At 44.7% G+C, this 72,089-nt stretch overlaps 2 protein-coding genes and 1 pseudogene across 5 annotated transcripts; 2 read left to right on the plus strand and 1 right to left on the minus strand.

Moving 5' to 3' along the window:
* Positions 1–13,333: 13,333 nt before the first annotated feature.
* On the plus strand, positions 13,334–14,690 carry LOC147959824 (uncharacterized; annotated as a pseudogene).
* Positions 14,691–28,336: 13,646 nt separating this feature from the next.
* On the plus strand, positions 28,337–40,327 carry LHY (Homeodomain-like superfamily protein). Of its 3 annotated transcripts, XM_087537476.1 has the most exons (13): positions 28,337–28,615; positions 28,711–28,777; positions 29,970–30,056; positions 32,956–33,100; positions 33,261–33,287; positions 33,421–33,505; positions 33,719–33,747; positions 33,911–34,114; positions 34,186–34,297; positions 34,471–34,532; positions 37,844–38,050; positions 38,148–39,533; positions 39,623–40,327. In XM_087537476.1, exons 8-13 carry the CDS (start codon positions 34,076–34,078, stop codon positions 39,968–39,970), a joined length of 2,154 nt encoding a protein of 717 aa, XP_087393602.1. In that variant the 5' UTR covers positions 28,337–28,615; positions 28,711–28,777; positions 29,970–30,056; positions 32,956–33,100; positions 33,261–33,287; positions 33,421–33,505; positions 33,719–33,747; positions 33,911–34,075; the 3' UTR covers positions 39,971–40,327. The 3 variants fall into 3 exon arrangements, with proteins under 3 accessions (XP_087393602.1, XP_087393603.1, XP_087393601.1); XM_087537477.1 differs by lacking the exon at positions 29,970–30,056 and having other exon boundaries at positions 32,946–33,100; XM_087537475.1 differs by lacking the exon at positions 29,970–30,056.
* A 289-nt stretch (positions 40,328–40,616) lies between these two features.
* LOC125530849 (uncharacterized) lies at positions 40,617–44,316 on the minus strand. 2 transcript variants are annotated; one of them, XM_087537473.1, is made up of 5 exons: positions 44,093–44,316; positions 42,651–43,661; positions 42,368–42,543; positions 41,716–41,910; positions 40,617–41,457 (listed from the first exon to the last, which is right to left on the minus strand). In XM_087537473.1, the coding sequence occupies exons 1-5, from the start codon at positions 44,220–44,222 to the stop codon at positions 40,852–40,854; spliced, it is 2,118 nt and encodes a 705-aa protein (XP_087393599.1). In that variant the 5' UTR covers positions 44,223–44,316; the 3' UTR covers positions 40,617–40,851. The 2 variants fall into 2 exon arrangements, with proteins under 2 accessions (XP_087393599.1, XP_087393600.1); XM_087537474.1 differs by having other exon boundaries at positions 42,368–42,525; positions 44,093–44,314.
* Between the last annotated feature and the right edge of the window lie 27,773 nt (positions 44,317–72,089).

The raw sequence follows: 72,089 nt of genomic DNA on the forward strand, positions 1-72,089 counted from the left end.
CGGCTAAGAAAGATAACCGGACTAACCGCCTGGCTACCGCACAACCACCGCATCAAAACAGGGGCTTGACCGGTACTTGGGCGGTGCCTGGCCGGAACAACCGCATGGCCTTGAGCTCTTGGGCGGCTAAGTTCTGAGCGGAAGAACCGCTCGGACCACCGGTGGTACCGGTCATCGAGGAACGACCGGACCAACCAGGCCACTACCGCCCAAGAACAGCATCAAACCAGAGGCGAGAGCGGTACTTGAGCGGTACATGGACGGAACCACCGCCCTAGCTGTTGCAGAGCATGGTGGCGGTACCACCGCCCGGAGGCAGCGGTACAACCGCTCGAGCAAAAGCTGGTGAGTGACAAGACCCAGCGGTACAACCGCTCCAAAGAGCGGTACAACCGCTGGGCAGAAACAGTGAGCAGGAAAGAGGGGAAGAGGTAAGGAAAACTCTCACTCTCACACATCTGAGGAAGGCAAAGAGAGGGTGAGAAAAGTGTATGTGAACTGATTCCCCCAGAGCTTCCTAATGAGGATTCCCTCTTGATAGTACGGGTACTCTACGACCAAAGAAAATAAAAACGTAGAGGGCACGTCTTCGATCTTTTCCTTCGAGAGGTAATAGCAATCCGATGTAAGCCTAAGCATCGAGAACCTGAAACATATAGCACACGTTTAGACCACAAAGGGTTGTCATCATCATCCAAAACATAAAGTAGGGAAATGCCCTTTCAATCTCCCCCTTTTTGGCGGATGATGACAACAACACGATTTGCAAGAGATAAGTCAATGAAATCTAGACGGAACTCCCCCTGAATGTGTGCCTCAACAAGTACTAGCTTTTTTAGAAAGCATGGGCACACTTTCAGGACTAGACTCCCCCTAGATTTTATAGACTCATCACTCTGAGCTCAAAAGGATAGACAATATAATACTTAGAGGCAATAATAATGATAAAGACCTACGAATAAACGGAGTAGCAAGTCTAGCAAGTCTCACACACAGCACGGAGTCCATGAACAAACACAAAAACACGAGAACAAGAGAAGACAACCCAAGCAAATCCCCGAGACCTATAGAACCCTCTCCCCCTTTGGCATCAAGACACCAAAAAGGAAAAGAGCGAAGCTAGCGACCCAAAGCTCAGGCGTCCTCCTCTGACTCCTCAGTCGCATCTGGATCTTCATCATCAGAGTCGTCATCGTCGTCGTGATCAGATACTCCCATGGCATTGTCAGCTGCTGCAAACGAGGATGATGGCTGGGGAGGGGCTTCATCATCAGTCCAGGTGCTATGGGTAGAGATCCAACGCTCCTCTGGGGTGATGCTCTTCTCAGAGCCACTCTGAACCTGCATGTTGAGGTGCTTCATCATTGCAATTTGGCGACGCCGTGCGAGCTTCTCATTGACATGTGCCTCATACATCTTCTTCTGGATGTCAGCCTAGAGACAAAAGGTCTTCTTTACCTTGGCAGTAAGTTTGGCCACCCACGAAGGCTTGGCCCCTGGCTCCAGCTCAAAGTCCTCATCGTCAGAAGTAGCATAGACATCCTCAGGAGCATGTTCAGGGAAGCGAGGCTCGGCATGCTTCTTCTTCTTAAGGAGCTTGACCTCATGAACAGTGAGGTTGTCTGGAGAAGTGAGGAGCTCTCCAGGACGACGAACAACCCACACAGAGTTCAGAAAGCACATGACAAACGGAGCGTAGATTGGGACTTTACGGTAGATGACCATGTTGTACATCTCATGCCACAGCCAATTTGACACATCAAACGTTGCCCCTGTCCCCACCATGGTCTTCATAGCAACCATCAAATCAACCAGATAGCCATGAATTTCATCTTGATTGCCCACCTTGGGCAAGAGCACATTGTGGAACACTCGGTGCATGATGTCATAGACCTTCTCCAAATCCTTGGATTCTCCAATAATCCCACGGCCCCGAATGTATAGAGGGGCAAGCTTCTCCTTAGGCATGGACTCAGGAAAATCATGAGGGCGAATGCCACCCCTTCCTTGCAGACCGGTATCCTCGTACCCAATAGCATTGCAGAAAGCCCTCCAGGGAACGTGAAACAATTCGTCGCGACACATGAAGGTGAGAGTGCGCGCATCATCTTCCCCAAAATGAACCGTGGCATAGAACTGATGGATGAGTTGAACATCAAAGTCACAGTTGACTGACATGATCTTGACAAGATCAAACTCCTCGCAGAGAGCTAACGCCTCACCAAAATACTCCATGTTGTTCCTCCAATGATCAAAATCAATCGTCCACTGCTTGGCATATCTATTCTTGTTGTGCTCAAAGAGTTCATGAACAATCCGCACTTGCATCTCATTCCGGAACTGAACAGTGGTCCAACGGGGAGCAATGGGAACCTCATACGGATTCTTTGAGCGGTAGGCTTCCCAATCCTTGGCTCTCCAACGATGCAACGGCATGACAACATGTTGCTTAGCAGCTGCAGACTTTTCACGGCGAGTGGGCTTGGTGGGAATCACAACTTCTTCATCATCTGACACAACCGGGCGCAAGGTCCTTCGTGCCCTCTTCTTGGTCTTGCGAGGAGCAGAGCGAGAACTAGAGCCACCTGAACACACACACGAAAAGAACACACAAAAACCCAACAAGGATGAGAGGATTGCACCCACTAGCAGAAAAGGAACAAGTTGCAACAACAGAGAAGATAGAACAGTGCTTAGTGGTTGATATACTCCGGTTGTACTGGATCTTCCGCCGGTAGTACCGCTCCAGCGGTTGTACCGCCCGTAGGGGCGGTAGAACCGCTGACAGTGGCACTACCAGGGAAGATAGATCTAACCGAGACATACGAATCACACAGGTAATATTCCGAATTCTAAGTGCTGCAAACAAGACAGGAGGCTAACAAAGAACTCTTCTAAGCCATAGATCGAACACTAAACACGGAAAGATGGGTAAAGCCCTAGGCAAGGAATAACCCTAAACACAAATCTAGAGGCAAAGAACACAAGGCATTACCACCATCCATGGGAAGAGATCGGAAGGCCTCCACGGAGAGAATCCACGGAGAGCCAAGGATCCGAAGCGCAAGACGCACTCCGGGGCAGGGGTAGAGATGGCCGGCGGCTAGGGCAAGAAAAAGAGGAACGAGGACAAAGGGGAAAAAAGACAGCCCTTCAGCCCCGTCGAGTATATATAGGCCCGTACGCATGCCCTGGTAGAACCGCTTAGGGGAGCGGTTGCACCGCTCGTCTGGTACAGACCGGTGGATGGAGGCGGTACTTCCGGTGCCTGGAAGGCAGCGGTAGTACCGCACGGCAACAACCGGTAGTACCGGACGTGGGTTACAGTGGGATTGTGCGGTGGAACCGCCCAGGCACCGAACGGAAACCCTTGGGACAGCACAACCCGGTACCAGCGGTTGAACCGCTCGTGGTACCGGTTGTACCGCCCGACCACCTAAGCCCAAGCCAAGATCAAATGAGTGCAATCCGAAGGGAGGAAGAAGGGGCACAAAAACAGGAGAGAAACAACACCCTAGGAGAACCTAACACAAAGAGCAAAGAGCAAAGAGAGAAAGAGAGAAAACAACACGAGAGCAGCAAGGCTAACTCCAACTCCCCGAAGAGAGGACGGTGGCTGAGGCCACCTATGTTTGAGTCAATTGGTATGGCACCGCGAAGAATTATCCTTGGGTCCATGACCAAAACTCGTCTTTGAAGCACAAGTACCATCAAATATGGCTAATGTGAAAGACACAATCAATTTATGCATAATGGGGGGAGGGAGAGTTCATTGAGAGAACAACACTCCCCCTGTGTCCATGCCTACACCTAAACTAGACAACAAGTTGAGCATGGTAGGGTGTGCAAGGGTTCAAGCCACATTGCTCGAATCAATGATATTTAGCTCATGCCTTAACTCGCGAAATCTTGCTTCATCTAAGGGCTTCGTGAAAATATCTGCAAGGTTGTCATGAGTGTTGACATAGTTGAGCTCGATCTCTCCTCGTCTAATGTGATCCCGGATGAAGTGATACCGGATCTCAATATGCTTTGTCTTGAAATGTTGTACCGGATTGAGAGAGATCTTGATGGCACTTTCATTGTCACACCAAAGAGGCACTTTGTCACAAGTGACACCATAATCCTTTAAAGTTTGCCTCATCCATAGGAGTTGAGCACAACAACTACCGGCGGCAACATACTCCACCTCAGTGGACGAGAGAGACACACAACTTTGCTTTTTGGAAGACCAACTTACCAAAGAGCAACCAAGGAATTGGCACCCTCCGGAAGTGGACTTCCTATCCACTTTGTCTCCCGCCCAATCGGAATCTGAGTACCCTACAAGTTTGAAGTTTGATCCTCTAGGGTACCATAGGCCAAAGTTTGGGGTATGAGCCAAGTATCGAAAGATTCGTTTGACCGCCACATAGTGACTTTCCTTAGGTGCGGCTTGAAACCGTGCACAAATTCCCACACTCAACATGATGTCCGGTCTAGATGCACAAAGGTAAAGCAAGGATCCAATCATGGAACGATATACCTTTTGATCCACCACTTTACCATTGGGATCTAAGTCAAGTTGGCACTTGGTGGGCATTGGAGTGGAAGCCGGCTTGACGTCACTTAGCTTGAATCTCTTGAGCATGTCTTGAGTGTATTTGGATTGATTGATGAAGGTTCCTTCTCTTCTTTGCTTCACTTCGAACCCTAGAAAGAATTTCAACTCTCCCATGGAGGACATCTCGAACTTTGAGGTCATGAGAGCGGCAAATTCCTCATTGAAAGCTTTGTTAGGAGAACCAAAGATAATATCATCAACATATAATTGGCACACAAACAACTCCCCTTTGACCTTCTTAGTAAAAAGAGTGGGGTCGATTAGCCCAACTTCAAAACCACGGTCTTGTAACAACTCGGTAAGGTGGTCATACCACGCACGTGGGGCTTGTTTAAGGCCATAGAGCGCCTTATCGAGTTGATACACATGATCGGGAAAGTAGGGATCCTCGAACCCGGGGGGTTGCTTGACGTAAACCAATTCATTAATGGGACCATTAAGAAAAGCAATCTTCACATCCATTTGTTGTAACTTAAAATTATGATGAGAAGCATATGCAATTAACAAGCGAATGGATTCAAGACGAGCAACGGGAGCAAAGGTTTCACCGTAGTCGATACCCTCGACTTGGGAGTAGCCTTGTGCTACCATACGAGCCTTGTTGTGAATGATAATCCCATGGGCATCTTGCTTGTTCTTGAATATCCACTTGGTTCCAATGACATTGTGGTTCCCCGTTGGCCTTGGCACCAATCTCCACACTTTGTTGTGCTCGAAGTTGTTGAGTTCGTCGTGCATGGCATTGAGCCAATCCGGATCTTCTAGCGCCTCATAGACCTTGTGGGGTTCCACACAAGAGACAAATGCGTGATGCTCACAATAATTTGCTAATTGTCTACGAGTGCTTACCCCCTTTCTTAAGCTTCCAAGCACATTCGTCATGAGATGATCCTTGGTGGAGAGCTTGGATGCAATCTTGGCGGCACGATGCTCTAATTCCTCCTCGGCGGTGAGTTGAGGAGCGGTTACTTGATCATCCTGAGCGCCGTCATGAACTTGTTCTTGATCTTGAACTTCCTCTGGGGAGAGAACTTGACCTTGGGCATCACTTGGTGTGTCAACACCGTCTTGAGTATGATCTTGCCCTTGGTCTTGTTCATGAGGTTGAGGGCCTTCACTTTGTTCTTCGGAAGCGTGTGGGCCTTGGGTTGGTGATGGCTCCACTTGAGTGGAGCATTGTCCTTCTCCTTCGGCCACAAGGGGTTCCTCAATGGGTAGGATAAAACCAACACCCATTCTTCTTCTAGCTTGAGGAGGAATTTCATCACCTACATCACAAGTGCCACTTTGCTCCACTTGGGAGCCGTTATTCTCATCAAACTCCACGTTACACGTCTCCTCAATAAGTCCCGTGGATTTATTGAGGACACAGTAAGCATGAGAGTTTGTAGCATAACCAACAAATATGCCCTCATGAGCTCTAGCCTCAAATTTAGACAACCGAACACCTTTCTTGAGAATGAAACACTTACACCCGAACACCCGGAAGTACTTGAGGTTGGGCTTGTTACCAGTGAGTATCTCATATGGAGTCTTGTTCAAGCCCTTGCGGAGGTAGAGCCGATTGGATGCATGACACGCGGTGTTGATGGCTTCGGCCCAAAAGTTGTACGGAGACTTGAACTCCGCCATCATGGTCCTTACCGCATCCATCAACGTCTGGTTCTTCCTTTCTGCAACACCGTTTTGTTGAGGGGTGTATGGTGCGGAATATTGATGCTTGATTCCCCCATCACTAAGAAATTCATCCAAGGTGTAGTTCTTGAACTCGGTGCCGTTGTCACTTCTTATTGTCAAGATCTTTGCATTGTGTTGACGTTGTGCTTCATTTGCAAAGTCAATGACGGTTTGTTGGGTCTCGCTCTTCCTCTTGAAGAAATACACCCACGTGTACCTTGAGTAGTCATCCACAATCACCAAGCAATACTTCCTACCTCCAAGACTATCGAAGGATGGAGGCCCAAAGAGATCCATGTGAAGGAGCTCCAAAGGCCTCTTTGAATAAATGATAGTCGTGGGAGGGTGAGCCTTCTCATGTAGCTTTCCTTCGATACAGGCACTGCAAGCACGATCTTTAGCAAAACTAACATTCGTTAGTCCACGGACATGGTCCCCCTTGAGGAGACTTTGCAAAGATCTCATATTGACATGGGCTAAACGGCGATGCCAAAGCCATCCCACATCAACTTTAGCCATTAGGCATGTCACGGTCTTAGTGGGTCGCTCCGAAAAGTTAATCACATATAGACCGTTCTTGACATGCCCAACAAAGGCTACTTTAAGAGTCTTGCTCCACAAGAGGGCCACAGTATCGATATCAAAGAAAGTGGCAAAGCCCATGATTGCGAGTTGACGAATGGAAAGTAAATTGTATGCAAGGGACTCAACAAGCATGACCTTCTCGATCGTGAGATCATGAGAGATGACCACCTTGCCAAGTCCCAATACCTTAGAAGATGAGGCGTCACCCCACTCGACATTGGTGGGCATAGATGGAACCTTGTGCACGTCCACCACCAAGTCCTTGCTTCCGGTCATATGATTTGTAGCTCCGCTATCAAGCAACCATGATCCACCACCGGAAGCAAACACCTACAAGAGATCAATGCTTGGTTTTAGGTACCCATTTTGTAATGGGTCCTTTGATGTTAGTAACAAGGGTCTTAGGAACCCAAATAGACCATTCAATGTATTCATGAAGAGAACCAACAAATTTGGCATAAACATGCCCATCACTAGCACGGCATAACACATAAGAAGGATTAAAATCGCCGGCTTTGTTGGGAGGGGTGACATTGCCCTTCTTGACATTATTCTTCTTCTTCTCCTTGGGGGCACTCTCTCCCTCCCTCACAAAGGTTTGCATGAGAGGAGGAGGCCGTTTGGTCTTGTCATTCTTCTTCTTGTTCTTGGAGTCGGGGACGTACCCAACCCCTTCCTTGGCCACACCTCCCTTTTGGTTGGTCAAGAGATCGTTGAGGTTCTTCTTGCCTTGTATGCAAGTCGCAAGACCTCTCTCAAGTTGCTCCTTCAACTTAGCATTTTCCTCAACAAGATGTATATGCTCACAACACGGGTTAGTAGCATTTGCATTATCAATTAAAACCATATGAGGAAAAGTTGCTTTCTCCTTAGTTAGCTTCACTTGGAGTTGATCATGAGACTCCTTGAGACTAGCGTGAATACCCTTCACGGCCTTGTGGGCCTTGTCAAGTATATCAAACTCCTCTTTGAGTCTAGCAAGATCAACCTCGAGTTTGGCCTTCTCGGAATTTAGCACACGAGAAACAATGAGGGCATGATCATAATCTTTCTCTAACTTAGCATGATCTACGTTGTGTGACTCCTCAAGAGCCAAACGAAGACCACGCTCTTCCTCAAGAGCATTGGAAAGATCCGAAATCTCATCGGCATAGTCACGACTATGTCCTTCCATCTTAGAGATGGTGTCTTCGTGAGCCTCGATCATGTCATTGGCCTCACCAAGTTGTTCCAAGAGAGCAATAAAGTGCTTCTTGGATTTTCCCTTGAGTTTGCCCATAAAGGCCTCAAACTCGTTAGCCTCCACATTAGCTCCCTCAAATTCATTAATGCTATCCACTTGGGAAGGATGATTAATGATGGTAGTTTTGATGTTGGAGGTTACCTTATTAATGGCTTTATCCATGAGGCACTTGGCGGTGATGCTCTCGTTGGGTGAGTCGAAGAGAGACACCCGTGACGTTGTTGCAATGGCAACGGAGGCCATAGCAACCGACTCATCATCTTCATCATCGTCATCGTCCTCATTGTACTCTTCTTGCACAACCAAGGCCTTGGGATGAGTCTTCTTGGTGAAGTTGTTCTTGTTGGGGAACGACTTGGCCTTGTCCTTTCGGATGAGTTTGCCACCATTGTCTTCCCTCTTCTCATACGGGCATTCTGCAACGAAATGACTCACGTTGCCGCAATTGTAGCAAGTCCTTACACGTTGCTTGCCCCTTGTACCACTCGAGTTGTTTTTGCTAAAGTTTGGCCTTGAGTTTTTCTTGCTCCAAAATTTCCTTGAAGCAAGTGCCATGTGTTCATGATATGCATACTTCGTATCTTCGGGGTTGCTCTCCTCTTCTTCCTCTTCTTCGTCTTCCACTATGAGCTTGGCCTTCAAAGCAAGGTTAGGCTTCTTTGCCCATTGAGAACGGAGCACCGCATTGTCGGCGGTCTTGTCCAAAATGTTCATGGCCACAAACTCATCCAACACTTCGCTTGAGGTCAAAGTGTGGAAGTCCGGTCTTTGACGAATGACGGAGGACATGGCCTTGTGATAGGGCATCATTGCCTTGAGGAAATTGCGCTTGATCCAATTGTCATCCGTGTCCTTGCTCCCGTGATCTCGTAGTGAGACCGCGAGTTTGGTTACTCTCCGATAGAGCTCACGAGGTTCTTCATCTTCCTTCATTGCAAACTCATCGGCCTCATCTTGTACCACTTCATAGTTGGAGCGTTGAATGCTTGCGCTTCCCCGGTAGAGAGACACGACACAATGCCATGCATCTTTGGCCAAGGCGAAAGGACGAAGATGAGGTAGGTCTTCGGGTGGAATAGCATCTTGAATGATGAAGAGAGCATTCTCATTGAATTGATTGTCCGCGGCTTCTCGAGGAGTGAAGTTTCTTGGATCATGTGGATAGAAACCTTCTTCAATGATTCTCCAAAGGTTAGTGTTCACATGATTTAAATGACGTTTAAAGCGGTAAACCCAAGAATCAAAATCCTCATTTTTCACAATCTTAGGGGGAGGACCGGCATGATTCAAATGAGTGGAAGGAACCGGTCCACCATAAACAAGTGGTGGTTCCACATGGGCAAAGATGCCGGTGCCATTCTTGCCACTATAAGAAGGAGCCTTTTCACTACTAGCTTCCCCCTTGTCAGGGATAGCATCCGTCACCTTGTTGGTGGGATCACCCACTTTCAACGGTGCGGTGGATAGTTTAAGCCCCTCAAGAAAATTTAGTAAACATGCTTTCGACTTTGGTCATCATGGAGGTTTTCAATGTCTCTAAGGCCACATTGAACTCCTCACGAGAGACCGAAGTTCCCCCATCTCCCATAGACGAGATCGGATTCACACCGGAGTGTTCCTCCACACCGTCTACGGTATCAACCATACTCTTTGGACGGTAAAGTCCTTAATAAAGAGACGAGGCTCTGTTACCAATTGAAAGGATCGATATGGTTGACTAGAGGGGGGGGGGGTGAATAGGCAACTAACAATTTTTAGCTTTTCTTTAACAAGTTAAACTTTGCATCAAAATAGGTTGTCTAGAAATGCAACTAGGTGAGCAACCTATATGATGCAACGAGGATAGGTACACAAGCAAGCAAGAGATATAAAACAAGTAAGCTTGCTTAAATAAAGGCACGAGATAACCAAGAGTGGAGACGGTGGAGACGAGGATGTGTTGCCGAAGTTCCTTCCCTTTGAGAGGAAGTACGTCTCCGTTGGAGCGGTGTGGAGGCACAATTCTCCCCAAGAAGCCACTAGGGCCACCGTATTCTCCTCACGCCCTCACACAATGCGAGATGCCGTGATTCCACTATTGGTGCCCTTGAAGGGGGCTACCGAACCTTTACAAACAAGGTTGGGGCTCTCTCCACAACTTAATTGGAGGCTCCCAACAAAACCACGAAGCTTCACCACAATGGAATATGGCTCCGAGGTGACCTCAACCGTCTAGGGTGCTCAAACACCCAAGAGTAACAAAATCCACACAAAAAAGTATGGGGGAACCAAATATCCTTTGGTGGAAGTGTAGATCTAGGTCTCCTCCTTCAATCCCTAGCAAATCAACAAGTTTGAGTGGCTAGAGAGAGAGATCGGGCAAGAGAGCTTGAAGGGCATCAATGGTGGAGTGAGAGAGGTCAAAGGTTGGAGTGGTAGGTGGGAGAAGCCCCCTTAAGTAGTCTCCCCGCAAATCCAACCGTTACTGCGTTTTTGCACTGTAGCGGTACAACCGGTCCTCGTCCCGGTACAACCGGGACTCACGGTGTAACAGCAGAACCCTACCAAGCGGTACAACCGGACAGGCGGGCGGTAGTACCGACTAAGAAAGATAACCGGACTAACCGCCTGGCTACTGCACAACCACCGCATCAAAACAGGGGCTTGACCGGTACTTGGGCGGTGCCTGGCCGGAACAACCGCATGGCCTTGAGCTCTTGGGCGACTAAGTTCTGAGCGGAAGAACCGCTCGGACCACCGGTGGTACCGGTCATCGAGGAACGACCGGACCAACCGGGCCACTACCGCCCAAGAACAGCATCAAACCAGAGGCGAGAGCGGTACTTGAGCGGTACATGGACGGAACCACCGCCCTAGCTGTTGCAGAGCATGGTGGCAGTACCACCGCCCGGAGGCAGCGGTACAACCGCTCGAGCAAAAGCTGGTGAGTGACAAGACCCAGCGGTACAACCGCTCCAGAGAGCGGTACAACCGCTGGGCAGAAACAGTGAGCAGGAAAGAGGGGAAGAGGTAAGGAAAACTCTCACTCTCACACATCTGAGGAAGGCAAAGAGAGGGTGAGAAAAGTGTACGTGAACTGATTCCCCTAGAGCTTCCTAATGAGGATTCCCTCTTGATAGTACGGGTACTCTACGACCAAAGAAAATAAAAACGTAGAGGACACGTCTTCGATCTTTTCCTTCGAGAGGTAATAGCAATCCGATGTAAGCCTAAGCATCGAGAACCTGAAACATATAGCACACGTTTAGACCACAAAGGGTTGTCATCATCATCCAAAACATAAAGTAGGGAAATGCCCTTTTAGCGGTTTATTATGTGAGGCTGTGCAGATGACCCGTTGTACGCCGGTGTATAACTGTTCTATAAGTGTATAGGCAGCTTTCAGTTTTTGACGCATATCCGAGCCAAGATGAGCAATGCGACTTCCTGCATTGTCAACAACATTGGTAAACTGACAGTTTATTAGAGAATACATGTTTAAGGTGTATGAAGAGGCTATTTACCAAAAAGAACAGTAGTCATGGCACTTATTTGTTGTTTCAAGCCAGTTAATTCCTCTGCTACCGGATTAAGGGCCGCTTCAGCGTCCTCAGCCCTCTTCAGCAGAGTTGTTTTCTCTGTATCCCAGCTTGCCCGCTCGCTCTTAAAGCTCTCCTTCAGTTTTTCCATGACTGCTAAAGCGTTGGTCAGCTCTTCCTTGGCCTTGGAAGTTGCTGCTTGTTGAGTTTTGATATTTTCTTGAAGGTCGGCGACTTGGGATTCTTTTTTGCTAAGCTCGGCCTGCAAGAGACATGCAATTTATGAGTTGGCAGTACATATTTGAAGTCCCAAGCACATGACAGGTCATACACTTGGCACTTGGGGGCTAATGTCTATTGCCTCTTCTCCAATTTTTTTTTACAAAGTCCCAAGCTCAATACAAGTATTATTCTTGGCACTTGGGGGCTAATGCATATTTTCTCAAGTTAAAGCTATGGATTTTTTCTTCCATCAACCAGTTTGGTGGTTCATCCGTTTACAAAGGTGTTCAACGAGAGTTTTGAGTCTTACAGTATAAAGTCCTGATTCATCTTGAAAAGGTAAGCCGGCCCTTGGGGGCTACACAGGCAAAGTTGAAGTATTTTATAAGTCCCGGTTCATATCAGTATTATAAACCGGCCATTGGGGGCTACTGGAGTTGATAGCCTAAACGGATCATAAGGGAATAGTAATTATGCAGAGGTTAGCAGCATTTACCTCATATCGCTCCTTCATCATGTTCAGTAAATCGGCTTCATAATCACGGCTGGTGTATGGTTGGTTTAAAAATCTAGAATGAATATCTTGGGCGCTGATATGGGCATAGCTTTCCAAATTCACCTTCCACTTGCCCTTGTCCATAGCAGAAAATTCTTCCTTAGCACTATGTTTTGACAGACTAGTGGGGTTGCCTGGGGCCGTATAACTGACACCAGTAACAATAATATCATCCGTTTTGTCGTTAGCAGCTTTGTTTGGGCTTGGTGGTTTATCATCATGAGCCATCAGATCAATTTCCATTTGTCCAACAAAGGTTTCATGATCTTGTGGTGGCGGATCATCAAGGATAGCATCAGCATTTGGTTCAGACGGCTCTGGGGCCTTTTCCGGATCAGCTGCCGTGTAATCATCAGCCGGTTTATTCAACTTGGCCTTGACTAAGTCCTCACACTAGGACATCTGCCATGACAATTCCACAACACTTTCTGATGGACTCCTGAAAAAGAAGACGCACCTTGTTAATATGAGTAGTCTATCATTTCTATTAAGCTGAGATGTCACATACACACCCCCTCAGAGAAACTGATGTCCCCGTCAACCCAACAGGAATGTTCCTTCTTGGCACCCGTCGGTACGTGCTAGTGCCAGCATCCACATGTGCCTCATGTATGCATCACTAACCCGCACACGCCCGTGTAACCGTGAGGGTCAACTCTGATACCAATTGTAACGCCCCGACCAAACCCATTGGTTCTTGGCTGTCACGCCGGGGATCTAGACTAGACCCATATGTTAGCAGAATACGTACTGGTGTATATGTATGCGTAGTCACCTCATGATCTCTCTCTCTCTGAGACGTGCTTTGCATCGTGGGTTAGTGGAGCTAGTGGCTCTCACACGTTCTCTCTGAACTGCTCCTGTAAACTGTATATATGCAGCGTCAGATGAATGGAAGTGGTGTGAGTTGAGTCCTATTCCTCGTCAACATGGTACCTGAGCAGGACCTGCACAATCCCTTTGGGCAGAGCTCCGCCAACCCTTCCGCTGCTGCCATGGACACCAACCCAGTTCAGACCCCACCCTCCTCCCTCGCTGACGGCGACGACGACGCCGGCGCTTCTCTGCAGCCGCCGCCCCCTGCCGCTTCTCCTCCAGCCGCAGCCACGCCAGCGCCCCTCCGCATCGCTCTAGCGGCGCCGGTTGCGGCGCCCGCTCCGACGGCCCTTGCCTCCTCAGTTCTCCAGACCGTGGACATCTGCCGCAACATCCCCGTCGTCCTCGACCTCACTGCCGGGAACTATGCTCAGTGGCGCCGCCACTTTGATGCAGTTCTCGGCATGTTTGGCTTGCGCGACCACGTCGACGCCGCCGCCGCTGCGTACTCCCCTGACCCAGAGTGGGTGATGGCCGACCATGCCGTCGTCCACTGGTTGTATGCGACGATCTCCCCCGAGCTGCTTGATGCTGTGATGGAACCAGAAGACACCGCGCTCTCTGTCTGGACGGCCGTCGACGACATCTTTCGGGCCAACCAGCTGTCTCGTGCAGTCTACATCGACGCCGAGTACCACGCGGTTGTGCAGGGCGACCTCACCATCATGCAATACTGCACCAAGCTCAAGCTCTACGCCGACCAACTGTGCGATCTGGGACAGCCCGTCACGGAGACGCGCCAAGTCTTCCACCTCCTCCGCGGCCTCCACCGCCAGTACCACAACGCCATCCCGCACATCACCGCGCGCGTGCCGCTGCCCACCTTCCTCCAGACGCGCTCGTTCCTTCTCCTGGAGGAGCACCACGTCGAGCAGTCAGCACGTCAGCAGGCTGCCCATGCGCTCTACGTTGCACGCTCGCTCGGCCCTGCGCCCACCTCGCCTGCACCTGACTCTGCCCCGTCGGGCGGCCGTGGTCGTGGCCGTCCATGAAAGCATGGCCGCGGCAACGGGGGGGGGGGGGGGGGGGGGTCTCTTCCTCGTCATCGCCTGCCCCGCCTTCACCACGGGCGCCGTCTCTACTTGCCCCGGCGCCGGGCGCGAACTCCTGGACCGGCCTCGTCCAAGCGTGGCCTATGCCGTGGCGCGCTCCCGGCTCCGGCGTGCTTGGGCCGCGTCCCGGAACTCCACACCAGCAGGCGATGATGGCCATGGCGCCGCCCTACCGCAACCCGTACAGCTACGGCGGCGGCTCCTACCCCGGCTTTACGGCTCCTCCACCGTATGGTGCTGCTCCTGGCGCGGCGGCCGCACCCAACCAAGCTCTGGACATGGCGTCCCTCCAGGCTGCACTGCACAGCGCCACCGCCGGCCCTTCCTCGTCCGGGAGCAACTCCGACTGGTACCTTGACACGGGTGCCACCGCACACATGTCCACGAACCCCGATACACTCTCCTCCTAGCGTCCATCTTCCACTTCTGCATTTATCATCATTGGCAACGGTGACCATCTGCCGATCACGCATGTTGGCACCGGGTCTATCATCACTGGCACATCACCTATTCTTCTTCGTAACATTGTCGTCTCTCCCTCCCTCATCAAAAATCTTCTTTCTGTTCGACAACTCTGCCGTGACAATCCAATCACTGTAGAATTTGATGAGTTTTGCTTTTCTGTTAAGGACCGCCGCACCCGGATGGTGATTCTGCGCTCTGACTCTACCGGCGGCCTGTACCTCGTTGCTGGTGGCTCTCCGACGCGTCAGGTTCGGCACTTCGCTGGCACTGCCTCCGTCGGTCTTTGGCATCAACGCCTCGGGCATTCGCATGATGGATCGCTCCGGCGCCTTGTGTTCGACTGCTCCAAGTATGCACCACACTCCTGCCGTGCGTGTCACCTTGGCAAACACACGCGGCTGCCCTTCTCTTCATCCACCACCAGTAGCTCATTTCCCTTTCAGTTGCTGCATTTAGACGTTTGGACATCTCCTATTGTAAGCACTTCTGGCTACGAGTTTTATCTTGTAATCCTTGACGATTATACCCATTATGTATGGACGTTTCCCTTGCATCGAAATCTGACGTCTACCCCATTCTCGTCGAGTTCTACGCTTACACTCATACTCAGTTTCAGTTACCTGTCCTTGCCATGCAAACTGACAATGGCCGAGAGTTTGACAATGCTGTTGTTCGCGCTCTACTCGCCTCCCATGGCTCGGCGCTTCGCCTCTCATGCCCATACACCGGCCAGCAAAACGGCAAGGCCGAGTGCACCTTGCGTACGCTCAATGACAGCTTGCGCTCCCTCCTCTTCCATGCCTCCGCGCTTCTGGGCTGAAGCTTTGAACACGGCCACGTTCTTGATGAACCGCCGGCCTTGTCGAGCTAGCTCTCCCCGCACACCCCATAAGCTGCTACTTGGCACCGCACCAGACTACGCCTCACTGCGTGTGTTCGGCTGCCTCTGCTACCCCAATGTCTCCGCCACCGCCCGCCATAAACTCGAACCTCACTCCATCGCCTGCATGTTCCTTGGCTACTCTACAGACCACCACGGCTACCGATGTTTCGATCCCACAACCCGGCGAGTTCTCACCTCCCGTCATGTCCGCTTCGATGAGGAAACCTTTCCCTTCGCAGCCGTCCCGTCGTCTAACCCTGCACCGGTCAACTATTGCTCGCCGCCCGTTTTGCAGATTGCTCGCGACTCGACTGGCGTGGCTCCCGCGCCCGCGAACGCCGCCCGTTCGAATTCCGCCATTCGATCTTCATCAAGCGGCCCGGAGGCGTCGCCATCGTTCGCGGGTTCCCCCGCTTCAAGCCCTGCTGTCCGATCTTGATCGAGCGGCCCAGGGGCCGCGCTTTCCGTCACGCGCTCCACTGCTTCAACCTCCACCACCGGATCTTCATCCTGTGGCTCCGACACGTCATCCAGCTGCGCGCGCGCCTCTGGATTAAACAAGGCCGCCAGCTCGTGATCGGACGCGGTGCCTGGCCCGTCTACGGCTGTTGCACCACCCGTCGCCGCCCCGCGTGGCATGGTGACCCGCACGCGCGCCGGCATCTTCTGCCCCAACCCCCGGTACGCCAACGACTACACCTGCCTCGCCACCACTCCCGCGGATGTGTCGCCGCTACCTCGCTCCGTTCGCGCCGCGGTGCGCGACCCCAACTGGCTCGCCGCCATGCGCGAGGAATTCGCGGAACTCGTCGGCAACCACACCTGGGAGTTGGTTCCCCGGCCGCCGCGGGCTAATGTCATCACCGGAAAATGGATTTTCCGGCACAAGACCCGCGCGGATGGCTCGCTTGAGCGTTACAAGGCCAGGTGGGTGGTCCGGGGCTTCAATCAGCGCGCTGGGATCAACTACGGCGAGACGTTCTCCCCCGTGGTCAAGCCGGCCACGATCCGGACGGTGCTCACGATCGCTGCGTCGCGTGCCTGGCCAGTACACCAATTGGACGTGAAGAATGCTTTCCTCCACGGCACCCTCTCCGAGGAGGTCTACTGTCTCCATCCGGCGGGCTTCATTGACGATGCTCGGCCAGACCACGTCTGCCGCCTGTCCAAGTCCCTATATGGACTCAAACAGGTGCCGCGGGCTTGGTTTCAGCGCTTCACCGGCTTCCTCGCGCGCATTGGCTTCACTGCTACCCGCTCCGACAGCTCTCTGTTCGTCTACTCTAACGGTGCTGCTGTTGCCTACCTGCTACTGTACGTGGACGATATCGTCCTCACTGCTTCCACTCCAGCGCTCCTCCGCCATGTCGTGGACCAGCTGACCGGCGAGTTCGCGTTGAAGGACCTCGGGGCGCTGCACTTCTTCTTGGGGATCCGTGTCACCCGCAACTCTTCAGGCTTCTTCCTTTCGCAAGAGCAGTACGCGGACGATGTGCTGGAGCATGCCGGGATGGACAACTGCAAGCCGTGCGCCACGCTGGTCGACACCAAGGCCAAGATGCCCGCGGCGGATGGACCGCGCGTCCCCGACGCCACCGCCTATCGCAGCATGGCTGGTGCACTCCAGTACCTGACGATCACTCGTTCGGAGCTCGCGTACGCTGTTCAACAGCTCTGCTTGCATATGCATGACCCCCGGGAGTGCCACCGCACGCTGCTCAAGCGCGTGCTCCGCTATGTCCGGGGCACCACCGCCCTGGGGCTCCACCTGCGCGCCTCCCCCGCCCTTGACGTTCGCGCATACACCGACGCGGATTGGGCCGGCTGCCCCGATACCCGCCACTCGACCTCAGGCTACTGCATCTTCCTCGGTGACGCGCTCGTCAGTTGGTCCTCCAAGCGACAGGCGACGATTTCGCGCTCCAGCGCCGAGGCCGAATACCGTGGCGTTGCCCACGTGGTCGCCGAGTGCGTTTGTCTTTGTCAGCTGCTAGGGGAGCTCCTCTGTCCCGTCTCGTCCGCCACACTTGTCTTCTGTGACAATGTCTCGGCGGTCTACCTCTCCAGCAACCCAGTGCATCACCGGCGCACTAAACACGTCGAGCTCGACATCCACTTCGTCCGTGAACGAGTGGCGCTCGGCCAGTTTCGTGTTCTGCATGTTCCTACGCGTCAACAGTTCGCGGATGTCATGACCAAGGGGCTGCCTACAGACATTTTCCAAGAGTTCCGTTCCAGTCTTTGCATCTCGACCAGCGACGTCAAGACTGCGGGGGAGGGGTGAAGGAAATATGCCCTAGAGGCAATAATAAAGTTATTATTTATTTCCTTATATCATGGTAAATGTTTATTATTCATGCTAGAATTGTATTAATCGGAAACATAATACATGTGTGAATACATAGACAAACAGAGTGTCACTAGTATGCCTCTACTTGACTAGCTCGTTAATCAAAGATGGTTATGTTTCCTAACCATGAACAAAGAGTTGTTATTTGATTAAACGGGATCACATCATTAGGTGAATGATCTGATTGACATGACCCATTCCATTAGCTTAGCACCCGATCGTTTAGTATGTTATTATTGCTTTCTTCATGACTTATACATGTTCCTATGACTATGAGATTATGCAACTCCCGTTTGCCGGAGGAACACTTTGTGTGCTACCAAACATCACAACGTAAATGGGTGATTATAAAGGTGCTCTACAGGTGTCTCCAAAGGTACATGTTGGGTTGGCATATTTCGAGATTAGGATTTGTCACTCCGATTGTCGGAGAGGTATCTCTGGGCCCTCTCGGTAATACACATCACATAAGCCTTGCAAGCATTGCAACTAATGAGTTAGTTGTGAGATGATGTATTACGGAACGAGTAAAGAGACTTGCCGGTAACGAGATTGAACTAGGTATGGGATACCGACGATCGAATCTCGGGCAAGTAACATACCGATGACAAAGGGAACAACGTATGTTGTTATGCGGTCTGACCGATAAAAGATCTTCGTAGAATATGTAGGAGCCAATATGAGCATCCAGGTTCCGCTATTGGTTATTGACCAGAGATGTGTCTCGGTCATGTCTACATTGTTCTCGAACCCGTAGGGTCCGCACGCTTAAGGTTTCGATGATAGTTATATTATGAGTTTATGAGTTTTGATGTACCGAAGTTAGTTCGGAGTCCCGGATGTGATCACGGACATAACGAGGAGTCTCGAAATGGTCGAGACATAAAGATTGATATATTGGACGGCTATATTCGGACACCGGAAGTGTTCCGGGGAAGTTTCGGATAAAACCGGAGCACCGGGGGGTTACCGGAACCCCCCGGGGGGTTAATGGGCCTCATGGGCCTAAAGTGGAGAAGAGGAGGGGCTGCCAGGGCAGGCCGCGCGCCCCCTCTCCCCCTAGTCCGAATTGGACAAGGAGGGAGGGGCGGTGCCCCCCTTTTTCCTTCTCTCCTTCCCCCTCTCCTACTTGGACAAGGAAAGGGAGGGGAGTCCTACTCCTGGTAGGAGTAGGACTCCTCCTGCGCGCCTCCTACTAGGGCCGGCCGCACCCCCCCTTGGATCCTTTATATACGGAGGCAAGGGGCACCCCTAGAGACATAAGTTGATCCACGTGATCATATTCTTAGCCGTGTGCGGTGCCCCCTTCCACCATAGTCCTCGATAATATTGTAGCAGTGCTTAGGCGAAGCCCTGCGACGGTAGTACATCAAGATCGTCACCACTCTGTCGTGCTGACAGAACTCTTCCCCGACACTTTGCTGGATCAGAGTCCGGGGATCGTCATCGAGCTGAACGTGTGCTAGAACTCGGAGGTGCCGTAGTTTCGGTGCTTGATCGGTCGGGCCGTGGAGACGTACGACTACATCAACCAAGTTAACGCTTCCGTTGTCGATCTACAAGGGTACGTAGATCACACTCTCCCCCTCTCGTTGCTATGCATCACCATGATCTTGTGTGTGCGTAGGAAAATTTTGAAATTACTACGAAACCCAACAGTGGCATCCGAGCCTAGGTTTTATATGTTGATGTTATATGCACGAGTAGAACACAAGTGAGTTGTGGGCGATATAAGTCATACTGCTTACCAGCATGTCATACTTTGGTTCGGCGGTATTGTTGGACGAAGCGGCCCGGACCGACATTACGCGTACGCTTACGCGAGACCGGTTCTCCCGACGTGCTTTGCACATAGGTGGCTTGCGGGTGACAGTTTCTCCAACTTTAGTTGAACCGAGTGTGGCTACTCCCGGTCCTTGTGAAGGTTAAAACAGCACCAACTTGACAAACTATCATTGTGGTTTTGATGCGTAGGTAAGATTGGTTCTTGCTTAAGCCCGTAGCAGCCACGTAAAACTTGCAACAACAAAGTAGAGGACGTCCAACTTGTTTTTGCAGGGCATGTTGTGATGTGATATGGTCAAGACATGATGCTAAATTTTATTGTATGAGACGATCATGTTTTGTAACTGAGTTATCGGCAACTGGTAGGAGCCATATGGTTGTCGCTTTATTGTATGCAATGCAATCGCGCTGTAATGCTTTACTTTATCACTAAGCGGTAGCGATAGTCGTGGAAGCATAAGATTGGCGAGACGACAACGATGCTACGATGGAGATCAAGGTGTCGCGCCGGTGACGATGGTGATCACGACGGTGCTTCGAAGATGGAGATCACAAGCACAAGATGATGATGGCCATATCATATCACTTATATTGATTGCATGTGATGTTTATCTTTTATGCATCTTATCTTGCTTTGATTGACGGTAGCATTATGAGATGATCTCTCACTAATTATCAAGAAGTGTTCTCCCTGAGTATGCACCATTGCGAAAATTCTTCGTGCTGAGACACCACGTGATGATCGGGTGTGATAGGCTCTACGTTCAAATACAACGGGTGCAAAACAGTTGCACACGCGGAATACTCAGGTTATACTTGACGAGCCAAGCATATACAGATATGGCCTCGGAACACGGAGACCGAAAGGTCGAGCGTGAATCATATAGTAGATATGATCAACATAGTGATGTTCACCAATGAAACTACTCCATCTCACGTGATGATCGGACATGGTTTAGTTGATTTGGATCACGTAATCACTTAGAGGATTAGAGGGATGTCTATCTAAGTGGGAGTTCTTTAAGTAAATTAATTGAACCTAAATTTATCATGAAACTTAGTACCTGATAGTATCTTGCTTGTTTATGCTTGATTGTAGATAGATGGCTCGTGCTTTTGTTCCATTGAATTTTAATGCGTTCCTTGAGAAAGCAAAGTTGAAAGATGATGGTAGCAATTACACGGAATGGGTCCGTAACTTGAGGATTATCCTCATTGCTGCACAGAAGAATTACGTCCTGGAAGCACCGCTGGGTGCCAGGCCTGCTGCTGGAGCAACACCAGATGTTATGAACGTCTGGCAGAGCAAAGCTGATGACTACTCGATAGTTCAGTGTGCCATGCTTTACGGCCTAGAATCGGGACTTCAATGATGTTTTGAACGTCATGGAGCATATGAGATGTTCTAGGAGTTGAAGTTAATATTTCAAGAAAATGCCCGGATTGAGAGACATGAAGTCTCCAATAAGTTCTATAGCTGCAAGATGGAGGAGAACAGTTCTGTCAGTGAGCATATACTCAAAATGTCTGGGTATAATAATCACTTGATTCAATTGGGAGTTAATCTTCCAGATGATTGCGTCACTGACAGAATTCTCCAATCACTGCCACCAAGCTACAAGAGCTTCGTGATGAACTATAATATGCAAGGGATGAATAAGACTATTCCCGAGCTTTTCGCAATCCTGAAAGCTGCGGAGGTAGAAATCAAGAAGGAGCATCAAGTGTTGATGGTCAACAAGACCACTAGTTTCAAGAAAAATGGCAAAGGGAAGAAGAAGCGGAACTTCAAAAAGAACAGCAAGCAAGTTGCTACTCAAGAGAAGAAACCCAAACTTGGACCTAAGCCTGAAACTGAGTGCTTCTACTGCAAGCAGACTGGTCACTGGAAGCGGAACTGCCCCAAGTATTTGGCGGATAAGAAGGATGGCAAGGTGAACAAAGGTATATGTGATATACATGTTATTGATGTGTACCTTACTAATGCTCGCAGTAGCACCTGGGTATTTGATACTGATTCTGTTGCTAATATTTGCAACTCGAAACAGGGACTATGGATTAAGCGAAGATTGGCTAAGGACGAGGTGACGATGCGCGTGGGAAACGGTTCCAAAGTCGATGTGATCGCAGTCGGCATGCTACCTCTACATCTACCTTCGGGATTAATATTAGACCTAAATAATTGTTATTTGGTGCCAGCGTTAAGCATGAACATTATATCTGGATCTTGTTTGATGCGAGACGGTTATTCATTTAAATCTGAGAATAATGGTTGTTCTATTTATATGAGTAATATCTTTTATGGTCATGCACCATTAAAGAGTGGTCTATTTGTATTGAATCTCGATAGTAGTGACACACATATTCATAGTGTTGAAGCCAAAAGATGCAGAGTTGATAATGATAGTGCAACTTATTTGTGGCACTGCCGTTTAGGTCATATCAGTGTAAAGCGCATGAAGAAACTCCATACTGATGGACTTTTGGAACCACTTGATTATGAATCACTTGGTACTTGCGAACCGTGCCTCATGGGCAAGATGACTAAAGCACCGTTCTCCGGTACTATGGAGAGAGCAACAGATTTGTTGGAAATCACACATACAGATGTATGTGGTCCGATGAATATTGAGGCTCGTGGCGGATATCGTTATTTTCTCACCTTCACAGATGACTTAAGCAGATATGGGTATATCTACTTAATGAAACACAAGTCTGAAACATTTGAAAAGTTCAAAGAATTTCAGAGTGAAATAGAAAATCATCGTAACAAGAAAATAAAATTCCTACGATCTGATCGTGGAGGAGAATATTTGAGTTACGAGTTTGGTGTACATTTGAAAAATTGTGGAATAGTTTCGCAACTCACGCCACCCAGAACACCACAGCGTAATGGTGTGTCCGAACATCGTAATCGTAATTTACTAGATATGGTGCGATCTATGATGTCTCTTACTGATTTACCGCTATTGTTTTGGGGATACGCTCTAGAGACGGCCGCATTCACGTTAAATAGGGCACCATCAAAATCCGTTGAGACGACGCCTTATGAACTGTGGTTTGGCAAGAAACCAAAGTTGTCGTTTCTGAAAGTTTGGGGCTGCGATGCTTATGTGAAAAAGCTTCAACCTGATAAGCTCGAACCCAAATCGGAGAAATGTGTCTTCATAGGATATCCAAAGGAAACTATTGGATACACCTTCTATCACAGATCCGAAGGCAAGACTTTTGTTGCTAAATTCGGAAACTTTCTGGAGAAGGAGTTTCTCTCGAAAGAAGTGAGTGGGAGGAAAGTAGAACTTGACGAGGTAACTGTACCTGCTCCCTTATTGGAAAGTAGTGCATCACAGAAAACTGTTTCAGTGACACCTACACCAGTTAGTGAGGAAGCTAATGATGATGATCATGAAGCTTCAGAACAAGATACTACTGAACCTCGTAGATCAACCAGAGTGAGGTCCGCGCCAGAGTGGTATGGTAATCCTGTTCTGGAAGTCATGCTACTAGATCATGATGAACCTATGAACTATGAAGAAGCGATGGTGAGCCCAGATTCCGCAAAATGGCTTGAAGCCATGAAATCTGAGATGGGATCCATGTATGAGAACAAAGTATGGACTTTGGTTGACTTGCCCGATGATCGGCAAGCAATTGAGAGTAAATGGATCTTCAAGAAGAAGACTGACGCTGACGGTAATATTACTGTCTACAAAGCTCGACTTGTCGCAAAAGGTTTTCGGCAAGTTCAAGGGATTGACTACGATGAGACCTTCTCACCCGTAGCGATGCTTAAGTCTGTCCGAATCATGTTAGCAATTGCCGCATTTTATGATTATGAAATTTGGCAGATGGATGTCAAAACTGCATTCCTGAATGGATTTCTGGAAGAAGAGTTGTATATGATGCAACCAGAAGGTTTTGTCGATCCAAAGGGAGCTAACAAAGTGTGCAAACTCCAGCGATCCATTTATGGACTGGTGCAAGCCTCTCGGAGTTGGAATAAACGCTTTGGTAGTGTGATCAAAGCATTTGGTTTTATACAGACTTTTGGAGAAGCCTGTATTTACAAGAAAGTGAGTGGGAGCTCTGTAGCATTTCTGATATTATATGTGGATGACATATTACTAATTGGAAATGATATAGAATTTCTGGATAGCATAAAGGGATACTTGAATAAGAGTTTTTCAATGAAAGACCTCGGTGAAGCTGCTTACATATTAGGCATTAAGATCTATAGAGATAGATCAAGACGCTTAATTGGACTTTCACAAAGCACATACCTTGACAAAGTTTTGAAGAAGTTCAAAATGGATCAAGCAAAGAAAGGGTTCTTGCCTGTGTTACAAGGTGTAAAGTTGAGTAAGACTCAATGCCCGACCACTGCAGAAGATAGAGAGAAAATGAAAGATGTTCCCTATGCTTCAGCCATAGGCTCTATCATGTATGCAATGCTGTGTACCAGACCTGATGTGTGCCTTGCTATAAGTCTAGCAGGGAGGTACCAAAGTGATCCAGGAGTAGATCACTGGACAGCGGTCAAGAACATCCTGAAATACCTGAAAAGGACTAAGGATATGTTTCTCATATATGGAGGTGACAAAGAGCTCATCGTAAAAGGTTACGTTGATGCAAGCTTTGACACTGATCCGGACGATTCTAAATCGCAAACCGGATACGTGTTTACATTAAATGGTGGAGCTGTCAGTTGGTGCAGTTCTAAACAAAGCGTTGTAGCGGGATCTACATGTGAAGCGGAGTACATAGCTGCTTCGGAAGCAGCAAATGAAGGAGTCTGGATGAAGGAGTTCATATCCGATCTAGGTGTCATACCTAGTGCATCGGGTCCAATGAAAATCTTTTGTGACAATACTGGTGCAATTGCCTTGGCAAAGGAATCCGGATTTCACAAGAGAACCAAGCACATCAAGAGACGCTTCAATTCCATCCGGGATCTAGTCCAGGTGGGAGACATAGAGATTTGCAAGATACATACGGATCTGAATGTTGTAGACCCGTTGACTAAGCCTCTTCCACGAGCAAAACATGATCAGCACCAAGGCTCCATGGGTGTTAGAATCATTACTGTGTAATCTAGATTATTGACTCTAGTGCAAGTGGGAGACTGAAGGAAATATGCCCTAGAGGCAATAATAAAGTTATTATTTATTTCCTTATATCATGATAAATGTTTATTATTCATGCTAGAATTGTATTAACCGGAAACATAATACATGTGTGAATACATAGACAAACAGAGTGTCATTAGTATGCCTCTACTTGACTAGCTCGTTAATCAAAGATGGTTATGTTTCCTAACCATGAACAAAGAGTTGTTATTTGATTAAACGGTATCACATCATTAGGTGAATGATCTGATTGACATGACCCATTCCATTAGCTTAGCACCCGATCGTTTAGTATGTTGCTATTGCTTTCTTCATGACTTATACATGTTCCTATGACTATGAGATTATGCAACTCCCGTTTGCCGGAGGAACACTTTGTGTGCTACCAAACGTCACAACGTAAATGGGTGATTATAAAGGTGCTCTACAGGTGTCTCCAAAGGTACATGTTGGGTTGGCGTATTTCGAGATTAGGATTTGTCACTCCGATTGTCGGAGAGGTATCTCTGGGCCCTCTCGGTAATACACATCACATAAGCCTTGCAAGCATTGCAACTAATGAGTTAGTTGTGAGATGATGTATTACGGAACGAGTAAAGAGACTTGCCGGTAACGAGATTGAACTAGGTATGGGATACCGACGATCGAATCTCGGGCAAGTAACATACCGATGACAAAGGGAACAACGTATGTTGTTATGCGGTCTGACCGATAAAAGATCTTCGTAGAATATGTAGGAGCCAATATGAGCATCCAGGTTCCGCTATTGGTTATTGACCGGAGACGTGTCTCGGTCATGTCTACATTGTTCTCGAACCCGTAGGGTCCGCACGCTTAAGGTTTCGATGACAGTTATATTATGAGTTTATGAGTTTTGATGTACCGAAGTTAGTTCGGAGTCCCGAATGTGATCACGGACATAACGAGGAGTCTCGAAATGGTCGAGACATAAGGATTGATATATTGGACGGCTATATTCGGACACCGGAAGTGTTTCGGGGAAGTTTCGGATAAAACCGGAGCACCGGGGGGTTACCGGAACCCCCCGGGGGGTTAATGGGCCTCATGGGCCTAAAGTGGAGAAGAGGAGGGGCTGCCAGGGCAGGCCGCGCGCCCCCTCTCCCCCTAGTCCGAATTGGACAAGGAGGGAGGGGCGGTGCCCCCCTTTTTCCTTCTCTCCTTCCCCCTCTCCTACTTGGACAAGGAAAGGGAGGGGAGTCCTACTCCTGGTAGGAGTAGGACTCCTCCTGCGCGCCTCCTACTAGGGCCGGCCGCACCCCCCCTTGGATCCTTTATATACGGAGGCAAGGGGCACCCCTAGAGACATAAGTTGATCCACGTGATCATATTCTTAGCCGTGTGCGGTGCCCCCTTCCACCATAGTCCTCGATAATATTGTAGCAGTGCTTAGGCGAAGCCCTGCGACGGTAGTACATCAAGATCGTCACCACGCCGTCGTGCTGACAGAACTCTTCCCCGACACTTTGCTGGATCAGAGTCTGGGGATCGTCATCGAGCTGAACGTGTGCTAGAACTCGGAGGTGCCGTGTGCTTGATCGGTCGGGCCGTGGAGACGTACGACTACATCAACCAAGTTAACGCTTCCGTTGTCGATCTACAAGGGTACGTAGATCACACTCTCCCCCTCTCGTTGCTATGCATCACCATGATCTTGTGTGTGCGTAGGAAAATTTTGAAATTACTACGAAACCCAACAGGGGGGGTGTTAGCAGAATACGTACTGGTGTATATGTATGCATAGTCACCGCATGATCTCTCTCTCTCTCTCTCTCTGAGATGTGCTTTGCATCGTGGTTTAGTGGAGCTAGTGGCTCTCACACGTTCTCTCTGAACTGCTCCTGTAAACTGTATATATGCAGCGTCTGATGAATGGAAGTGGTGTGAGTTGAGTCCTATTCCTCATCAACACCATAGACCAACACTAATCTTTCTTTTACACTTTTGTCATCTCTCGTGCGCACCTAAGAACTATTTCCCAGTCAGCCATCCATCCTCAAATTGCTCCAAGCCAGACACACTTAACTTTGAAATTCCTTTCAGATGGGCTCCCAAGAAAGAAGGTGTGCTTTTTTTATATGAGTAATCTATTATTCTTATTAAGTCGGGATGTCACACACCTTTAGCATGCGCAACCTTATAACTATAGCATAATAAATTATATTTCAAAAAATTAGGTTGGTCATCTCGGTCCAAGTCTCAGCCTCGACTGCAAGCACGACCACCATCAAACGCATCGCGAGTTGTTTGGTTCCGGCCCTAAATTCATATCGTTCGCCACATACATACGAAGAATACAATAGTGTTCTCATCCTGATCAATGCGCAAACTAATAGAACGTTTGTGAACTAGGTCCTCGATAATACTCTTCAAGGTTTAGAAAATCACTTTGTTCTTTTTTTCAGCACCGTGTGCCAGGCCGCAATCAGCATCCTAGATGCTAGTAGTTAGATCAGAATTGCAAAAGCCATTTTTGTAATAGTTCTACATAGGATCAATGCTAATTAAATTGTATACTAGCTGAGCGAATTACTCAATATTGTTGCAACCAATCAAAAGAGTGGTTGTCAAAATAGCGGACACTATTTCTTGCTAGTCAAACACAAGAATTTCTTCCCATCTAGATAAAAACTAAGTAGTTGAGAGTTTGTTGCCAGGCCAATATGGTGTCCAAATGACTAGGGTACAAAACCCACATAGCACATACATACATTTCCCTTAAAAATAACCCCTGCTGTCTTGTACGTCTTCTATTACTAAATAGCTACAATACATATCTTTCTAACCTTGCCATATAAATAAGTCATGCATGCAAGTCATAAATCATTTTTTTGCATTACTCTATGCATGCAACGCTGTCATATCATAAATTCATGCATGTTAATTATTCACACGTTATTTTTTGTATTAGATTTTGTACTGGCAATATATGTGTTGGGCGATTGCAGCGTATGTATGTAGTTGACCCTTCACATTTTTGTTTTGTTAGAAATGACATTACTCTAACCGTAATTTGATTTTTTGTACACTTTGTATTTCCTTTACTTTTCAGGTTACATCTACTTTCCATTAGTTTTAGAAGTCTTTTAGCAACTATTTACGCATTTCTGTTACCAAGATTCCCAAGGTACCGTGCGGGGTATTATCTAGTTTCTAATATTTTGTAAAGCATATGGAAGGTCCAGAATAACCTTGACCCTTTATTTATTTTTTCTCCCGTGAGAAAGAAAGCCAATAGTACGCAACATAAAATGCGGTGGTTTGCGATTCCAGGGATTTTACGAGGGTGCCGCAGGAAGATAGCCTCGGAGGAGGCCTAGAAACCCACAAGTAAAGATAGTGGCTGAGATTTCTCGCGGCGGCGAGAGCGACCCCCACAGCCCCCGGCCACAAACACACCTCCCCCGTGTAGCCTCCACGACCCGCAGCATACAGCGAGCCCCGCACCTGAGTACCCGACATCTCGACCCTTCCCTTCCCTTCCCTCCCTTCGTCACTCGCGCGCGCGCGCACGCACGCACGCACGCTTGTTCCTCCCGCTGCTGGGCTAGCTAGATCCCCAAAGCGGACGAGTTGGCCCGGAAGCTTCGTCCGGAAGCATCGGCCTGTGGCGGCAGAGAGAGGAGCCGCTGCGCCCGGTGCGGCGGTCGCTTGAGGTGGGTGGCAGGGATCGGGGCGGAGATTCCGTTTTGCATGATGAACCGCTGGGTTGTTGATTTTTTGATTTTGTGCACGGGTTGGCTTGGTGCAGGCCGCCGCGCGGAGGGCGGGCTGGGCGGGCGACGTGGCGACCGGGGTTAGCTTGCTGCTCGCCCGAGGTAACCTGGAACTAAGAACCATACAAGTTTCCACAAATTTGTGCTTCCACTGGACGCGACGCGATTGATATATACGCCTCCTCTCGCACGTCCGTTCTTAGCTGTGCTATTTTGTCGGCTGAAAACTGTGCAGCAAATTAGCCCATGCTTTTTTGTGTGTGTGCCTGGTCGCTCTCTGTAGTTGCAGTTTTTGATTTCGCGTTGCTCTGCTCCAATGATCATGGTGCAAAAGCTCAGACTTCTGAGCGGTTGAACTGCACCTGTTCACTGAAAGCTCTGTTGTTGGAGAGGGGGGATTACGGATCAGATCATTTATACCCTTTGCTTAAAGGCATCACATCTGAGTTTGGATTCTTCTACCCGGTCTACTGTGTCGTCCAGTGATTATTTTCTTGCTCTAGCCCGTCTTCTGTGCCCTTTTCTTGCTCTAGTTAGTCCTGTCCATTTTAGTATGGTTATTAGGAATAATATTAATAGTGATTCCATGGTTTAACTTCTTGCAGCTAGAAAACTGTATGGTTGACTAGTTAAGTTAGGCACGTGGGTTTTTTTATCTTGGCTTTTTTTGCTGTCATGGGTTTGAGGTGTGCTTTTATCAGATCTCTGATCTAATATGGTGTTGTTGGTGCTCTGAAGTTGTTTAAAAAGAACATGTGTAAGTTAGGCTTCTGAGTTTGCTATGCAGGGAAAGAACAGCTTAATTTAGTTTATAAGCAGGCGAGTTAAGTTAATTTTGGATTTGCTATGCTGGAAAGGGAGCAACTTAATCTAGTCTAACTAAGCAGGTGAGGTAATTTGACTAAAATAGGTGCTATGGTGAATTGTGCTAAGAAGAAAATATATTTTTTGTCTGCTATAAAAAATTCATAGTTTTTTTGGTTGTTGTTATGTCAATACATTTGCTATGATAAATTTTGGTCTGGCTTAAATTCTAGTGTTTGTTTTGGAAAGTCCAGGAACCCTAAATCAATATATACATATTAAGGTATGTTGCAAAAAATATACTCCCTCCGTTCCGAATTATTTGTCTTAGATTTGTCTAGATACGGAGGTATCTAGCACTAAAATAAGTCTAGATACATCCGTATCTAGACAAATCCAAGACAAGTAATTCGGAACGGAGGGAGTATATGTTTCTATTAGTATTAGTTAACCGTTTTGCTTCCTGGTGAGCTCATAGATCTGTTTGCAGGCATACTGTGTTGCCCTTAAATAACGTGTTTGAGATTGTGGGAGATAAACTCATGGATGCTCCTTCCAAGGCATACTGTTAGTCGAGGTAAAGGAGGTCAATGCGATTTTAGGAGTACATGGTCAATTAAGTCAGAATCGTAAAAATATTAAGTCAGAATCGTAAAAAAATATTAAGAACAACATCAAATAGGTCGAGGTACTGGACCAGTAAATAAGTAAGTCTGTAAAGACAATTGGTTAGTTTCTGAGGAGCCATGCCCCTTGATTTTATTTCTGTAGAATTCAGCAAAAAAACAGAAGACTTCATTTTAGAGCGCCAAACATACTCCTTCAATCTTGTTTTGTTTTTGTACTATATTTCCCTGAATGTTTTAAATGACAGACTTGTAAAGCGGAGTACCAAAGCACTTCCATAGTCTACCTTTTTTTTCTAGAATACACCATAGAAAGGTGTATCATATTTCATAGAAGAGCAGGCAAGCGGCTAGCAGGGTAGCACAACACCTTTCAACTTATAACAACAATCTGAGATTAGCCACCACTCACGTCATGACAACAACGTCATGGAAACGTCTTGCACAGTTAAAGTATCAAGGCCGCTTCTTGACCGATGTCGGGTACCTCCATAGCACGGCATGTCTTCAGGGTAGTCCGGGTCAACGTACTTCCCACCCATAAGTGCCTACAAGAGTCGGTGAGTGGATGGAGGAGACATCTAATCCTGAGGGAGGCATCGTCTAGGAAGAACTGGCGATGGCAACATTTTGTGCCTTCGCAAATAAATTAATGGCCTGAGCAGCAGCCAACATCAGAGCAATGCGCCACCACCACTAATCTACTGCCAGCCGCTCCAGCGCAAGCCAAGTGCCCCATCAGACAGGGAAGTCCTGTCTCCAAAATGATGCTTCTAACAAAGGAACAAAGTCGAGGATACCGCTATCACCGATCCGACTAGCTGGATCTTCCTTCATCACCGACACCGATGGAAGTCAGGCGGGACTTTGTACGGGGCGCCACACATGTAACCCACAGGCATCGTCGCTGACACACCCCACCCTTTGGCCCTGAGGTCAGCATATCGGGCAATGCAGGCCAGAGAACCATTGCTGTGCCACTCACTGCTGCAGCACCTCAGCCCTTTCCGCGCACCACTGCAGCACCTCGCCGTCGATGCTTCAGCCCAGCCATAGCCCTGTGCCGCGGCCACAACCGGCTCCTGAGCTACCTCATTCGCGTGCGCCGTCCAGGGCTGCCACAGCACGATATCCGTAGTCATGCGCGTGGCTGAGTGAGGAGGCGAGCCCACCGCTGCCGTCCACCGGTGGGGAGAGAGGAGAGGGGCGCAACAACAGCTAGGGTTTTGCTCAAGCCGCCCCCTGAAAGTGACATGGGCGGCCACCCTAAACAGGTCTCCATGGTCTACTTTGAAGACCATGGCCAAGAGTAATATTTCTATAATTCTGAAAAAAAGTGAGTGCATGGAACATTAACTTTTTTAGTAAACCAATAACTGACATGGAAAAGAACTACCATGGGATTGCAAAGAGTATTATGTCGCTGCACTAGTCTGGTTCCTTTTGGCAAAAGTTCACTTATGTCAGATATCTCGATCAAAGTACGGAGGTCAGAATAAACAGAGTAATGAATGGGAAAAGGAGAAAGATCTTAGCTGGATAAGGGGCAGATGTAGCCAAGTGGATCAAGGCAGTGGTTAGAGAAATAGTTTGGACTTGGCAAGCAAGAGTCATGTCTGGAGACAAGTTAGGGGTTATTTGAAAGTATTTCAGAAACCGGGTTTGTCAAAGATTCACCAGTCAGACACAATCAACTCCTTGATCAACTTCGACAATCGACATCATCCGGGATGGTGTCCTAGCCGTGGTTCTAACCCCTTTTTCAAAACGAAAAGAAAATCCATCACGGTGTCTGTAATCCCCCCCTTGCTGCGTTTCTCAACCTAAGTCACTGAATTTGGGAAGACAATTTGTGGGAGGGGATGGTATATTAAATCATTGTGCATGGAGATAGCATGTCACTGCCACGCAGGCCTCCATGTGACGCCCTTCTTGCTCTGCCACTGCAATTGTCATGGATTTTAGGAGCAATGTTCTAAAATAGCTATATTCAGTTAAAATCCTCATAACAGGTCACCTCCCCAGTTACAAGTATACAAAATTGATAGGTAAGGCTGTGTCTGGAGCTTACTTTGACTGTGTGGAGGCCCTTGTGAGTATCCATCCAGAGTCATATTTGCACTCGCCTAGTGCAGCGGAACTATTGCTGTAGGTACAGTTTGTCCCCAGGCCAGGCAGGATTCTCATTCTAAAGCATGCACATAGTGATATAATCTGTGAAATCAAGCAAGAAACTAGAAGGACTCTCTCTCCGTCTCTTGTGGCCATTGCTCCCCTCCATCTCTCCTCCTCCCCTACCGCACGACAATAACAGCTCACAATTTCCATATGCCTCTCCGAAAGCCTTCACGCTCCTAAAATGCTAATCTACTTTCTGAGACCACATCATTTAGATCAAATGATAAACAAGGAACATTTGATTTGAATCCAATAACACCGAGTTAACTTTAGAAGAAACAGAACTTACCAAGTTCCGAATTTAGTTCCAGTTATCTTCTTTCTGACGAGGTTCTACTCTCATCTAATGGTTAGTACATTGAGTGTAAATCATTCCTAGTTTATAGGCCTGTTCTTTGGTTTCTTTTGGAAATTAAGTTAGCATGTGAAGGTGCAAATCATTACTTATTTTATGAGCTTGTACTTCAGCTTGTTTTCATATTCATCTTTTGTAGAAATGCACACGTAGTTTGATTGGTTATTAGCTTATGTTCCAGAGTTGTTATTTATATACCCTTTCATAGTTCAACTGATTTGCATCCAAAGCAGCAAACTAGATCTATTCTAGCAAGTAAATATTGTTTTTTGAGTTTGGCAAGACTATTTGGCTGATCTCATTTCAGTAACTTTCAGGTGTAGGAAGTGTTAAGGGGATACATAATCAGTTTTGAGCTGTGAGGCCCTGCATTTGTGCTGCCTGCTGTTTGATTCACAGCTCACTCTTTTCCTCCTACTCATTCAAGCAAAGTACTGGAATTTGTAAGCTCAGTTTATTCAGGTAGCTGTGATTTTTCTGGCTTTTGGTTGATTAGAGTTTTGATATTTGTCAATTTTTCTTGAACAATTGTCAAATTTGGCAGTTTTCATATGAGCTGTGATTCAGAGCTGGAAGTTGATAGGACCTAGCACTAATAACGTGAATTTTGTTGCTTTTGCAGGTCATGGGAATTGTTTGTCCTTAGCAGGTGAGCTGGATTGGGTGGCTTGCGTTATTGCGTTGTATCTTCCCTATGCTTTTGACTGTTTTTTTAGTCTAATCTAATTCTTTCTGTGGAATGGTTGCATGATCTGAGTACTTGAAAGTTTAATCTGATTCAGAGTTGAAGATAAAGAGAGGAAGGCTAAACTCCGCTGACTCAGTTCATGTGTGCAATGAGCCAACTGCAATATAGGTTTTCAGTAGGTGAGTGCAATGGTGATGTTCCTGGCATTGTTAGACCAAGCTATTCTTATAGCTGTGGAACTTTATAGTTTTCCTAATTAATCATGCCTGATTTTAGGATGAAATGAGGTTTGCTGCTCTCTCTAAATACCTGCATATTTTAAAATGTTGGAGAGGGCGTAATTTTATTTATTTAAGGGGTGAATATATATTTAATGTTGCACTATTTTGCAGATTAACACCAATTGGGTCAAAGAAAATAGGTGAGTGAACTCCTTAGATTATTTCTTTTGATTATGATCGAAGTTCATTTATGAGTAGACTGGTGAACTCAGATTATTTCTTTGGTCTGTGACGACTAACTTAGCTGCTCCTTTTGTGGCTGGGGTGTACAAATTTGAAATATTTATTGTGTTCGTGTGATAGAGAGGTTTAGGGGGAGGTATGAGATACTACTCGCGTCAAGTCCAGCGTTTGGCTGGAGACACAGAAGGAGGAGCGCTGTTGTTTGTAGACGCCCTCAACTCCAAGTAACAAAGCGACCAGTTGTCAACACTTCCTTTTATTTTTGTATTTTCCCTGGAATTGGAGATGGAGATAAATTCTTCGGGTGAGGAAACGGTGATAAAGGTGAGTGTGCTCTTGGGCCGACCAGTTAATTTGTGGTGAAAGAATCAACATTTTCTTCATGTTGTTTGTAGGTACGAAAGCCGTACACAATAACAAAGCAGCGGGAGCGGTGGACCGAGGCAGAGCACAAACGGTTCCTTGAAGCCCTCAAACTGTATGGCAGAGCTTGGCAGCGCATAGAAGGTGAAATCTTCATATATGTCATACCTTGAGTACTTGTACTCACTGATTTCTTCCAAGGAAATACTCACTGATTATTAGTGGTGTATATGTATATATCGACTACTTTGTTGTTGATAACTTTATGTGAACTCATTTCTTTTATTTTCTTATTCGCCTTCTGGTTTGTTGTACAGAGCATGTCGGGACAAAGACGGCCGTGCAAATCAGAAGCCATGCTCAGAAGTTCTTCACCAAGGTTACTTTTCTATCTTATTGGCTAGTACCCTTGTCTGGTTTACTGCTATACCCTTCGTTTTCGGGTTGTTTCATCTTTATTGTTGGTGATAAAATGGAAGACACACGCTTCATAATTTTTATGTCTTTATTTTACTGAAGTATTTTCTTTCTTTCTTTCGTTGTACAGTTGTGTACTGCAGTGCTGAGCATGATGAAAGATTCGTTTCCCTTGAATATCATGAGAACCATTCTTTATCTAATTGTTGCTCTGTTGATTGATTAAAAGATCAAATTAAAGCATGTTGAAATGGATGAAACAGCTAGGAAGTCTTTCCTGATTGTAACCAATGAGTAATGTTGCAGAGCAGATGATGTTGAACAACTCTGATTCTCTCATTGATTGATTTTACATATCCATGCTGTTATTGAGCATACATATGACTAAGAAAACATTATGGTACTAGTTAAATTTACATATGAGGGTCAATACAATACATAATGTGAAATAGGATATCTAAATGCACTTGAGTGAACTACACGAAATTCCTTGGGAATTGTATGGTAAATATGCTAACATTTGTCACATTTCATTATAGGTAAACACTTCATCGAACATGTTTCACTATCAACATTGTGTAAATGAGTCCATTTCATTTTCTAAATCATGATATTTGTTCCGCAAAAGTACACAATGGCATGAACAAAATTTATCTTGTTTCTCCCTTTTTCGTCCTTTCTCTCTTCTCTGCTTTCTGTTCTTTGCTGCATGTCCTATTTCTTTAGGGGCTGCATACAGCCACATGGTGGAGGCTACATTGTCATCATGTTGTAATATGCAACAGACTGTTGCCTTATTGGGATTGCAGCCTCATCCTCTCAGAGGTTTCCTTGCCAGACCCATGGGGGAGGGAGAAGGCTAAGGCTAGTTTTTTTTCTTCTCATTTTGACCGCGATGGTTTTCTGGGTCCTCTAATTTCATGCTTTGCTCACCAGCCATTACCATCTGACCCTGCTCGATATAGCAGGTTGGTTGTTGGGATGGACAGCTCTACCCTAAACTAACGGTTCAGTACACCAACTTAGCTCATATTTGCTCGCCAATAAATTCGTAGAAGTTCAGCGTGGAAACTGATAGCCTTCAATCTAACCAATAGTTTAAAGGCTTAGTGCATCGGTTGATTCTGAGGCTGGAGAGATGCCTCTTCTATAATCGAAGAAACAATTTTACAGTGCTATTTTTCTTACCTTTTATGTGGATAGAGACGAGCCAGTCAGGTGAAAAAGAAACCACTATCCACTCTTCAGTCCTCCACTCGCTTGAGGGTTTAGGCTGTAGAATTCTGTATTTGTCAGGGTTAGGATACCAGAACTGCACCAAATTCCCATTGCAGACGGTTCTGGTTTCTTCGGAACCCGACCAGTTAGTTTGGTTGCCCCAAAATGCCTTATTTTCTGGCACTCCGAATCTTCATTTTCATTTAGCAGATTTCAAATTGAAGATATAAATTAGAGGCAATTACGGATCAATTGTTAGAAAATTGGGTTTAGAGTCTGGTTTAGGGTGAGGGTGGGCACCGGCTACATATCCACCGGCGCCCACCTGTTTGGCCAAAAAAGAAACATCACTAGTGTCAGTTACCAATTGCTTGTTGAATGATTTTGATAGTCTGAAAAGGGAAGACTTGCAATTGTGGAGTCCCACTAAGGTTGATGGCCCTAAATTAGTTGTTAGCACAGGACAATTCTTTCTAAAAATGCTATCATAATAGAGCCTGTTGACGTGTGGACCCTGAAGGGTTTTGATGACTTATGACCATTCCAAGCTTCAGATGCACTAGTATTTTGGTTCTACTTGTGTATTGTAGAAGTAATTGCGACTAGCTGTAGCTAGTAGCTGGTCTGTAGGCTGAAGTCCAGCCTTCATTGTGTTGCCTGATTTAGTGAGTAGATTGACCAAATTGTAAAAGGATTTTAATAACCAGCAAATGTTCCCTGGGAGGCCATGGCAAAACGAACATTTGTTATGGGAATTTATGTTGTTGTGAGGATGGCAAATTTCCTTAGCAAGCATGGAAAATCCGCCCAGTTCAGTTTTTTTGCCAGGATTTGCCGTGCTTGCTTAAGGAATTTGCCATCCTCACAACAACATAAATTGACATAAAAAAACATTTGTTTTGCCATGCCCTCCCAGGGAACATCAGCACAATAACAGTTCCCTTTTAAAATTGTTACTTGTCACAGTTAACCACGTAGGTCTGGTTTGTTATCTACTTGTCTTCTTTTGGTATCCCGCCATTAGTCACTCCAGTCATATTAGCATCTAGCCAAATGCCATAATGCGCTTCTTGGTGTGAGCCCACTATCTCCTCGCGGCCACTCCTAATTGGTCAGTGATGATGGACGTCATGGTTGACCTTGTTCTGGCTGAACCTCGGCATGTTAATCTGAGACCATGAGGATAACATTCCTGTGGACATAAGGATGGCATTCTAATGCAGTGAAATTTGTAAGGGCTAATGATAGCAAAGCTGCCATTGCCAGACACTGAAACTTTGTACCAGTCTGCGTTTTTTATATCAACGAAAACTATTTAAAATATGTCCTGACTAGAATTTGCCATGCCTTTCAGTTACATTCTGATTCTTGTTGGTAAAATTGTTTAAATTAAATAATGTTAGTATCTCAAGAGCAAGCTGATGATTCTGATAAAAAAAATCAAGATGTTAGCAAGAAAAAATAACTGAAAGATGATTAGTTGGGTGACACTAGGTCCTTATAACTAACGAGATCGCCAGTAAGGAACATGTGCACATTGTTTTCTGTAGTATTGATCTCAGAAGATCTGTTGCACCATGCATCATGACATGTTTTCTATGGTTTCAACCTCCATAGCGGACCATCTTATATGATTATAACCCTGATGATTCTTCACAACATACAGATAAGCTTATGTGAGCATCAATGAATTTGTAACTTGGCTAATTAGCATAAAATTTCTCATGTCTTATACTTTCTGAGTTTGCCTCTTTCGCACATTGTTCTTTCACAAGACAGTGCCTCCTCATATTATTCTAAAGGAACTCATCTGTAAAGAAACTTGCCATTGTGATGATCCTTTCCCTGCGAAATCTCATGCATTTTACAACCGATTCCTGATTGGTTTGAGTTTGTGAAATGGGGCAAAAATCTGATCAGTACAAAGGTTATAGCTTTTTGGACACTAGGAAACCTAGTAACCGTAACAGTTGTATGCAATAATAGACAGTTCAATTTCCCAATTCTAGTTTATCACCACTATCTGTCTGTATCTAACTAATTGGGAAATTGCAGTTGGAAAAGGAAGCTATCAATAATGGTACTTCTCCGGGACAAGCTCATGATATAGACATACCTCCACCACGGCCTAAAAGAAAACCTAACTGTCCATATCCTCGAAAAGGTTGTCTCAGTTCTGAAACACCCACCAGAGAAGTTCCAAAATCAAGTGTAAGCTTGAGCAATAGCAATGTAGAAATGGCGAGCAATGGAACTCTTCAGGTAAATACCATTGCGGTATTTATATGCTTTGGTTTTAGTTCTGTCTATGATATCCTTGATGTATGTATTGATATACTTGTTTTTCTTTAACATGAAGCTCACCTGCATTCAGAAACTTCAAAGGAAGGAGTTGTCTGAAAACGGCAGTTGCTCAGAAGTTATTAATATCTTTCGAGAAGCACCATCTGCCTCATTTTCTTCCTCTAATAAGAGCTCTTCAAATCATGGTGTCTCTGGGGGAATTGAACCGACTAAAACAGAAAACAAAGATATTGCAACCATGGAAAGGAAATCTACTTCCATTGATGTGGGGAAGGATGTAAAAGATATTAATGACCAGGAAATGGAGAGGAACAACAGAGTCCACATCAGTTCTAATTATGACGGTTCTCATGAAGATTGTTTGGATAACTCAATGAAACACATGCAATTGAAGCCAAATACTGTGGAGACAACATACATGGGTCAACATGCTGCAAGTGCCCCACTCTACCAAATGAATAAGACTGGGGCAACTGGCGCTCCAGACCCTGGAACTGAAGGAAGTCATCCTGATCAAACAAGTGATCGAGTGGGAGGAGCTAATGGAAGCATGGACTGCATCCATCCAACACTTCCGGTGGATCCAAAAATTGGCAGCAGCTCCACAGCACAGTCCTTTCCCCACAACTATGCAGGCTTTGCACCAACGATGCAATGCCATTGCAACCAAGATGCCTACAGGTCTTCTCTTAATATGTCATCCACCTTCTCCAACATGCTCGTTTCCACGTTGTTATCAAACCCCACAGTACATGCAGCCGCAAGGCTTGCAGCATCATACTGGCCAGCAGCAGACAGCAACATTCCTGTTGGTCCAAATCAAGAAGTTTTTGCTGAGAATGCTCAAGGAAGACATATTGGTTCTCCTCCAAGCATGGCTTCTGTGGTAGCAGCTACAGTTGCTGCGGCTTCGGCATGGTGGGCAACACAAGGTCTTCTCCCTCTTTTTGCTCCCCCCATGGCTTTTCCATTTGTCCCAGTTCCTACTGCTTCCTTTCCCACAACGGATGTTCAGCGAGCTACAGAGAACTGCCCAGTGGACAACGCACCGAAGGAATGCCAAGTAGCTCAGGAGCAAGGTCAACCTGAAGCTATGATAGTTGTAGCGTCTTCTGGATCCGACAAGAGTGGAAAAGGAGAGGTGTCTCCCCACACCGAGTTAAATATATCTCCAGCTGATAAAGTTGAGACAACACCTCCCACAGGAGCTGAAACAAGTGATGCTTTCGGCAACAAGAAGAAGCAGGATCGCTCTTCATGTGGTTCCAACACGCCATCAAGTAGTGATGTAGAGGCAGAACATGTTCCTGAGAACCAAGATCAAGCCAACGACAAGACACAGCAAGCATGTTGCAGTAATTCTTCAGCTGGTGACATGAACCACCGCAGGTTTAGGAACATTTCAAGCACAAATGATTCATGGAAGGAAGTTTCTGAAGAGGTTGTAGTCTACCAGCATTGCCGAACTTCGTTTCTATGTTACTCTTGAGCATCTATCACTGCTTTTCTAATTCACATTTCTGCTGTCAGGGTCGTATGGCTTTCGATAAACTGTTCAGTAGAGGAAAGCTTCCCCAAAGCTTTTCTCCTCCACAAGCAGAAGGATTGAAGGTGTTACCCAGGGGGGAACAAGACGAAGCTACTACGGTGACGGTCGACCTCAACAAGAGTGCTGCAGTTATGGACCATGAACTTGATACATTGGTTGGGCCAAGAGCTACCTTTCCCATTGAATTGTCACACCTGAATATGAAATCCCGCCGGACAGGCTTCAAACCTTACAAGAGGTGCTCGGTGGAAGCAAAGGAGAATAGGGTGCCGGCTGCTGACGAGGTTGGTACCAAGAGGATTCGCCTTGACAGCGAACCCTCCACGTGATTTACTTGCCACGACATGATTACCAGCCTTCCCGAGTAGTGTATTTTCAAGAAATTGCAGTATTTACATCTAAGCTACTACTATAGGACTTCTCAGTCCTTGCAATGCAGTGTTTCACAGAACTCAATTTGTTATGTGTTGTATGTTAATGCTTGCCGAGCAGCCCTTCTAGACTGTCAATTAAGCATTAAGCACCTATGCATGCTACTTTATTGGTAAAAGGCATTATGCTTATTTTTGTGTGGTGAAGGATAATACTTGTAATTTTGGTTCATTTTGCTGGATCATGTAGATTCAATTCCCGAAGGGAGAGCATGATCACCTTGCTTTATGTATATACACGAGATTTGAAGATTCTTGGATGGCCCGTTTTCTTAAACAACGTATTTTTAAAAAATTTAAACATATGGTTGTATCTTTAATATTGGAAGGTAATTGGATCTGCGCATGGGCTCAGAAACGAATTTTCGAATTTAGACTATCCATTTCATTAGCTGCTTTCACACATTACAGCCGTGGGGCTTAAAAGCCGCACACACAGGCGCACAGCTGCCTGACATATCGGCCCTACACACACCACAACCCCACATGTCCGTTAGGCTCTGAATCCTGACGCACAATCCCTCCGTCAGGGTTGCCCGCCATGACATTAAAGAACAAGACATTGCTTAGTAGTAGCATCACACGTTCATATTTATACAACCATTGTTTCCGAGAAGATTCATAACGGGGGCACTTTTTCGCCCGATGAGAAACGCACAATTTTGCCTAGTGCCGTTTTCAGCAGCATTAGTCAGCAAACAAAAAGGTAACCAGAATCCCTGGCTTCCTGCAATCCTACTTCCTCATATACAGGTGCCACCATCCATCGGCAGATTCGCTCAACTCCAGCCGATTTCTTCAGTTAGCACATGCTCCCAGTCTGACGATCCATACTTTGAATTGCTACGCAAAATGCCATCTTGTCCGGTGATGTATGAGCGGGCAGCCACTCCATCCAAAGTGTCTCCATTCAACCCTTGACAAGCTCCATATGGCAGAGGCGCATGGAGATGCGTGGCAGTTTCTTCCAAGCCTGTGAGGACATGGCCATGCTGCAAATTCTTCGGCAGAGCAGCGTACCCTTTGGTGCTTGAAGAACAGCTAAGTGCGGCGTCGCCTCCTGACCAGGTGCAGTCACCAGCATAAGGAGGATATTGACCGTTTCTTGCTCCTGATGTCTCTCCAGTAGGGTGAGCTAAGGCAACTCCATATAGATTACTTGGATCGGTACTCAAATCAGAGACTTGGGAATAATTCTTTCTTGGCCCAGGCCCACCAATAGGAGCCATGCTGGACTCTAGGTCTATTTTTATACAAGTGTGTTTCAGCTGGTACTTCAATTCACAATTTGCACGCTCCGCTTCAATCCACAGATTCTTATACACAAGAACCTGTGGATGCTCTTCCTCACAGGACATCTTCTTTTGGACATTGTTGAGTGCAGGCTGGTCAATCATAAATTGCTTGTCAATAAAGTGAAACAGAAACAATTGGTTAAACTAATTTTCTATGTGAGTGGCATCCAATACTGCTAGACTTATCACAAGGTACATATAAGTCCTACGATTTTCCTGAAACTTTTTGCAAGGAGAAAAATTCTTTTGCACATATTTTCTAAAAATTGCCAGACCTTTTAACACAGTTTAACAACTCAGCAAATGAAAGAAACAACAAAGTAATTTATCATGAGTAGAAGAGGTTACCTGGCCCCGTGTCAAACTGTTTCTTCCAAACTCATTGTGCATATGACTAGAACCAGCAAAATGATTAATAATTATGTCCTTTTCACCATCTGCAATGTAACTATGATTATATTTTCCTGGGTCATATTTTAAAACTGCAGTCTGCGAATGTGGAGCCTTTGGCCCTGCCTTGTCAGAAGCACCCTTAATAGGATCCTAGTAACAACAGATACACAATTATCATTGGGTCACTGCAAATATCATATTACTGTAGTAAGTCTGAATAGTTTTTGTTTTTTTATCGACAAGAAGGAAAATGTTAACAATTAAATAGAATTAACAAAAACCAGAGACCATATATCTGCTTATCCTACATATGACTCAAGATGATAGTTTCTACAGTTATTCCGCCTGAGAACAAATCAGGCAATAACATCGGGCGTAAGTGGAAGCAATCAAACTTCGAAGTAAGCAATAAGGAAATAAGAAAAAAAATGAAGGTTAGCCTGGTACACCTGCTCTCTCATGTCAAAATAGTTTTGAACAAGGCAAGACGTAAGTAAAACTGCGAGCTGCAGGTTGCGGGTATGCTCAACTGAAAGTATTTCGAATTGAACACAATGTCTATGCTAAATAAGAAGTTGAAAACAAAAACAACAATAAAACAACGCACCTTTCTTATTTTATGAAGGCAAGTCTGAAGTCTATCAATCACTGATTCAAGGAGGATGCAGTCATCTTCATCTAGCTCAATTTCATCACCAGAATAACTACTCTGGAATACCACAGTTAGGTTCTCGATCGCCTTGAGAACTCCCGATATATTCTTTCCTGTTGAAGAACAGGGTCCTGTAATGTATCAAATAGATAGCATATTGTGCATTTGAAGGAAATGCTTATTCAAAACATCAAGCATCAGGTACTATCGAAAATAACTTCAACAGATATAGATAAACCTTTCCCAATTTTTGATTTCCCAATCGATGAAGGTACAAAATCCGGAGCAGCATAATTCAGACCAGATCGCTTCACATAATTGTCTCTCAGTTTCGAAAGGTGTTTCTGCTCCAGTTCACATTTTGCTGCATACTGGTTTGCACATTCAAGCTCCTTCCCACATGAATTTTTTGTCTCCTTTATACTTGTGACCCCAGATTTCTTTGACACACCGGCTTCAGCCTGGGATTTGCAGTGGTCGTGGTTAGTCTTGGTGACCGAACTCTGGAGCTCGGACGGAGTTTCATGATGTTGAACAGTGCTAGAGCTTTGCTTCTGTCGTACAGCAAAAGCTTCCAAATCTTGATTAGTTGACTGGGTAGCAGGTGTCTGGAAAACATCAAATGGAGACAGACGAGAAGCTGAAGCACCTCTATAGCACGGTGAATCAACAGAGCATTCTGATGGATCTGGCATCACATCCTCGGCCAAAACACCACATGGATCAGCAGAAGTAGTTGGAATATGAAGAGGGCTTGCACTGAAGACAGGATTTGCCTCTTTGGAGGAGAACATGGTACCTTGTGAATTGTCCTTGCCATCGACAGGACCACTGAATTGTAAATTGCGGGATGATGTTTCTTTTTCACTGTCTTTATTAGACTTAGGATTTTCTGCTATAACCAACTTGCTTCCAGAACCACAACTGTTTTTGTTAGTTTCTGATGTTTTATTTGGTGGCCTTTCTATCCTCACTGTTGAACATTTGCTCCCATTTCCTGAGGTCAAGGAATTTTGCTGCTTGTAATTGGATGTTATCCCGACATATGGTGAGGAGGGATACGCATCCAGGCAAACTGCTGACCATGAACTTGGCTGCCCAGTGTGCATGGCATGTGTAGAGGGTGGATAAACGGCACCACTTGATTTCATCAAGGCACATGCAATTGGTGACGCTGAGTGAGTATCTCTTGATGTCTTCTCTTCAGCATAACCCACAGAGCTAGCACCCGCCGACCTAGAAACATCACCTATGCATTGGCAATACACAATCAATGGCTTTGCTATGTAAACAGATGACTGGCACGTTATGCAGTTGAACAAGAACACAAATATAGCATCTACAGTATATTGTTGCCCCGATTGGGGATAATCATGGATATAAAGTTATAAATTAGTGGTGACTGAGAGGGTGGAATGATGTATGCCGGATACTACTAATCAGCTAGGATCAACTGATTCTCCGCCTACTACCCCAGACCGCAAACCTAGCTAACGCCCAAGAACCGGACAAAGGTCAAATATTTTGCCAAGCTGGTCAGAACAACTAGATTAATCCAGCGGCGTAACGCAATCACAAGGGCCGATAAGGCGCGAACCAGCCAAGAACCGGAATATCAGAGCAAGGCGGAGAATAACAAGAAAAAGGTGGGGATTGGAGGAAGGGAAAGGAAAAGGTTACCATTCGGGCGGTACTGGAAAGGGGCGCAAGCCGGTCGGGAGGGGGGGTTGAAGGGAGCGGCGTGCGGGGAGAGAGCATATGACGAGACGGAGTTAATGGCGGCGGCGGCGGCGGCGGCGGTCGAGATCATCGCCGGCGTCTCGCGTAGAAACCACCGGTGGTAGAGTGAGTGGTCGAGCCGTAAATAATTGAGGAAACGGAGAAGTACGGTGACTTTTTCGCCTCTACCCTTTCCGAAGCGGAGAAGCATGTGACATCTGGACGCGGAAAATGTAATTTGTAAACGTCATTTCACCACCATATGACATTTTTTTGTGTGAAACATTGACAAATGTTTCGGTAATTTGTAAAATTTCACCATCATATGACATTGTGGAATATGTGGCAAAAGAAAATTGATGCTTGAAGATGTTATTTTCAAACACATTTTGGAGTATCGAATTTTTTTTTACCACATCTTCCACGAACATCATTTCATGATGAAATTCTACAAACTATCAAAACATTTCTCAATGTTTCAAAAATATATATATTATGGTTATAATGTTAATGAATGTTAATCTAAAATTAATCACATGTGTAGATTTATTATATGTTTAGTCATCTAGAATTGCAGACTTAAGGATTAACATACCGATTCAAAACACCATACGAAGGACCACATGAGTACCTAATGTACCCGCCTCCCTGGGCTGCTTGAGGGCGAGAGTGCCTCCTGGCCGTCCATTAGCGGCTGGCTTGCCGCGGGAGCCTCTCGAGGCGGCTTCGTGCCGTCCGATCTGCCCGGCTGGAGGGTCCATGACGAGTGGACCGCCTAGCCGCCCGGGGCCATTATTATTAGGCGGTGTCCATCGCGCCCCCTCCCATGCGCGACCACCTCGACTCACCTGCCTGGCCGGACGATGATGGGTGGACCATCCAGCATGCCCGGGGTCACAGTCATTGGGCTACTTCGTCCACGCCCTTGAGCGGCCTTTCTCTACCAGCGACCCGGCTGAGTGGTCCATGACGAGTGGACAACCCAGCACGCTCGGGACCATTGTCATTGGGCATCTTTCGTCACCCCGTACCCACGAAAGCGCGATGGCCTAGCTAGGCCCGCCTAGCGGCGTCCTCATCCCGCACCAGGCTGGTCGGATCACGACAGGCACGCGAGCCGGGTCCCGGTCGCAGCGTCGGCTCGCGCGTGGGGCTCGGTTTGGGCTTGGGTTCATCGGTGGGCACGTGGGGCCAACATGTGGGGGAAGCCCCCGTGAGCCGGCTGCCTTGCTGGTGCCAATTTTGTTCAGTTAGGGTTGGGCCAGCGCGTGATACGTGTCCAACGTATCTATAATTTATAAAGTATTCAAGTTATATTAACATCAATTATATATGGTTTTGGTGCATTTTTATATTATTTTTATGGACTAACTTATTAATTAAGTGCTTAGTGTCTATTCATGTTTTTGGTTTCGTAGAAAATCCATATCTAAGAAGGTCCAAACACGATGCCAATTTTTGATGATTTTTTCTAGACCAAGAAGGACCCTAGAAGCTTCGGAAGATGTTGAGAGGAGTCACGAGGTCCCAACAAGCCCAGGTGGCATGGCCAGGGGGTTGGCAGTGCCACCTAGGCTTGTGGGGCCCTACACCCTTTTGACGTGATTCTAGCGCTACATTTTCCTATAAATACCGAAACCCTCCGTTGTACCATCAGAATAATTTTTCCGCTGCCACAAGTTCCTGTTTCGCGAAGATCCCGTCTAGAGCCCTTTTTTGGCACTTTGTCGGAGGGGGAAACTATTGGAGGAGGCCTCTTCATCAACCTTGTTGTTCTCATGGTGATGTGTGAGTAGTTCATCCTCAGGGCTAAGGGTATGTACTAGTAGCTATGTGTTCAATCTCTCTCTCCCTCTCTCATGTTCTTGATGGGCCCGATCTTGATGTATCATGAGCTTGATTAATAAAGTTGGATCTTATGATGTTTATCCCCATATATCCTTTTTGTGGTGAACTGAGTATTGCTCTTTGAAGTCTCTCTATGTTGGACTGAATACTTTGGATTTGAGATCACTTGATGCATGTCTAGTAATTAACTTGTGGATACCCGAGGTGACATTGGGGTAATCTTAGCATAAAGGTTGAACGATAGTATCATATGGTGTTGTCATAGTGCAATCTCTGGGACTATCGGTGGTGCATTGGGGTGGTTCAACAGATTGATTGGAAGGACAACTTTGAGGTAGTTTGCTTCCTACGCGATTTCATCCTACTTTCTCCCATAGAATAGGAACTTTGGAGTGATTCTTTGCTACACTTCGAGGGATTATCATGATGTTCAATTATGTTAATGATGTTGAGAGTTGGAACTACTGAAAGTATGAACGCTAGGCCTTGTTTCCAAGCATTGTGATATCGTTTTTTACTTACTTTTGAATCTAGGGTAGAACCCTAATCAGTGAGATTTGTTCTGATGTTCACGAATTGGAGGTGGATTCAAGGAGAAACACGACGAACACGAGGGGAAATCATGAAGAAATCAAAGGGGAAAACACTCTATTGGACAAGATTCACTCCAAGTACTCCTCAAATCAGAAGCAATACAAGAGATGCATCAAGATCCAAGAACAAAAAAGGAAATAAAGATGCAACATAGTTCATCCAAATCTCATGGAGAGATGGGTCTTGAATCCATGGGTGGATCTTCCCTAAAAGGGGTCTTGAATCCCCAAGGATCTTCTCCAATGGAGGTCTTGAACTCCATTGGAGTGTCCCTCTCTCAAGAGGAATCCCACAAGGGGAGATACATGAGCTAAGTTCTAATGTCTAGATCTACTCTTAGCTATCCTAGAAATGAGGTGGGGAAAGAGTATATATAGTCCTAGCCACGAAGGGGTAAGTGAGGGTCGGAATGGGAAAGATACAAGGCCACTTGGCCAACTCTGCGCGCAGGCAGACCGGTTGTACCGTTCGGTGCTAGGATCGGTTGTACCGGTGGTACTGTAACTACCGGGGTGGTACCGGTCTTGTACCACTTGATTATAGTATGCGGAGCGATAGTTGAGCGGTAGTGGACCAGTAGTTAGCCGGTAGTAGACCAGTAGTACTGGTATTTCTGGGCTGGCACAATCCTCTTCTTCCTTTCTCTTCCATGATTCCCTCGCGGGTGGTGTAGTTGTACTCTTTTACTTGGACTCCTCCTCGTCATTCGTGAAGCTCCGACAATACCTATGTATGCACACGAGAGGAGTGTCAGGTAGTATACCATTGATACGTTTCCAACGTATCTATAATTTTTTATTGATCCAAGCTATTATATTATCTGTTTTGGATTCTTTATATGCATTAATATGCTATTTTATATTATTTTTGGGACTAACTTATTAACCCAGAGCCCAGTGCCAGTTTCTGTTTTTTCCTTGTTTTTGAGTTCTACAGAAAAGGAATAACAAACGAAGTCCAAACGAAATAAAACTTCCGTGATGATTTTTCTTGGAACAGAAGACACATGTAGGACTTGGAGATGAAGTCAGAGGAGTCCTGAGGCGGCCACAAGCCTCAGGGGTGCGCCCTATGGGGGCGTGCCCTGAGGTCTTGTGGGCCCCTCGAAGCTCCTCCAACCCTAATTCTTGGCCTATAAATTCCCAAATATTCCCAAACGATCAGAAGCGTCCACCAAAAAACTTTTCCGCCACCGTAACCTTATGTACCGTGAGATCCCATCTTGGGGCCTTTTTCGGCACCCTGTCGGAGGGGGATTCGATCACAAGGGGCTTCTACATCAACTCTATTACCCTTTCGATGAAGCGTGAGTAGTTTACCACAGACCTACAGGTCCATAGCTAGTAGCTAGATGGCTTCTTCTCTCTCTCTCTCTCTCTTTGATCTTCAATACCATGTTCTCCTCGATGTTCTTGGAGATCTATCTGATGTAATATTCTTTTGCGGTGTGTTTGTCGAGATGCGATGAATTGTGGATTTATGATCAGTTTTATCTATGAATATTATTTGAATCTTCTCTGAATTCTTATATGCATGACTTGATATCTTTGTATTTCTCTTCGAATTATCGGTTTGGTTTGGCCAACTAGATTGGTTCTTCTTGTAATGGGAGAGGTTCTTAGTTTTGAGTTCAATCTTGCGGTGATCTCACCCAGTGACAAAGTAGGGGTAGCGAGGGACGTATTGTATTGTTGCCATCAAGGGTAAAAGATGGGGTTTTTATCATATTGCTTGAGATTATCCCTCTACGTCATGCCATCTTACTTAAGGCGTTAATCCGTTCTTATGAACTTAATACTCTAGATGCATGCTGGATAGCGGTCGATATGTGGAGTACACTAGTGCGGAACCAGGCTATAGCACCGGTTTGTAAGGGCCTTTAGTGCCGGTTCTGCAAATCTTCTTTCCTTTTAGAATTTTAGGATTCTAAAATTTGCAAACAGGCCTACGGCGGTCAAAATCAGATGCAGATTTTCGTGATGAACATTTTGATATATTATACGTTTTTTCGACATCGTATGCAAAAGATATGGTCGTTTTACTTTTTCATCACACTTTTTTTGCAAAACATGTCCAAATTTAAGTTCTTAAATTTTCCTAACTACTATATGTAGTAACATAACTACATCTCGAAGTTTTTATCATTTTCTTTTGTTTTTTTCAAGACTGAAATGGCGATACACGGGGGGGGGGGGGGGAGGGGTAGAGTTTGAAAATTGCCCCTATAGTGCCGGTTTGTGTCTCCAACCGGGACTATAGGTTAAGACCCCTTAAGTGCCGGTTTGTGACACAAACCGGGACTATAGGTTGGACCTTTAGTCTTGGTTTGTGTCACAAACCGGCACTAAAGGGGTTCGTGGGGCCCCGGCATGACGCCAGCCTGCCACCACTGTTGGGGAACGTAGTAATTTCAAAAAAATTCCTACGCACACGCAAGATCATGGTGATGTATAGCAACGAGAGGGGAGAGTGTTTTCTACGTACCCTCGTAGACCGACAGCGGAAGCGTTATGACAACGCGGTTGATGTAGTCGTACATCTTCATGGCCCGACCGATCAAGCACCGAAACTACGGCACCTCCGAGTTCTAGCACATGTTCAGCTCGATGACGATCCCCGGACTCCGATCCAGCAAAGTGTCGGGGAAGAGTTCCGTCAGCACGACGGTGTGGTGACGATCTTGATGTTCTACTGTCGCAGGGCTTCGCCTAAGCACCACTACAATATTATCGAGGACTATGGTGGAGGGAGGCACCGCACATGGCTAAGAGAACGATCTTGAAGATCAACTTGTGTGTCTAGAGGTACCCCCTGCCCCCGTATATAAAGGAGCAAGGGGGGTGCAGCCGGCCCTAGGAGGAGGTGCGCAGGAGGAGTCCTACTCCTACCGGGAGTAGGACTCCCCCCCTTTCCCTAGTTGGATTAGGACTTGGGGGGAAGGAGGAGAGGGAAGAAAGGAAAGGGGGGGGGCGCCCCCCTTCCTTGTCCAATTCGGACTTGGGGGGGAAGGGGCGTGCGGCAGCCCCTAGGCCTCCTCCCGTCTTCCTCCACTAGGCCCATTAATGCCCATTAGGTTACCGGGGGGGGGGGGTCCGGTAACCTCCCGGTACTCCGGTAAAATGCCGATTTCACCCGGAACACTTCCGATGTCCAAACATAGGCTTCCAATATATCAATCTTTATGTCTCGACCATTTCGAGACTCCTCGTCATGTCCGTGATCACATCCGGGACTCCGAACAAACTTCGGTACATCAAAATATATAAACTCATAATGAAACTATCATCGTAACGTTAAGCGTGCGGACCCTACGGGTTCGAGAACAATGTAGACATGACCGAGACATGTCTCCGGTCAATAACCAATAGCGAAACCTGGATGTTCATATTGGCTCCTACATATTCTACGAAGATCTTTATCGGTCAGACCGCATAACAACATACGTTGTTCCCTTTGTCATCGGTATGTTACTTGCCCGAGATTCGATCGTCGGTATCTCAATACCTAGTTCAATCTCGTTACCGGCAAGTCTCTTTACTCGTTTCGTAATACCTCATCTCGCAACTAACTCATTAGTTGCAATGCTTGCAAGGCTTATGTGATGTGCATTACCGAGATGGCCCAGAGATACCTCTCCGACAATCGGAGTGACAAATCCTAATCTCGAAATACGCCAACCCAACATGTACCTTTGGAGACACCTGTAGAGCTCCTTTATAATCACCCAGTTACGCTGTGACGTTTGGTAGCACACAAAGTGTTCCTCCGGCAAACGAGAGTTGCATAATCTCATAGTCATAGGAACATGTATAAGTCATGAAGAAAGCAATAGCAACATACTAAACGATCGGGTGCTAAGCTAATGGAATGGGTCATGTCAATCACATCATTCTCCTAATGATGTGATCCCGTTAATCAAATGACAACACATGTCTATGGTTAGGAAACATAACCATCTTTGATTAACGAGCTAGTCAAGTAGAGGCATACTAGTGACACTTTGTTTGTCTATGTATTCACACATGTATTATGTTTCCGGTTAATACAATTCTAGCATGAATAATAAACATTTATCATGAAATAAGGAAATAAATAATAACTTTATTATTGCCTCTAGGTCATATTTCCTTCAACCACCCCCTTTAGTACCGGTTCGTGGCACGAACCGGTACTAAAGGTTCAATACGAACCGGCACTAATGCATAGCCGTTCAAACCAGCACTAATGGTCACATTAGTGCCGGGTCAGTTAAAAACTGAGACTAATGTGCTTCACATTTGGCCCTTTTTCTACTAGTGGTAATCGTAGTAGATGCAGGCAGGAGTCGGTCTACTTGACACGGAGGTGATGCCTATATTCATAATCATTGCCTTGGATATCGTCATAACTTTGTGCTTTTCTATCAATTGCTCGACAATAATTTGTTCACCCACCATATTATTTTCCTTCAAGAGAGAAGCCTCTAGTGAAACCTATGCCCCCGGGTCTATTTTCCATCATATATTTTCAGATCTATAAAACAAAAAAAACCCAAAAATACCTTGTTGCAATTTATTTGTTTTTACTTTGTTTTACATTTTAGTAATCTTTTATATCTATCTCTATCAGATCTCATCCTTGCAAGCGACCGTGAAGGGATTGACAACCCCTTTATTGTGTTGGGTGCAAGTGTTTGATTGTTTGTGCAGGTGCATAGATTGGAGACTTGCATGTATCTCCTACTGGATTGATACCTTGGTTCTCAAAATTGATGAAAATACTTAAATACCTTGCATCAGTAGTTCACATCACCATGTGATTAACACCCATAGTTCACATCGTCATGTGACCAACACTCAAAGGGTTTACTAGAGTCAGTAATCTAGTTCACATCTATATGTGATTAACACCCAAATAGTACTAAGGTGTGATCATGTTTTGCTTGTGAGAGAAGCTTAGTCAACGAGTCTGCCAAAATTCAGATCTGTATGTACTTTGAAAATTTCTATGTCTACAATGCTCTGCACGGAGCTACTTTAGCTAATTGCTCCCACTTTCAATATGTATCCATATGAAGACTTAGAGTCATCCGGATCAGTGCCAAAAACTTGTATCGACGTAATCCTTTTACGACGAACCTTTTGTCACCTCCATAATTGAGAAACATATCCTTATTCCACTAAGGATAATTTTGACCGATGTCCAGTGATCTACTCCTAGATCACTATTGTACTCCCTTGCCAAAATCAGTGTAGGGTATACAATAGATCTGGTACATAGCATGGCATACTTTATAGAACCTATGGCTGAGGCATAGGGAATGACTTTCATTCTCTTTCTATCTTCTGCCGTGGTTGGGCTTTGAGTCTTACTCAATTTCACACCTTGTAACACAGGCAAGAACTCTTTCTTTGACTGTTCCATTTTGAACTACTTCAAAATCTTGTCAAGGTATGTGAAAAAACTTATCAAGCGTCTTGATCTATCTTTATAGATCTTGATGCTCAATATGTAAGCAGCTTCACCGAGGTCTTTCTTTGAAAAACTCCTTTCAAACACTCCTTTATGCTTTGCAGAATAATTGTACATTATCTCTGATCAACAATATGTCATTCGCATATACTTATTAGAAATGATGTAGTGCTCCCACTCACTTTCTTGTAAATACAGGCTTCACCGCAAGTCTGTATAAAACTATATACTTTGATCAACTTATCAAAGCGTATATTCCAACTCTGAGATGCTTGCACCAGTCCATAGATGGATCGCTGGAGCTTGCATATTTTGTTAGCACCTTTAGGATTGAAAAAACCTTCTGGTTGCATCATATACAACTCTTCTTTAATAAATCCATTAAGGAATGCAGTTTTGTTTATTCATTTGCCATATTTCATAAAATGTGGCAATTGCTAACATGATTCGGACAGACTTAAGCATAGATACGAGTGAGAAACTCTCATCGTAGTCAACACCTTGAACTTGTCGAAAACCTTTTGCGACAATTCTAGCTTTGTATATATTAACACTACTATCAGTGTCCGTCTTCCTCTTGAAGATCCATTTAATCTCAATGGCTCGCCGATCTTTGCGCAAGTCAATCAAAGTCCATACTTTGTTCTCATACATGGATCCCATCTCAGATTTCATGGCCTCAAGCCATTTTGCGGAATCTGGGCTCATCATCGCTTCCTCATAGTTCGTAGGTTCGTCATGGTCAAGTAACATGACCTCCAGAACAGGATTACCATACCACACTGGTGCGGATCTTACTCTGATTGACCTACGAGGTTCAGTAGTAACTTGATCTAAAGTTTCATGATCAATATCATTAGCTTCCTCACTAATGGGTGTAGGTGTCACAGGAAACCAGTTTCTGTGATGAACCACTTTCCAATAAGGGAGCATGTACAGTTACCTCATCAAGTTCTACTTTCCTCCCACTCACTTCTTCCGAGAGAAACTCCTTCTCTAGAAAGGATCCATTCTTAGCAACGAATGTCTTGCCTTCGGATCTGTGATAGAAGGTGTACCCAACAGTCTCCTTTAGGTATCCTATGAAGACATATTTCTCCGATTTGGGTTTGAGCTTATCAGGATGAAACTTTTTCATATAAGCATCACAACCCCAAATTTTAAGAAACGACAACTTTGGTTTCTTGCCAAACCACAGTTCATACGGTGTCGTCTCAACGGATTTAGATGGTGCCCTTTTTATGTGAATGCAGCTGTCTCTAATGCATAACCCCAAAAATATAGTGGTAAATCGGTAAGAAACATCATATATTGCACTATATCCAATAAAGTACGGTTACGATGTTCGGACACACCGTTACATTGTGGTGTTCCAGGTGGCGTGAGTAGTGAAACTATTTCACATTGTTTTAACTGAAGGCCAAACTCGTAACTCAAATATTCGTCTCCGCGATCAAATCGTAGAAACTTCATTTTGTTGTCATGATGATTTTCCACTTCACTCTGAAATTCTTTGAACTTTTCAAATGTTTCAGACTTATGTTTCATCAAGTAGATATACTCATATCTGCTCAAATCATCTGTGAAGGTCAGAAAATAACGATACCCGCCGTGAGCCTCAACGCTCATCGGATCGCATACATCAGTATGTATTATTTCCAATAAGTCAGTTGCTCGCTCCATTGTTCTGGAGAACGACATTTTAGTCATCTTGCCCATGAGGCATGGTTCGCAAGCATCAAGTGATTCATAATCAAGTGATTCCAAAAACCCATCAGCATGGAGTTTCTTCATGCGCTTTACACCAATATGACCTAAACGGCAGTGCCACAAATAAGTTGCACTATCATTATTAACTTTGCATCTTTTGGTTTCAATATTATGATTATGTGTATCACTACGATTGAGATCCAACGAACTATTTTCATTGGGTGTGTAACCATATAAGGTTTTATTCATGTAAACAGAACAACAATTTATTCTCTTACTTAAATGAATAACCGTATTACAATAAACATGATCAAATCATATTCATGCTCAACGCAAACACCAAATAACACTTATTTAGGTTCAACACTAATCCCGAAAGTATAGGGAGTGTGCGATGATGATCATATCAATCTTGGAACCACTTCCAACACACATCGTCACTTCACCCTTAACTAGTCTCTGTTTATTCTGCAACTCCCGTTTCGAGTTACTAATCTTAGCAACTGAACTAGTATAAAATATTGAGGGGTTGCTATAAACACTAGTAAAGCACACATCAATAACATGTATATCAAATATACTTATGTTCACTTTGCCATCCTTCTTATCCGCCAATCACTTGGGGTAGTTCCGCTTCCAGTGACCAGTCCCTTTGTAGTAGAAGCACTTAGTCTCAGGCTTAGGACCAGACTTGGGCTTCTTCACTTGAGCAGCAACTTGCTTGCCGTTCTTCTTGAAGTTCCCCTTCTTCCTTTTGCCCTTTTCTTGAAACTAGTGGTCTTGTCTACCATCAACACTTGATGTTTTTCTTGATTTCTACCTTCGTCGATTTCAATATTACGAAGAGCTTGGGAATAGTTTCCGTTATCCCTTGCATATCATAGTTCATCACAAAGTTCTACTAACTTGGTGATGGTGACTAGAGAATTCTGTCAATCACTATTTTATCTGGAAGATTAACTCCCACTTGATTCAAGCGATTGTAGTACCCAGACAATCTGAGCACATGCTCACTGGTTGAGCGATTCTCCTCCATCTTTTAGCTATAGAACTTGTTGGAGACTTCATATCTCTCAACTCGGGTACTTGCTTGAAATATTAACTTCAACTCCTGGAACATCTCATATGGTCCATGACGTTCAAAACGTCTTTGAAGTCCTGATTCTAAGCCGTTAAGCATGGTGCACTAAACTATCAAGTAGTCATCATATTGAGCTAGCCAAACGTTCATAACGTCTGCATCTGCTCCTGCAATAGGTCTGTCACCTAGCGGTGCATCAAGGACATAATTCTTCTATGCAGCAATGAGGATAAACCTCAGATCACGGATCCAATCCGCATCATTGCTACTAACATCTTTCAACACAATTTTCTCTAGGAACATATCAAAATAAACATATGAAAGCAACAACGCGAGCTATTGATCTACAACATAATTTGCAAAATACTACCAGGACTAAGTTCATAATAAATTTAAGTTCAATTAATCATATTACTTAAGAACTCCCACTTAGATAGACATCCCTCTAATCATCTAAGTGATCACGTGATCCAAATCAACTAAACCATGTCCGATCATCATGTGAGATGGAGTAGTTTTCAATGGTGAACATCACTATGTTGATCATATCTACTATGATTCACGCTCGACCTTTCGGTCTCCAGTGTTCCGAGGCCATATCTGTATATGCTAGGCTCGTCAAGTTTAACCTGAGTATTCCGCGTGTGCAACTGTTTTGCACCCGTTGTATTTGAACGTACAGCCTATCACACCCGATCATCACGTGGTGTCTCAGCACGAAGAACTTTCGCAATGGTGCATACTCAGGGAGAACACTTATACCTTGAAATTTAGTGAGAGATCATCTTATAAAGCTACTGACGAACTAAGCAAAATAAGATGTATAAAAGATAAACATCATATGCAATCAAAATGTGTGACATGATATGGCCATGATCATCTTGCGCCTTTGATCTCCATCTCCAAAGTACTGTCATGGTCTCTATCGTCACCGGCATGACACCATGATCTCCATCATCTTGATCTATATCAATGTGTCATTACATGGTCGTCTCGCCAACAATTGCTCTTGCAACTATTGCTATCGCATAGCGATAAAGTAAAGCAATTATTTGGCGCTTGCATCTTATGCAATAGAGAGACAACCATAAGGATTTTGCCAGTTGCCGATAACTTCAACAAAACATGATCATCTCATACAACAACTTATATCTCATCACGTCTTGACCATATCACATCACAACATGCCCTGCAAAAACAAGTTAGACGTCCTCTACTTTGTTGTTGCAAGTTTTACGTGGCTGCTACGGGCTTAGCAAGAACCAATCTTACCTACGCATCAAAACCACAACGATAGTTTGTCAAGTTAGTGCTATTTTAACCTTCTCAAGGACCGGGCGTAGCCATACTCGGTTCAACTAAAGTTGGAGAAACTGACACCCGCCAGCCACCTGTATGCAAAGCACGTCGGTAGAACCAGTCTCGCGTAAGCATATGCGTAGTGTCGGTCCGGGTCACTTCATCCAACAATACCGTCGAACCAAAGTATGACATGCTGGTAAGCAGTATGACTTATATCGCCCACAACTCACTTGTGTTCTACTCGTGCATATAACATCAACATATAAAACCTAGGCTCGGATGCCACTCTTGGGGAACGTAGTAATTTTAAAAAAAATCCTACACACACGCAAGATCATGGTGATGTATAGCAACGAGAGGGGAGAGTGTTGTCTACGTACCCTCGTAGACCGACAGCGGAAGCGTTATGACAACGCGGTTGATGTAGTCGTACGTCTTCATGGCCCGACCGATCAAGCACCGAAACTACAGCACCTCCGAGTTCTAGCACACGTTCAGCTCGATGATGATCCCCGGACTCCGATCTAGCAAAGTGTCGGGGAAGAGTTCCGTCAGCACGACGGCGTGGTGACGATCTTGATGTTCTACTGTCGCAGGGCTTCGCCTAAGCACCACTACAATATTATCGAGGACTATGGTGGAGGGGGGCACCGCACACGGCTAAGAGAACGATCTTGAAGATCAACTTGTGTGTCTAGAGGTGCCCCCCTGCCCCCGTATATAAAGGAGCAAGGGGGGGGGGTGCGGCCGGCCCTAGGAGGAGGCGCGCAGGAGGAGTCCTACTCCTACCGAGAGTAGGACTCCCCCTTTCCCTAGTTGGATTAGGACTTGGGGGGAAGGAGGAGAGGGAAGAAAGGAAAGGGGGGGCGCCGCCCCCCTTCCTTGTCCAATTCGTACTTGAGGGGAAGGGGGGCGCGGCAGACCCTAGGCCTCCTCTCCTCTTCCTCCACTAGGCCCATTAATGCCCATTAGGTTACCGGGGGGGGGGGGGTTCCGGTAACCTCCCGATACTCCGGTAAAATGTCGATTTCACCCGGAACACTTCCGATGTCCAAACATAGGCTTCCAATATATCAATCTTTATGTCTTGACCATTTCGAGACTCCTCGTCATGTCCGTGATCACATTCGGGACTCCAAACAAACTTCAGTACATCAAAATATATAAACTCATAATGAAACTATCATCGTAACGTTAAGCGTGCGGACCCTACGGGTTCGAGAACAATGTAGACATGACCGAGACATGTCTCCGGTCAATAACCAATAGCGGAACCTGGATGTTCATATTGGCTCCTACATATTCTACGAAGATCTTTATCAGTCAGACCGCATAACAACATACGTTGTTCCCTTTGTCATCGGTATGTTACTTGCCCGAGATTCGATCGTCGGTATCTCAATACCTAGTTCAATCTCGTTACCGGCAAGTCTCTTTACTCGTTTTGTAATACCTCATCTCGCAACTAACTCATTAGTTGCAATGCTTGCAAGGCTTATGTGATGTGCATTACCAAGAGGGCCCAGAGATACCTCTCCGACAATCGGAGTGACAAACCCTAATCTCGAAATATGCTAACCCAACATGTACCTTTGGAGACACCTGTAGAGCTCCTTTATAATCACCCAGTTACGTTGTGACGTTTGGTAGCACACAAAGTGTTCCTCCAGCAAACAGGAGTTGCATAATCTCATAGTCATAGGAACATGTATAAGTCATGAAGAAAGCAATAGCAACATACTAAACGATCGGGTGCTAAGCTAATGGAATGGGTCATGTCAATCACATCATTCTCCTAATGATGTGATCCCGTTAATCAAATGACAACACATGTCTATGGTTAGGAAACATAACCATCTTTGATTAATGAGCTAGTCAAGTAGAGGCATACTAGTGACACTTTGTTTGTCTATGTATTCGCACATGTATTATGTTTCCGGTTAATACAATTCTAGCATGAATAATAAACATTTATCATGAAATAAGGAAATAAATAATGACTTTATTATTGCCTCTAGGGCATATTTCCTTCAACTTCCCCCTTTAGTACTGGTTCGTGGCACGAACCGGTACTAAAGGTTCAATACGAACCGGCACTAATGCATAGCCGTTCGAACCAGCACTAATGGTCACATTAGTGTCGGGTCAGTTAAAAACTGAGACTAATGTGCTTCACATTTGGCCCTTTTTCTACTAGTGCTAATCGTAGTAGATGCAGGCAGGAGTCGGTCTACTTGACACGGAGGTGATGCCTATATTCATAATCATTGCCTTGGATATCGTCATAACTTTGCGCTTTTCTATCAATTGCTCGACAGTAATTTGTTCACCCACCGTATTATTTTCCTTCAAGAGAGAAGCCTCTAGTGAAACCTATGCCCCTGGGTCTATTTTCCATCATATATTTTCAGATCTATAAAACAAAAAAAACCCAAAAATACCTTGTTGCAATTTATTTGTTTTTACTTTGTTTTACATTTTAGTAATCTTTTATATCTATCTCTATCAGATCTCATCCTTGCAAGCGACCGTGAAGGGATTGACAACCCCTTTATTGTGTTGGGTGCAAGTGTTTGATTGTTTGTGCAGATGCATAGATTGGAGACTTGCATGTATCTCCTACTAGATTGATACCTTGGTTCTCAAAATTGAGGAAAATACTTATCTCTACTTTACTGCATCACCCTTTCCCCTTCAAGGGAAACACCAATGCAAGATCAATAAGTAGCAGAAAGAATTTCTGGCACCGTTGCCGGGGAGATCTACATCAAGCCTACCAAGTACCCATCATAAACTCTCATATCTTGCATTACATTATTTGCCATTTGCCTCTCGTTTTGCTCTCCCCCACTTCTAAAATGATTTCAGAAAACACAAAAAGATTTGCCTTTTTATTCGCCCTTCTTTTGTTCATATTTTCATTCGCTTGATTTCCCATATGGCTCAACCCAAGAGTTTTGATCCCTACTATAGGAAGTTGGAAGAGATTAAAAATAATGCTAAAAGTTTCATGTCCCTACATTTTGAGCATATAGTCTCTTTTGAAACGAACTTAAGGAGCAAAAAACTATGATGCAGTATATTAATAAAGAGCTCGATTATGTTTCTAAGGAATTTTATGGTCTTAAATCTCAATGTTCTCATCTGGAAAATTTAGTAGGCCAAATTTCCGATAAACAAACTACTTTGGTAAATAAGATGGCCGTTAAATTGGAGTCGTGTGAAAATAATGATGAAGATCTTAAAGTGATTGATGTGAATCCTATTGAATCTTTGTTTTCTAATATAAATCTTGATAAAGATGGGACTGGAGATGAGTCAGCTTTAGCTAAAAGGCATCCCAATGATTCGGAGTTTATAGATCTTACTGCAAAAATTGATAAAAGTGGGATTGGATAGGTCAAAACTTTAAGTAGCCATGAACCCACTCTCTTGGATTTCAAGGATTTTAATTATGATAATTGTTATTTGATAGATTGTATTTCCTTGTTGCAATCCATGTTGAATTCTCCTCATACTCATAATCAAAATAAAGCTTTTAGTAAACATATCATTGATGCTATGATGAAATCTTTTGAAGAAAAACTTGAGTTGGAAGTTTCTATCCCTAGAAAGCTTTATGATGAGTCGGTACCTACAATTAAGTTTAAAATTAAGGATTATGAGTGCCATGCTTTGTGTGGTTTGGGTGCTAGCGTTTCCACGATTCCAAAAACTTTTATGCGATGTGTTAAGTTTTCGCGAATTTGATGATTGTTCTTTAAATTTGCATCTTGCAGATTCCACTATTAAAAACCTATGGGAAGGATTAATGATGTTCTTATTGTTGCAAATAGGAATTATGTACCCGTAGATTTTATTGTGCTTGATATATATTGCAATCCTGCATGTCCTATTATTCTTGGTAGACCTTTCCTTAGAACGATTGGTGCAGTTATTGATATGAAAGAAGGAAACATTAGATTTCAATCTTTTTTGAGGAAGGGCATGGAAAGCTTACCAAGAAAGAAAATTAAGTTGCCATATGAATCTATTATGAGAGCTACTTATGGATTGCATACCAAAGATGACAATACCTAGATCTATGTTTTATGCCAAGATAGGGGCGTTAAACGATAGCGCTTGTTGGGAGGCAACCCAATTTTATTTTTATTTTTATGTTTTTGGTTTTTGGTTCTAGTTTGCAATAAATAAACATTATTACCTCTGTAGTAATTCTGTTTTGGTGTTTCAATTAGTGTTTGAGCCAAGTAACACCTTTGGGATGGCTCATGCTGAAAGTTGATTTGATGTTGCTGAAAAACAGAAACTTTTGCGTCCAGTAAAACAATTTTAGAAAATCACAAGAGTGTGATTTGGAAATGAATTGTTTACACAAGATTGATATACAAATTTCCCAGTTTTTCCTAATTTTTCAGAATTTTTGGAGTTACATAAGTATTCAAAGTTTTCAGATTGCTACAGACTATTCTGTTTCTGACAGATTCTGTTTTCTATGTGTTGTTTGCTTATTTTGATGAATCTATGGGTAGTATCGGGGGGTATGAACCATGGAGAAGTTGGAATACAGTAGATATTACACCAATATAAATAAAGAATGAGTTCACAATAGTACCAAAAAGTGGTGATTTATTTTCTTACACTAATGGATCTCATGAGTTTTCCGTTGAGTTTTGTGTTGTGAAGTTTTCAAGTTTTGGGTGAAGATTTGACGGACTATGGAATAAGGAGTGGCAAAAGCCTAAGCTTGGGGATTCCAAAGGCACCCCAAGGTAATATTCAAGGATAACCAAGCATCTAATCTTGGGGATGCCCCGGATGGCATCCCCCTTTTTGTCTTCGTCTATCGGTAAATTTACTTGATGCTATATTTTTATTCACCACATGATATGTGTTTTGCTTGTAGCGTCTTATATGATACGAGTCTTTGCTTTTTAGTTTGCCACAATCATCCTTGCTGTACACACCTTTTGAGAGGGGCACGCATGAATTGTGAATTTATTAGAATACTCTATGTGCTTCACTTATATTTTTTGAGCTAGGCAATTTGCTCTAGTGCTTCACTTATATCTTTTTAGAGCATGGCGGTGGCTTTATTTCATAGAAATTGTCGATATCTCATGCTTCACTTATATTATTTTGAGAGTCTCTCTAAATAGCATGGTAATTTTCTTAGGTTGTGAATTTAGTCCTAATATGATGGGCATCCAAGAGGGATATAATAGAAACTTTCATATAGAGAGCATTGAATACGATGAGAAGTTTGATTCCTTATGATTGTTTTGAGATATAAAGATGGTGATATTAGAGTCATGCTAGTGAGTAATTGTGGATTGGTAGAAATAATTGTGTTAAAGTTTGTGATTCCCGTAGCATGCATGTACGGTGACCTGTTATATGATGAAGTCGGAGCATGATTTATTTATTGATTGTCTTCCTTATGAGTGGAGGTCGGAGACGAGCGATGGTCTTTTCCTACCAATCTACCCCCTAGGAGCATGTATGTAGTACTTTGTTTCGATAGCTAATAAATTTTTGCAATAAGTACGTGAGTTCTTTATGACTAATGTTGAGTCCATGGATTATACGCACTCTCACCTTCCACCATTGCTAGCGTCTCTAGTACCGCGCAACTTTCGCCGGTGCATTAAACCCACCATATACCCTTCCTCAAAATAGCCACCATACCTACCTATTATGGCATTTCCATAGCCATTCCGAGATATATTTCCATGCAACTCCCACCGTTCTGTTTTATTATGACACATACCATCATTGCCATATTTCTTTGCATGATCATGTAGTTGACATAGTATTTGTGGCAAGGCCACCGTTCGTATTTTTTTATACATGTCACTCTTGATCATTGCACATTCCGGTACACTGTCGGAGGCATTCATATAGAGTCATATCCTTGTTCTAGTATCGAGTTGTAATTCTTGAGTTGTAAGTGAATAAAAGTGTGATGATCATCATTATTAGAGCATTGTTGTTGGGGAACGTGGTAATTTCAAAAATTTCCTACGCACACGCAAGATCATGGTGATGCATAGCAACGAGAGGGCAGAGTGTTGTCCACGTACCCTCGTAGACTGAAAGCGGAAGCGTTAGCACAACGCGGTTGATGTAGTCGTACGTCTTCACGATCCGACCGATCAAGTACCGAATGCACGGCACCTCCGAGTTCAGCACACGTTCAACCCGATGACGTCCCTCGAACTCCGATCCAGCCGAGTGTTGAGGGAGAGTTTCGTCAGCACGACGGTGTGGTGACGATGTTGATGTTCTACCGACGCAGGGCTTCGCCTAAGCACCGCTACAATATTATCGAGGTGGACTATGGTGGAGGGGGGCACCGCACACGGCTAAGAGACGATCAACTTGATCAACTTGTGTGTCTAGAGGTGCCCCCCTGCCCCTGTATATAAAGGAGCAAGGAGGGAGGCGGCCGGCCTAGGAGGAGGGCACGCCAAGGGGGGAGTCCTACTCCCACCGGGAGTAAGACTCCTCCTTTCCTTGTTGGAGTAGGAGTGAAGGAAAGAGGAGGAGAGGGAGAAGGAAAAGGGGGCTGCACCCCTTGTCCAATTCGGACCAGAGGGGGCGCGCAGGCCTCCTTCCTTTTGGCCTATCTCCTCTATTCTTGTATGGCCCAATAAGGCCCATATACTCCCCGACGAATTCCCGCAACTCTCCGGTACTCCGAAAAATACCCTAATCACTCGGAACCTTTCCGAAGTCCGAATATAGTCATCCAATATTGATCTTTATGTCTCGACCATTTCGAGACACCTCGTCATGTCCCCGATCTCATCCGGGACTCCGAACTCCTTCGGTACATCAAAACATATAAACTCATAATATAACTGTCATCGTAGCGTTAAGCGTGCGGACCCTACGGGTTCGAGAACTATGTAGACATGACCGAGACATGTCTCCGGTCAATAAACAATAGCGGAACCTGGATGCTCATATTGGCTCCTACATATTCTACGAAGATCTTTATCGATCAGACCGCATAACTACATACGTTGTTCCCTTTGTCATCGGTATGTTACTTGCTCGAGATTCGATCATCGGTATCTCAATACCTAGTTCAATCTCGTTACCGGCAAGTCTCTTTACTCGTTCCGTAACACATCATCCCGCAACTAACTCATTGGTTGCAATGCTTGCAAGGCTTAAGTGATGTGTATTACCGAGTGGGCCCAGAGATACCTCTCCGACAATCGGAGTGACAAATTCTAATCTCGAAATATGCCAACCCAACAAGTACCTTCAGAGACACCTGTAGAGAACCTTTATAATCACCCAGTTACGTTGCGACATTTGGTGGCACACAAAGTGTTCCTCCGGTAAACGGGAGTTGCATAATCTCATAGTCATAGGAACATGGATAAGTCATGAAGAAAGCAATAGCAACAAACTAAACGATCAAGTGCTAAGCTAACGGAATGGGTCAAGTCAATCACATCATTCTCCTAACGATGTGATCCCGTTAATCAAATGGCAACTCATGTCTATGGTTAGGAAACATAACCATCTTTGATCAACGAGCTAGCCAAGTAGAGGCATACTAGTGACACTCTATTTGTCTATGTATTCACACATGTATTATGTTTCCGGTTAATACAATTCTAGCATGAATAATAAACATTTATCATGATATAAGGAAATAAATAATAACTTTATTATTGCCTCTAGGGCATATTTCCTTCAGTCTCCCACTTGCACTAGAGTCAATAATCGAGTTCACATCACCATGTGATTTAATACCAATAGTTCACATCATCATGTGATCAACACCCATAGTTCACATCGACATGTGACCAACACCCAAAGGGTTTACTAGAGTCAATAATCCAGTTCACATCGCTATATGATTAACACCCAAAGAGTACTAAGGTGTGATCATGTTTTGCTTGTGAGAGAATTTTAGTCAACGGGTCTGCCACATTCAGATCCGTACGTGTTTTGCAAATTTCTATGTCAACAATGCTCTGCACGGGGCTACTCTAGCTAATTGCTCTCACTTTCAATATGTATCCAAATTGAGACTTAGAATCATCTGGATCAGTGTCAAAACTTGTATCGACGTAACCCTTTACGACAAACCTTTTGTCACCTCCATAATCGAGAAACATATCCTTATTCCACTAAGGATAATTTTGATTGCTGTCGAGTGATCTACTCCTAGATCACTATTGTACTCCCTTGCTAAACACAGTGTAGGGTATACAATATATCTGGTACACAACATGGCATACTTTATAGAACCTATGGCTGATGCATAGAGAATGACTTTCATTCTCTCTCTATCTTCTGCCGTGGTCGGGTTTTGAGTCTTACTCAACTTCACACCTTGTAACACAAGCAAGAACTCCTTCTTTGACTGTTCCATTTTGAACTACTTCAAAATCTTGTCAAGGTATGTACTCATTGGAAAACTTATCAAGCGTCTTGATCTATCTCTATAGATCTTGATGCTCAATATGTAAGCAGCTTCACCGAGGTCTTTCTTTGAAAAACTCCTTTCAAACATTCCTTTATGCTTTGCAGAATAATTCTACATTATCTCCGATCAACAATATGTCATTCACATATACTTATCAGAAATGCTGTAGTGCTCCCACTCACTTTCTTGTAAATACAGGCTTCACCGCAAGTCTGTATAAAACTATATGCTTTGATCAACTTATCAAAGCGTATATTCCAACTCCGAGATGCTTGCACCAGTCCATAGATGGATCGCTGGAGCTTGCATATTTTGTTAGCACCTTTAGGATTGACAAAACCTTCTGGTTGCATCATATACAACTCGTCTTTAATAAATCCATTAAGGAATGCAGTTTTGTTTATCCATTTGCCAGATTTCATAAAATGCGGCAATTGCTAACATGATTCGGACAGACTTAAGCATAGATACGAGTGAGAAACTCTCATAATAGTCAATACCTTGAACTTGTCGAAAACCTTTTGTGACAATTCTAGCTTTGTAGATAGTAACACTACTATCAGCGTCCGTCTTTCTCTTGAAGATCCATTTAATCTCAATGGCTCGCCGATCATTGGGCAAGTCAATCAAAGTCCATACTTTGTTCTCATACATGGATCTCATCTCAGATTTCATGGCCTCAAGCCATTTTGTGGAATCTGGGCTCATCATCGCTTCCTCATAGTTCGTAGGATCGTCATGGTCAAGTAACATGACCTCCAGAACAGGATTACCGTACCACTCTGGTGCAGATCTTACTCTGGTTTACCTACGAGGTTCGGTAGTAACTTGATCTGAAGTTACATGATCATTATCATTAGCTTCCTCACTAATTGGTGTAGTAGTCACAGGAACAGTTACCTCATCAAGTTCTACTTTCCTCCCACTCACTTCTTTCGAGAGAAACTCCTTCTCTAGAAAGGATCCATTCTCAGCAATGAATATCTTGCCTTCGGATCTGTGATAGAAGGTCTACCCAACATTTTCTTTTGGGTATCTTATGAAGATGCACTTCTCCGATTTGGGTTTGAGCTTATCAGGTTGAAACCTTTTCACATAAGCATTGCAACCTCAAACTTTAAGAAACGACAGCTTAGGTTTCTTGCCAAACCATAGTTCATACGGTGTCGTCTCAACGGATTTATATGGTGCCCTATTTAATGTGAATGTAGCTGTCTCTAATGCATAACCCCAAAATGATAGTGGTAAATCGGTAAGAGACATCATAGATCACACCATATCTAATAAAGTACGATTACGATGTTCGGACACACCATTACAATGTGGTGTTCCAGGTGGCGTGAGTAGTGAAACTATTTCACATTATTTTAACTGAAGGCCAAACTCGTAACTCAAATATTTTACTTCTGCGATCATATCGTAGAAACTTTTATTTTTGTTACGATGATTCTCCACTTCACTCTGAAATTCTTTAAACTTTTCAAATGTTTTAGACTTGTGTTTCATCAAGTAGATATACTCATATCTGCTCAAATCATCTGTGAAGATCAGAAAATAATGATACCTGCCGCGAGCCTCAATATTCATCGGACCACATACATCAGTATGTATGATTTCCAACAAATCTGTTGCTCGCTCCATTGTTCCGGAGAACGGATTCTTAGTCATCTTGCCCATGAGGCATGGTTCACAAGCATCAACTGATTCATAATCAAGTGATTCCAAAAGCCCATCAACATGGATTTTCTTCATGCGCTTTACACCAATATGACCTAACCGGCAGTGCCACAAATAAGTTGCACTATCATTATTAACTTTGCATCTTTTGGCTTCAATATTATAAAAATGTGTATCACCATGATCGAGATGCAACAAACCATTTTCATTGGGTGTATGACCATAGAAGGTTTTATTCATGTAAACAGGACAACAATTATTCTCTAACTTACATGAATAATTGTATTGCAATAAACATGATCCAATCATATTCATGCTCAACGCAAACACTAAATAACATTTATTTTAGGTTTAACACTAATCCGAAAGTATAGGGAGTGTGTGATGATGATCATATCAATCTTGGAACCATTTCCAATACACATCGTCACTTCACCCTTAACTAGTCTCCGTTCATTCTGCAACTCCCGTTTCGAGTTACTATTCTTAGCAACTGAACCAGTTATCAAATACCGAGGGGTTGCTATAAACACTAGTAAAGTACACATCAATAACATGTATATCCAATATACCTTTGTTCACTTTGCCATCCTTCTTATCCGCTAAATACTTGGGGCAGTTCCGCTTCTAGTGACCAGTCCCTTTGCAGTAAAAGCACTTAGTCTCAGGCTTAGGTCCAGACTTGGGCTTCTTCACTTGAGCAGCAACTTGCTTCCCGTTCTTCTTGAAGTTCTCCTTCTTTCCTTTGCCCTTTTCTTGAAACTAGTGGTCTTGTCAATCATCAACATTTGATGCTTTTCTTGATTTCTACCTTCGTCGATTTCAGCATCACGAAGAGCTTGGGAATCGTTTCCGTTATCCCCTGCATATTATAGTTCATCACGAAGTTCTAGCAACTTGGTGATGGTGACTAGAGAACTTTGTCAGTCACTATATTATCTAGAAGATTAACTCCCACTTGATTCAAGCGATTGTAGTACCCAGACAATCTGAGCACATGCTCACTGCTTGAGCTATTCTCCTCCATCTTTTAGCTATAGAACTTGTTGAAGACTTCATATCTCTCAACTCGGGTATTTGCTAGAAATATTAACTTCAACTCCTGGAACATCTCATATGGTCCATGACGTTCAAAACGTCTTTGAAGTCCCGATTCTAAGCCATTAAGCATGGCGCACTAAACTATCGAGTAGTCATCATATTGATCTAGCCAAACGTTCATAACGTCTGCATCTGCTCCTGCAATAGGTCTGTCACCTAGCGGTGCATCAAGGACATAATTCTTCTGTGCAGCAATGAGGATAAACCTCAGATCACGGATCCAATCCGCATCATTGCTACTAACATCTTTCAACTTAGTTTTCTCTAGGAACATATATAAAACATAGGGAAGCAATTACGCGAGCTATTGATTTATAACATTATTTGCAAAATACTATCAGGACTAAGTTCATGATATATTTAAGTTCAATTAATCATATTACTTAATAACTCCCACTTAGATAGACATCCCTCTAATCCTCTAAGTGATCACGTGATCCAAATCAACTAAACCATAACCGATCATCACGTGAAATGGAGTAGTTTTCAATGGTGAACATCATTATGTTGATCATATCTACTATATGATTCACGCTCGACCTTTCGGTCTTCAGTGTTTCGAGGCCATATCTGCATATGCTAGGCTCGTCAAGTTTAACCTGAGTATTCTGCGTGTGCAAAACTGGCTTGCACCCGTTGTAGATGGACGTAGACCTTATCACACCCGATCATCACGTGGTGTCTGGGCACGACGAACTTTGGCAATGGTGCATACTCAGGGAGAACACTCATACCTTGAAATTTTAGTAAGGGATCATCTTATAAAGCTACCGTCGAACTAAGCAAAATAAGATGCATAAAAGATAAACATCATATGCAATCATAATATGTGACATGATATGGCCATGATCATCTTGCGCCTTTGATCTCCATCTCCAAAGTACTGTCATGATCTCCATCGTCACCGGCATGACACCATGATCTCCATCATATTGATCTATATCAATGTGTCGTCACATGGTCGTCTCGCCAACTTTTGCTCTTGCAACTATTGCTATCGCATAGCGATAAAGTAAAGCAATTATTTGGTTCTTGCATCTTATGCAATAAAGAGACAACCATAAAGCTTCTGCCAGTTATCGATAACTTCAACAAAACATGATCATCTTATACAACAACTTATATCTTATCACGTCTTGACCATATCACATCACAACATGCCCTGCAAAAACAAGTTAGACGTCCTCTACTTTGTTGTTGCAAGTTTTACGTGGCTGCTACGGGCTTAGCAAGAACCGTTCTTACCTACGCATCAAAACCACAACGATAGTTTGTCAAGTTGGTGCTGTTTTAACCTTCTCAAGGACCGGGCGTAGCCACACTCGGTTCAACTAAAGTTGGAGAAACTGACACCCGCTAGTCACCTATGTGCATAGCACGGCGATAAAACCAGTCTCACGTAAGCGTACGCGTAATGTCGGTCCGGGCCGCTTCATCCAACAATACCGCCGAACCAAAGTGTGACATGCTGGTAAGCAGTATGACTTATATCGCCCACAACTCACTTGTGTTCTACTCGTGCATATTACATCAACGCATAAAACCTGGCTCTGATGCCACTGTTGGGGAACGTGGTAATTTCAAAAATTTCCTACGCACACGCAAGATCATGGTGATGCATAGCAACGAGAGGGGAGAGTGTTGTCCATGTACCCTTGTAGACCAAAAGCGGAAGCGTTAGCACAATGCGGTTGATGTAGTCATACGTCTTCACGATCCGACCGATCAAGTACCGAACGCACGGCACCTCCGAGCTCAGCACACGTTCAGCCCGATGACGTCCCTCGAACTCCGATCCAGCCGAGTGTTGAGGGAGAGTTTCGTCAGCATGATGGTGTGGTGACGATGTTGATGTTCTACCGACGCAGGGCTTCGCCTAAGCACCGCTACAGTATTATCGAGGTGGACTATGGTGGAGGGGGGCACCGCACACGGCTAAGAGACGATCAACTTGATCAACTTGTGTGTCTAGAGGTGCCCCCTGCCCCTGTATATAAAGGAGCAAGGAGGGAGGCGGCCGGCCTAGGAGGAGGGCGCGCCAAGGGGGGAGTCCTACTCCCACCGAGAGTAGGACTCCTCCTTTCCTTGTTGGAGTAGGAGTGAAGGAAAGAGGAGGAGAGGGAGAAGGAAAAGGGGGCTGCACCCCTTGTACAATTCGGACCAGAGGGGGGGCACAGGCCTCCTTCCTTTTGGCCTATCTCCTCTATTCCCATATGGCCCAATAAGGCCCATATACTCCCCGGCGAATTCCCGTAACTCTGCGGTACTCCGAAAAATACCCTAGTCACTCGGAACCTTTCCGAAGTCCGAATATAGTCGTCCAATATATGGATCTTTACGTCTCGACCATTTCGAGACTCCTCGTCATGTCCCCCATCTCATCCAGGACTCCGAACTCCTTCGGTACATCAAAACATATAAACTCATAATATAACTGTCATCGTAGCGTTAAGCGTGCGGACCCTACGGGTTCAAGAACTATGTAGACATAACCGAGACATGTCTCCGGTCAATAACCAATAGCGGAACCTGGATGCTCATATTGGCTCCTACATATTCTACGAAGATCTTTATCGGTCAGACCGCATAACTACATACGTTGTTTCCTTTGTCATCGGTATGTTACTTGCCCAAGATTCGATCGTCGGTATCTCAATACCTAGTTCAATCTCGTTACCGGCAAGTCTCTTTACTCGTTCCGTAACACATCATCCTGCAACTAACTCATTAGTTGCAATGCTTGCAAGGCTTAAGTGATGTGTATTACCAAGTGGGCCCAGAGATACCTCTCCGACAATCGGAGTGACAAATCCTAATCTCGAAATATGCCAACCCAACAAGTACCTTCGGAGACACCTGTAGAGCACCTTTATAATCACCCAGTTACGTTGTGACGTTTGGTGGCACACAAAGTGTTCCTCCGGTAAACGGGAGTTGCATAATCTCGTAGTCATAGGAACATGTATAAGTCATGAAGAAAGCAACAACAAAAAACTAAACGATCAAGTGCTAAGCTAACGGAATGGGTCAAGTCAATCACATCATTATCCTAATGATGTGATCCCGTTAATCAAATGGCAACTCATGTCTATGGTTAGGAAACATAACCATCTTTGATCAACGAGCTAGCCAAGTAGAGGCATACTAGTGACACTCTGTTTGTCTATGTATTCACACATGTATTATGTTTCCGGTTAATACAATTCTAGCATGAATAATAAATATTTATCATGATATAAGGAAATAAATAATAACTTTATTATTGCCTCTAGGGCATATTTCCTTCAATTGTCGCATGTGAGGAAAGGATGATGGAAGCTATGATTCCCTCATAAGTTGGGATGAGTCTCCGGACTTTACAAAAAATAAAAGAGGCCAAAAGAAGCGCACCAAAAAATGAGAGAAAATAGGGAAGGGGCAATGCTGATATCCTTTTTCCACACTTGTGCTTCAATGTAGCACCATTATCTTAATGATAGAGAGTCTCCTATGTTATCACTTTCATATACTAGTGGGAATTTTTCATTATAGAACTTGGCTTGTCTATTCCAATGATGGGCTTCCTCAAATTTCCCTAGGTCTTCGTGAGCAACCGAGTTGGATGCACACCCACTTAGTTTCCTTTTGAGCTTTCATAAACTTATAGCTCTATTGCATCCATTGCATGGCAATCCCTACTCACTCACATTGATATCTATTGATGGGCATCTCCATAGCCCGTTAATACGTCTAGTTGATGTGAGACTATCTCCTTCTTTTTGTCTTCTCCACAACCACCATATTCTATTCCACCTATAGTGTTATATCCATGGCTCACGCTCATATATTGCATGAAAGTTGAAAAAGTTTGAGAACATCAGAAGTATGAAACAATTGCTTGGCTTGTCATCGGGGTTGTGCATGATTTAATACTTTGTGTGATGAAGATGGGGCATAGCCAGACTATATGATTTTGTAGGGATAACTTTCTTTGGCCATGTTATTTTGAGAAGACACGATCGCTTTATTAGTATGCTTGAAGTATTATTGTTTTTATGTCAATATTAAACTTTTGTTTTGAATCTTATGGATCTGAATATTCATGCCACAATAAAGAAAATTACATGGATAAATATGTTAGGCAGCATTCCATATTAAAAATTCTGCTTTTATCATTTACCTAGTCGAGGACGAGTAGGATTTAGCTCGGGATGCTTGATATGTCTCCAACGTATCTATAATTTTTTTATTGTTCCATGCTATTATATTATATGTTTTGGATGTTTTCTATGCATTAATATGCTATTTTATATTATTTTTGGGAGTAACTTATTAACCCAGAGCCTAGTGCTAGTTTGTTCACCCATCGTATTATTTTCTTTCAAGAGAGAAGCCTCTAGTGAAACCTATGGCCCCCGGGTCTATTTTCCATCATATATTTTCAGATTTATAAACCAAAAAACCCAAAAATACTTTGCTGCAATTTATTTTTTTACTTTGTTTTACATTTTAGTAATCTTTTCTATCTATCTCTATCAGATGTCATCCTTGAGAGTGATCGTGAAGGGATTGAAAACCCCTTTATCGCATTGGGTGCAAGAGTTTGATTGTTTGTGCAGATGCATAGATTGTAGACTTGCGTTTACCTCCTAATGGATTGATACCTTGGTTCTCAAACTAAGGGAAATACTTATCTCTACTTTGCTGCATCACCCTTTCCTCTTCAAGGGAAAATCCAACGCAAGCTCAAGAAGCAGCAGGAA

This window comes from Triticum urartu, chromosome 7A, assembly GCF_056163025.1.
Source record: "Triticum urartu cultivar PI428250 chromosome 7A, HENAU_Tu73, whole genome shotgun sequence".
NCBI classification, from domain to species: Eukaryota; Viridiplantae; Streptophyta; class Magnoliopsida; order Poales; family Poaceae; genus Triticum; species Triticum urartu.

Excerpts from the sequence above, each read along its gene's own strand:
- LHY (XM_087537476.1), top strand. The coding sequence starts at position 34,076 with ATGGAGATAAATTCTTCGGGTGAGGAAACGGTGATAAAG. Across the intron at positions 34,115-34,185 it reads GTGAGGAAACGGTGATAAAG|GTACGAAAGCCGTACACAAT; the intron begins GTGAGTGTGCTC and ends TGTTGTTTGTAG. Across the intron at positions 34,298-34,470 it reads AGCTTGGCAGCGCATAGAAG|AGCATGTCGGGACAAAGACG; the intron begins GTGAAATCTTCA and ends TTTGTTGTACAG.
- LOC125530849 (XM_087537473.1), bottom strand. The coding sequence starts at position 44,222 with ATGATCTCGACCGCCGCCGCCGCCGCCGCCGCCATTAACTCCGTCTCG. Across the intron at positions 41,911-42,367 it reads GCCTTCATAAAATAAGAAAG|GATCCTATTAAGGGTGCTTC; the intron begins GTGCGTTGTTTT and ends TGTTGTTACTAG. Across the intron at positions 41,458-41,715 it reads ACAGTTTGACACGGGGCCAG|CCTGCACTCAACAATGTCCA; the intron begins GTAACCTCTTCT and ends ATGATTGACCAG.